At 43.8% G+C, this 72,089-nt stretch overlaps 2 protein-coding genes and 3 pseudogenes across 3 annotated transcripts; 1 reads left to right on the top strand and 4 right to left on the bottom strand.

The window, feature by feature from the left end:
- Positions 1-3,971: 3,971 nt before the first annotated feature.
- On the bottom strand, positions 3,972-5,830 carry LOC147441279 (uncharacterized; annotated as a pseudogene).
- Positions 5,831-6,575: 745 nt separating this feature from the next.
- On the bottom strand, positions 6,576-11,123 carry LOC147441278 (uncharacterized; annotated as a pseudogene).
- A 17,211-nt stretch (positions 11,124-28,334) lies between these two features.
- On the bottom strand, positions 28,335-31,434 carry LOC147441277 (uncharacterized). Its single transcript, XM_086483688.1, has 2 exons — positions 29,259-31,434; positions 28,335-29,155 (listed from the first exon to the last, which is right to left on the bottom strand). The coding sequence occupies exon 1, from the start codon at positions 31,351-31,353 to the stop codon at positions 30,088-30,090; it is 1,266 nt and encodes a 421-aa protein (XP_086339814.1). The 5' UTR covers positions 31,354-31,434; the 3' UTR covers positions 28,335-29,155; positions 29,259-30,087.
- On the bottom strand, positions 28,335-31,651 carry LOC147441276 (putative xyloglucan glycosyltransferase 6). Of its 2 annotated transcripts, XM_086483689.1 has the most exons (4): positions 29,449-29,487; positions 29,272-29,369; positions 28,927-28,933; positions 28,335-28,770 (listed from the first exon to the last, which is right to left on the bottom strand). In XM_086483689.1, the coding sequence occupies exons 1-4, from the start codon at positions 29,485-29,487 to the stop codon at positions 28,663-28,665; spliced, it is 252 nt and encodes an 83-aa protein (XP_086339815.1). In that variant the 3' UTR covers positions 28,335-28,662. The 2 variants fall into 2 exon arrangements, 1 of the variants encoding a protein (XP_086339815.1); XR_015184361.1 differs by lacking the exons at positions 28,927-28,933; positions 29,272-29,369; positions 29,449-29,487 and adding an exon at positions 31,428-31,651.
- A 14,476-nt stretch (positions 31,652-46,127) lies between these two features.
- Positions 46,128-46,705, top strand: LOC147441275 (uncharacterized; annotated as a pseudogene).
- Positions 46,706-72,089: the final 25,384 nt, after the last annotated feature.

Raw genomic sequence — 72,089 nt, 5'->3', positions numbered from 1 at the left:
CCTTCCTTTCATATCGCATCTCACCCACAACAGCTTTCTTCTAATGGTGATTGAGTATTGATAATTCAATGGAACATAAAGCCTTTTTTGTTGTCAGGGAAGATGAGTCTCAGGTGCATTGCTTCTTTACAAGCCATCACGAAACAGTGGGTGGAACTTTCATTTGCAATCTTTGATTTCGGCCAAGCTTCTTGCTCAAGTGTCATGTTCAGATCCTTTAGAATCTCTACAGTACAGAGCTACAGGACAAGGATCAAGGCATACATGCATCATGCTGCATGCATTTTTGAACTGTGTTTTAGATATGCTATATAAGCTTGTATTTAAAGTCCAATAGGCAACAGCACTCTTGCAAGAGATTGCAGACTCAAGATAACCCAAAACCAATCCTTGATTAACAAACCCTGCTTACAATGAATCTCCCCTTCAAGCACGGTGACAATCAATAATATGATGAGCTGGCATAGAGGAAGCTACGTACTCTCAAAAGATGCCTGAATGTAAGCTTGGTGACTTTCAACTTCTAGGCTAAGGACAGAGTCTATTGCTTCAATGACTCCTAACATTCAAGTATCAAACATTGGTACCTGCAGTCTTGCAGCCTCCTCCTTCAGGTCCCGATTCTCTCTTAGAAAGCTGGAGTATGAATAGAGCGATGGTACTTTCTCTATGGAGATTCAAGAGCATGTAATTGCTCCCTAGTTCATCTTCCTTTTGGCGAAAGGAATGGAGCCCTCAGTCATCTCCTTTGCTTATTGTGCTTCTCATCCAGATTTGCTCAAAGTAGAGCACTTGGACAACTGAGGCCAGGCTATGGGCATTAGTAGAACTAGGCTCCCCGACGTTTGTGAGTGTCTGCCTCTGTTGACATTGGTGTGTTTGTTAGTGTTTTGCTTGTGGGCATTGTGTTTGCAAAAATTCTTAACTACACTGAGTGTGTCAATGTAGCTCACATTTTCTATTTCAGATAGATTTTGATCATTCAACCGACTCCACCATCAAGAGCTCAAGCATCGCTTCAAAGCTATTCTCGAAGGGTGGACCATATGGAAGTTTGTTTTGCAGCAAATTTAGTCGAGCATATATTCATCACTTCAGTAAAATTCGCAGCACCCTTTTGAGACCCCAAGAAGCTGAACATATCATCAAAGTCCCTCCTGCCATGTTGAACCTCAAATCCTGCTAATCTTCCCCTCTCATTGTTGCAGACTGTTGGGAAAAGTTATGTATCACAAGACAGGCACCACGTGCCAGTAGAAAATAACAGACTGAACAGACTTTTAGCACTTCAATAACAACTGCTGAAAGAGAGAGAGAGCACACGCAACACGGAGTGGCAGAACTCCACCCCAGAGAGTATTGGCCCCAAACCTTGGCGCCCCTTTCGGTATTTCTTTATATTACTTGAACTCGGTACAATGTCGGTACTCGCGCTCTACACCTTCTCCCTGAAGCGTACCAGAGACTGAGCCCTTTGCACTTATTTAAAGGCCCTTGGCCCATGAAAGGCAGTTTACATGAAAAGCCTTCAAACTCAAAAGCATCTAGTCCAAAAGCAAATGCCAAAAAGCTGCAAGCCTGATTTACGGAAATCCGTACAATTGCCACGTCAGCAACGCTCATGGGGGAATGGATGGCCAGACCCACACACTCCAACACCCACACCTGACACCACTTTAAACACCTCTCTCGATGTCTTCTTCAATCAACAACCACAAGAAACTACCAAAGATTGTAACACCAGATCGAAGCAACGAATGAGACCACCAGATTTGAGCTACACGAGCTTCAACTTGATCACTTACGGTCCTTGAGCACGGCCACGACTGCATGCATACACAATCTCAAGGGGAGACACACTCAACCCCGCATCAAAAGCCCATCGCTCCGCCTCTCTCTTCCATCTCCACCGGCCATGTCAGGGGAGGCACTCAGAGGGGAAACGCTGGCTCCCTTCTCTCTCTCAATTCCCTGAAGCTTTGAAGTTGGCCACTCCCTGCTTCCGCTTCCACACAATCGGCGATCTCACAAAGGCTCGTGCTTAGCTTCATCGGCCACTGTTTCAAATGGCTCCTCTCGGCAACGACCTCCTTTCCAACCCCTTAATGGAGTTCTCATGGCCCTCCTCTCTTTTTGTGCTCCCATTCAGAGAACGCTAGCCCCTCCCCTGCTTCGCGAGGCTTCTCTTGCTAAAAACACCTGCCACAACAACAGTTGCTGCTACCTTTTCTTTTTTTATACAAAACGTTTTTGTAATTTACCCTTTAACCTTGGCTCATACACCTCAGCCCACACTCGATCCCTTGCACAACTCTCGAGCATACAATACCCACTCCTTGCAAAATCTCCATAGGCTCAAGCTTGTAAAGTGCCTCGAGCTCATGCATCAAGAAACTTTTTAACATACCTTTGAACGAGGGCTTTACATAGAGCATTACGATGAACATGCGTATGATATCTCCGACGGGATTTGACCAAGAATAAACCGCATAGAAATCTCATCACTCATCTTGCAACTCCTCATGTCACATTTTGCCAGGCTGCCCTCCTTCTGGATAGAGCTTTCATGCTCTATAGTACCACTCTGAATCCAAAAAAAGTCGCCATCGGCACAACCCATACATGAGTATTCCCTATGGCATCTTTGATCAAACGCCAGAGGTAAGCAGTCCCTGTGATCCCAAAGTAGGACAAAAATCTTCATCAAGAAACCACTCAGGTGTGAGCTCATACACACAAACTGCAGCAGCAATGTCCACATCCCTCTCTCTGATAGAGTGAAAAAGGCTCAAAATGTCTCATCGTAGCATAGTGTTCTAGCCCTCTACACTCTACATACCATATTCCTGCTTCGTATACAGTAAAAAGGGCATCTGTTCATAACATTCCACCAGCATTGCTAGCTTTTGACATCGAACCACCTTGGTTGGAAGATACATCTGGATGTGGACAAATTTGAGTGCATCATCATTGCCCAACCCCTAGTTGAGCATTTATGCTCAACTATGCTCAACTATCGCACTACGATGAAACAGAAACCAAACGACAACCAGGATATATCAAGAAACTGCAAGAACTGATAACAGCTATGTACACTATACAACAAGCCGATTTTCTTTGGCTAGCCTCCTGGATCAAAGGGATAGCTCCAATCCAGCGGTATTACATGCCACCTCGCATCCGGATGCGAGATAAACTGGGCACTACACTCCATTATGCGTGTACTGTCCTTATGAGCATACGTGGTAGCCATTTGGGCCTCCAAAAGATCATCAAGAGCTTTGCACACAAAGGCTTTGTACACACTACTAGCATCTGCATTCGCATCATGATCTATGGAAGGGCTCTTCACTTGAAAAAGAGGCATATCTTCGTTAAGAAAACTCTCCAAAACTTCAAAATCGACCTCGCTAGATATGCATACATCAGTCCGAGGTGAAATAGGAGGAGCATCACCTGTCTCGGATAAGAGATTATCAAAAAATTAACAAAGTCATCACATCTGCCATCAGCATGGCCCTCATCCTCTAAGACCACCGTACCTGGGCTCTCGCTGCTATAAAGAAACTTTGACTCTACACTCATCACAGCTCCGACTTCTCTTGGCAGCATATGCTTCGCAAGAGAGAGAAAGGCCTGCCCTCTCTCGTGTTGTAGCTCTCCATCACATATACGCTCTTCTAAGCCCTTATCATGCACATCTGCCTCCAGAGGAGAAAGAACAGTGGCATCCTTATCCATTTCTGATAAGAGATCATCAAAGAAAGAAACCCCATCACTCTCACCATCAAATATTATGGCAGGCACCTCAAGCGACACTTTCCCACTCTCCATAACTAGCAAGGTATGCTCCTCATCTAGAGAGACGAGAGCTTGCCCTCCCTCTTGCTGCAGCTTCTCATCAAGAAGTACATGCTCACTCAGAACATCAGCATCGTCAACCCTCTTATGACTGCCTTCATGCAAGACTTCTAAGGCAACACTACCTTCCTTGTACGAAGGAGTGGTAACAAACTTTTCCGCCAGTGAAAAATTCCCCTCTTCTTGGTGTGACATGCAAGAATCAGCATCAGAATCACCAGTATTCAGCTCACGCAAGATCCAAACCTGTGTAGCCCTTACCAAGACTTTTGCGTAGAGCTGAAACATCCAAATCATAAACATCACCACAACATGGGTCATGCATCTCAGACCATAGTAACAAGGGAACGCATCCTGGGCAACCGGAATGGGAACGGGGGACGGGGCTTAGAGGGAAACATTGTTTTCACAAGAGGGGTTTGAAACAAGGTGGACGGCCCAGGATGGTGTTGGGATGGGGGGGACGGCACATGAGTTGGGACGGGAAATCTAGAAATAGGCGTCCCCTGTTACTATGTCTCAGACAAGCTCTCCTTGTTCTCCCCAAGATCTGATTCACTCTCAATCTCATCGCCATTGCTGCCTCTATAGATAGCTACATCATCCAAGTCATAAAGATCATGAAGATTTTATCAGGTATATCAAAGATGCATTCCTTGTCATGAGACAATAGCTGCTGATCTACAAACACCACCTCATACATAGCACATGCATCTGGAGCATAATTGCTTCGCTTGCAATCATCAACGTCAACAGCAAGAGGTAACGAACCCATAAATTTCCCAGCATCGCAGGAAGAACCAGATGCACTGCACTTCATATCATTTTTCTTACATGAGCCTTCTTGCCTATCAAAAGTCTCCAAAACCTGGTTCCCTTCCTTGCCATTATGAACTTGATTTTGACATTTTGTTCTGATGTCCCTCATGTACAGAGAGAGGTCGAATATCATAGATTCATCACCAGAGGACTCCTCATCAGCAAACGCTCCAACAATCGGAATACAATCTGTAGACTCGTCAACCGAAAACAACCTTGCACTACAATCATCAGATTCCAAATCACTGCAATAGCCACTCTCAAATAACTCATCACCATCATTTGTCTGGCATGGAGCATCATCAACCATTTGCAAATCCCTCTCTGCACGTAAATCTGATAGATAGGTGCATTATCATCATAGACATCCTCAAATTGGCTCTGCAACATTTTCTAGAACTCATCCTGTAATGACTCAAAGGCAATGACAACAGACCTTTCTATTGCATCTTGAGGCTTCGGCAACCTCCAATAACGCATCAGCAATGAGACCTTCAAGGCGGACCAGCTTTGCCGCCATTCCTCGGGGAGGATATGCAAAAAAAAAACCCATCATGGGACAAACCCTGAGATGCATGATTTGCTTTTGCCATATCATCTTGAATTCCCAATCTCGTCATCTCCTGCTCAACCTGCATTATCCATAGCCTTATACATTCCTCATCTGTTCCACAAAAATATACACTATTTTTTCTTGGCAGCTTCGAACCCACATAACGTTTCAACAATGTGTGCTTCATCAATCTCCAACTATATTGGACATGCTTGGGAAGTTCAACATAGAACTGCCAAGCACCTTTCCGCAATATTTGATACATGAAGTCCGCCATCGCCTCATCATCAAAAATACCCCGATCATACATTTTATTTTCTCCAAAAAACACCCAAGCCTGTACATTTTCATGTGCTCTTCCACAAAAAAGTACATGAGCATCCTTATTCATAGCCATTCTTGACAAATCAGATCAGCTTACAACTGCAAAGAAATTCTAGGGGCACAACCGGCAAAACCTTCGTCCCCAGCAGGATCGCCAAAAGATGATGGGGGAATGGATGGCCAGACCCACACACTCCAACACCCACACCTGACACCACTTTAAACACCTCTCTCGATATCTTCTTCAATCAACAACCACAAGAAACTACCAAAGATTGTAACACCAGATCGAAGCAACGAATGAGCCCACCAGATTGGAGCTACACGAGCTTCAACTTGATCACTTACGGTCCTTGAGCACGGCCACGACTGCATGCATACGCAATCTCAGGGGGAGACACACTCAACCCCGCATCAAAAGCCCATCGCTCCACCTCTCTTCCATCTCCACCCGCCATGTCCCGGGAGGCACTCAGAGGGGAAACGCTGGCTCCCTTCTCTCTCTCAATTCCCTGAATCTTTGAAGTTGGCCCTCCCTGCTTCCGCTTCCACACAATCCACACAATCGGCGATCTCACAAAGGCTCGTGCTTAGCTTCATCGGCCACTGTTTCAAATGGCTCTTCTCAGCAACGACCTCCTTTCCAACTCCTTTCATGGAGTTCTCATGGCCCTCCTCTCTTTTTGTGCTCCCATTCAGAGAACGCTAGCCCCTCCCCCGCTTCGCGAGGCTTCTCTTGCTAAAAACACCTGCCACGACAACCGTTGCTGCTTCCTTTTTGGCCTGCCCAAAGGGCTAAGGCCATAGTGATCTGTTCCCTTTTTCTTAGTGAAAAAGAAGAGGTTGTTTTTAAAAAATGTACATTTTTTTGATTGGTCAGTTGTCACAACAAAAACTCATTATAAAGATTTATAAAGATATAGCTTTGTAGACACTCATTAAAAGACAGTTGGTCCCTAAAGTTCATAGTGGCATTGTGGAGGTCCTTATTATCTCCTTGATTTTTGAGGTAGTGGGGCTATGGAGTGCAGCTAAAAGATTATTTTTAAGATTTTATTACTCAATGTTCTAGACAATAGAGTCCTCTTTGCTTCCTACTGGTCAACTAAAAATGGGCTCTGATGCCCTGCCGAAATTCCCTCCCCCCCGCACCCTTTCCACGTCAGCGGAGAGAGAGAGAGAGACTACGCTCGTGCTCCTCTTGGCATCCTCCCTCCTCCTGCTTCCCACCAGTTCGTCCTCTCTTCGCCACAAAACTGGCTTGCACACACATCGCAAGGTGCCACTCTTCCCTCCCTCTGCTCTGCCGTCCCCAAAACCCCCACCTGCGTCTCCGATACCAGCCTGAGAGAGAGAAAGAAAGAAAGAAAGAAAGATTTTTAACGTCTATGTCAGGCCGAAATCGGCCTATGAGACAAATCAAATGTACATTGTGTGTATGTCGTCCGTCTATCGGAAAGACAAATGAAACAAAATTGATACAAAACTGAACTGAATGTAGGTAGTGGAGTATCTGAGGAGGGATGGAGCTCTATCTCTAGGGGTATATGCATGTCTGTATGCTCAAGGTAGTACAATCATGAGAATGCATCAAGCTATCTAGCTCCATCCTGTACTAATGGGGGGATGTAAGATGTGGTACATGGGTGGGTCTGGTGCCAAGGCTACCCGGATGAAAGCTGTCGGGTCAGCCCTCATCTGAGCCACTCGCTCCTCAGTGGCACGGCGCTCCCGGGCTCGGATCTCCTCGATCTGTCGGTGGTGGGAGCTCGCGCCCCTGTAGCCTGTGACTCGTGGTCGTCGTCTAGCTCGGTTCACCTCCGCCTGTGGGAGTGTCACTCCCCTTTGAGTGTCTGGTGAGGGGGGGGCGGAAACCCTCTGAAAGAAGTCTGTGAGCTGCGACTGTCTCCCCTCTGTCTGTGTAGCTGTGTGTGGCTGTAGTAGTGTGTCCCGGTGGCTCTGTATCTCTAGTAAGAAACGTCCGAGCTGTCTCTGATCTCGAGATTCCATGATCTCTCGGAGAGTGGGCTGTCCTCTAAATAGGGCCTCATACCTGCCTCTGATCTCAGTGTATGCTCTGCATCTACATACAAAGTGCTCCTCACTCTCCACCTCCTCTGTGCAGGCTCTGCAGATTCGCTCCTCCCTGGGAACACCAGTATGTCTCCCGATCTCAATCTCTAACCTGTGTGAAGCCACTCTCAGCTGACCAATCGCCACCTGTGAGCTATGTGGCATATATGTGTCCATGTAGCGTGGTCTCTGTATGAACCCCCCAGACAATATGGTGAGAAACTGGTCTCTGTAATCTGACATCCTCGTCCCCAAGCTAGGTGCCTCCCAGACTCTCCTAGTGTATAGCTGCCACAGATTCTGTCTCAATACCAAGTTCCTCTCACTGCGAGAGAGGTGAACATATGGTGAGTGGGGGTCGTACTGGAATGGTGGTAGGCTCTCCATGTCAAGACCGTGTCCCTCAAACCATGCTCTGACCTGTGAGTACCATGCTCTCTCATGCCCACTCTCTGATAGCTGTATAGCTGCCTCAAATGCTCTACGGGTAAGTCTGTCGGGAGGTAGCTCTCTCATCCTATGGATGAAGCAGACTGTCTGGAATAGTGCCTCTACAACCATAGGTGGTGTGGCGAGCTCGGCTCTAATAATGTCATGTGGCACTGTCTTCTTGCTGCGGAGCAAGCGTGAGATCATATATACCTGTGGTCTCTCAAGTTGTGTCCACTGGTCAGCTGTCAATCCTGGTGCCCATACTGCCGCCGAGTACATCAAGGCCGGGGTGACTAAGGTGTCGAAAAGCCACCCCTTCGTGCGGGGCTCCTGAAAGTGTGCCTGGTGGCACCTCCGCTCTAGCATGGCCAGAGCTGCATATCCTCGAATGAGCCTGTCAACAGCAGCCTGCCTCATAGTGAAGGGTCCTGGTAGGCTGGTGAATGTGATGCCAAGGTAGACATAGGAGGTGACTACATCAACCTTTCCTCCTGCTGCTGTGAAGGTGGCGGCGCTCCTCACTGCACTGGATGTGTGAAAGATCATAACCTTGGTTTTGCCAAGGTTCACAGTCAACCCCCTGTGTGTGCTGAATTCGTCCAAGGCCTCAAGATGGCGTTGCAAGCCCTCGGGTGACTCTGAAATCAACACAATATCATCAGCATATAACATGATGTGGACCGGAGTACCTGCCAAGTCGCTCTCCTCTCCCCCTGCTCGCAGTATGTAGTCGGAGATCTCGTCGATGTATAGTCCAAAGAGTGTCGGGGAGAGTGGGCATCCTTGCTTAACACCAATGGTGCTAGCAATGGTCTCTGAAAAACCGCCTGGACAGCGAACCCGACCCGTCACCCTCTCATAGAGAGCATATATGGCCCAAATCATCTCTGTTGGTACCCCAATGCTGTGAAGGCGCTGGAAGAGTCTCTTGCGTGGGACTGTGTCAAAGGCCTTGCGGAAGTCCACAAAGCAGCAGTAAAGCCTCTTCTTCCGCGCCTTTGCCCCATCAATGAGGCAGCGCAGAACGAAGATGTGGTCAATGGTGGAGAAAGCTCGTCTGAAACCTGCCTGGCCTGGAGCTCGTAAACCCTCGATCTCTGCGTAGCAGCTGAGCTGTGCCTCAAGTACTGCTCCATATAGCTTGGCCATCGTGTGGCCAATCATGATAGTCCTGTAGTTCCCTGGGTCCAGGGTGTCGCCAGATTTGTGGATAGGCACTATGGTGTGCTGTGTCCACTCCTCTGGGAAGCCCTCCCCTATAGCCCGGTTGAAGACATGTGCAATCAACGGGGCTATAGTGGAGGCCGCATAAATGATGTGCTCACTCTGTAATCCAGTATGGTCAGCTGATCGTCTGTGCTGCATGCGATGTATGGCCCTCTCTACCATCTCTGCTGTAAAGAAGGAGGAGCACGTGGGGCGAGGCTCGTGTGGTTGTGGAATAGGAGGCTGCCCTGGCACTTCATAAAGTCGCTCTGCATAATCATGCCATATCTGTGGATCCTCAATAGCTGTAGTCGGACATGGCTCGCGCAGGGTGCGCCATGCCGTCGCGCTATCCATGCTCATGAATAGGCGGTATAGCTCAAGCTCCTGTGCCTCTTCGAATGCTCGCCGCTTTTGGCGTGTCAGCGTCTTCATATGCCGTCTGGCCTCTCTCTCTGTGATCTCTCCTAAGGCTCGCCGTGCATGGAGGCGTCGGTATAGCTCTCTGCACTCATCGTCATACCAGCGGTTCTGAGGCATAGCCCCGGGGGGGGGAGTGCGTCCTGTGTGAGTGGTGTGTGGAAAAGAGCTAATAGCTGAAGTGTGGAGAACAGAAGAGATATGTGATGTGAGAACTGAGAGTGGTGTGGATGGGTGGAGGAGACATAGGCCATGTTCGACCTTGGCCGAGTAAATAGAGGCTAGCTCATGTGTGAAATGGATGGTGGTGTGTGGAGTGTGTGTAGTGGAGCTGTGTGTGATGGTATCTCCGGTGATGGAGAAAGAGAGGTATGTGTGGTCGGCTCCGATGGGTATGGGTGGAATGGTGAAGGATGTGATAAGGTGTGTAGCCTCCCTGGGTCCCAGAATATAGTCGACTGTACTCCCCCCTCCTTCTGCAACTCCATGTGGTATACAAGTCAGGCCCCCTGAGGTGGGCCACTGGACCATCCCGTTATAGATAACGAGACGGTGCTAGGAGCCAAGTCGAAGTAGATGTCGTCCGTAAGCTGTGACTGGAGCTCTGTCTGCTGTGTCTCTCATAGTAGCCTCCTCATCTAGAGTGTGTAGTGTCTCTGGGTCCTCATGGTCATATGTCTCACATTGCTCACTGCGTGTACGAGCATTGAAGTCTCCCATAAGGAAGACTTCACCCAGTGTGGAGTACTCCATAATCTCCTCCGTGAGGCATGCGTACGGTGACTCCTGCTCAATAGGGGCGAATCTGGAGCCTGTGGGAGCAAAGTAGCAAAGGGCAATGTAGACGATCCTGTCTCCTGAGAGCTCGAGGCGAATCCACATGTAGCGGGCCTGTGGGTCCCGGGCAACAATCTGTAGTCTGCTGTGAAGCCCCTGTCTAAAGAGTATGGCCACTCCTCCTGAGCCGCGAGTGGTGTGCTGGCGCATACATCCTCGATGTAGAGACTCCCACTGGAATCCATGTATCCGTGGTAACCCTCTCTCCGGGCTCTCGTGTGTCTCTGTAAGTAGAATGATGTCTCGACCTCTCATCACCTCCTCAAGTCTCTCTGGGTGTGTCCATAGGTCTCCATTGCAATTCCAAACCGTGACATGAATCTCCTCGTGTGTCCCACAGGCCGCGAGTCCCTATGCGATGGTCTTGCCATCAATGATAACCCTACCATCCCGATATACTGCCTTCTTCCCTTCTTTGCGAGCTTGGTGGACTCGAGGCATGCACGCGCGACGGTGATCTTGTTGCATCTTTGTGAGGTCATCATCAAGATAAATCGGGGGGCCGTCTATCCCTCTCAAGATGACCCTCTTTCGGAGGAAGGAAGTTCGAGACTCCTCGGAGGCGAATTGGAGGATGAGAGCTCTTTTCTTTGGATCTTTGCCGGCTCTCCAAACTTTGGAGAAACGGATCTCTTCTTCCTTGTATCCCACTTTCTTGCATAAAGCTTTCCCATCGCTTTCGGGTGTAGACCCTTCTTCTTCTTTGATGCCGGTCACTCGCACATTGAGACGGCGAGCTTGTCGCATCTTCTCCTCTTCGATGGTTGTGTGTACGATGAGTACCTCATCTTTTTGGGCTTCCTCTCTTGCTACCTTCTTGATGTTCTTTTTGACCACTTCGACCCATCCTTCTTTGGTGGCCTCTAATTTGTCCTCAATGCTTGCGGTGAGGGCTTTGGTGATCTCCTCCTTGAGGGCTTCCTTAGCCTCCCCTTTAATCTCTCCTTCCTCGGGGGTGAGGGATGTGAGGGAAGCATGAAGGAGATCGATTTGTGCCTTCATCTCTTCTTGCTCTTTCCTCCATCTCTCCCTCTCCTTCTCGTTCTCCCGTTCCCTTCTCTCCTTCTCCTCTTTGAGATTTTGGATTTCCGCTCTCATGTCCTCCTTCTCTTTGTTCCATAGCTTGATGAAGTTGGCTTTCTCCTCCTTCCATATTTCTCTCTCCATCCGCCATTCCTTCATGTCCTTCTCCAATTGTGCAAGCCTCTTATTCGTGAGCATGAAGGACGTTGTCTTCGTTGTCGGTGTCGGCGTCTTGATGATGGGGGAAGACATGGTTGTCTTCGTAGCTACCCTCTCTTCATATTGTGAAGAAGAGGGGGGAAGGGGAAGAGAACACTCGGCTTGTGTGTATGCAGGGGGCAGCGGGCAGGGGATGGGGATGGGGTGTGTGTGTTCAGAGGATGAGCTGGTCGTCTTGGCGTGCAGGGAGCAGCGCACGGGGGGGGGGGGGGGGGGGGGGGGGGGGCAGCGCGCAGGAGGGAGCAGCACACAGGGGTGGGACAGCGCGCAGGGGAGGCAGCGCGCAGGAGGGAGCCACGCGCAGGGAGAGAGAGGGGAGGCAGCGCGCAGAGAGAGAGAGAGAGAGAGAGAGAGAGAGAGAGAGAGAGAGAGAGAGAGAGAGAGAGAGAGAGAGGGCTCACCCTGCTGCTCGTAATTTAAGCATAGAAGTCCCCATACAACATCTCTATCAGGCATTCTCTGAAATACAACACGTGCATCTTCAAGGCTCTGACATATTGCATGCATGTCTATAAGAGCATTTCCAACAGAAACTCGAGAACCAAGGCCACTGTTTGTAGCTTGAGTATGCAATTGGCGTCCATGCTCAATGCTTCCATGCAATGAAGAGACACACACACACAGATTCTGAAGCTTCGGTGGCATCACACAGGGGAGAGAGAAAGAAAGAAGAAAGAAAGAAAGATTTTTAACGTCTATGTCAGGCCGAAATCGGCCTATGAGACAAATCAAATGTACATGGTGTGTATGTCATCCGTCTATCGGAAAGACAAATGAAACAAAAACTGATACAAAACTGAACTGAGTGTAGGTAGTGGGGTATCTGAGGAGGGATGGAGCTCTATCTCTAGGGGTATATGCATGTCTATATGCTCAAGGTAGTACAATCATGAGAATGCATCAAGCTATCTAGCTCCATCCTGTACTAATGGGGGGATGTAAGATGTGGTACATGGGTGGGTCTAGTGCCAAGGCTGCCCGGATGAAAGCTGTCGGGTCGGCCCTCATCCGGGCCACTCGCTCCTCAGTGGCACGGCGCTCCCGGGCTCGGATCTCCTCGATCTGTCGGTGGTGGGAGCTCGCGCCCCTGTAGCCTGTGACTCGTGGTCGTCGTCTAGCTCGGCTCACCTCCGCCTGTGGGAGTGTCACTCCCCTCTGAGTGTCTGGTGGGGGAGGGGCGGTAATCCTCTGAAAGAAGTCTGTGAGCTGCGACTGTCCCCCCTCTGTCTGTGTAGGTGTGTGTGGCTGTAGTAGTGTGTCCCGATGGCTCTGTATCTCTAGTAAGAACCGTCCGAGCTGTCTCTGATCTCGAGAGTCCATGATCTCTCGGAGAGTGGGCTGTCCTCTGAATAGGGCCTCATACCTGCCTCTGATCTCAGTGTATGCTCTGCATCTACATACAAAGTGCTCCTCACTCTCCACCTCCTCTGTGCAGGCTCTGCAGATTCGCTCCTCCCTGGGAACACCAGTATGTCTCCCGATCTCAATCTCTAACCTGTGTGAAGCCACTCTCAGCTGACCAATCGCCACCCGTGAGCTATGTGGCATATATGTGTCCATGTAGCGTGGTCTCTGTATGAACCCCACGGACAATATGGTGAGAAACTGGTCTCTGTAATCTGACATCCTCGTCCCCAAGCTAGGTGCCTCCCAGACTCTCCTAGTGTATAGCTGCCACAGATCCTGTCTCAGTACCAAGTTCCTCTCACTGCGAGAGAGGTGAACATATGGTGAGTGGGGGTCGTACTGGAATGGTGGTAGGCTCTCCATGTCAAGACCGTGTCCCTCAAACCATGCTCTGACCTGTGAGTACCATGCTCTCTCATGCCCACTCTCTGATAGCTGTATAGCTGCCTCAAATGCTCTACGAGTAAGTCTGTCAGGAGGTAGCTCTCTCATCCTCTGGATGAAGCAGACTGTCTGGGATAGTGCCTCTACCACCATGGGTGGTGTGGCGAGCTCGGCTCTAATAATGTCATGTGGCACTGTCTTCTTGCTGCGGAGCAAGCGTGAGATCATACATACCTGTGGCCTCTCAAGCTGTGTCCACTGGTTAGCTGTCAATCCTGGTGCCCATACTGCCGCCGAGTACATCAAGGCCGGGGTGACTAAGGTGTTGAAAAGCCACCCCTTCGTGCGGGGTTCCTGAAAGTGTGCCTGGTGGCATCTCCGCTCTAGCATGGCCAGAGCTGCATATCCTCGGGTGAGCCTGTCAGCAGCAGCCTGCCTCATAGTGAAGGGTCCTGGTAGGCTGGTGAATGTGATGCCAAGGTAGACATAGGAGGTGACTACATCAACCTTTCCTCCTGCTGCTGTGAAGGTGGCAGCGCTCCTCACTGCACTGGATGTGTGAAAGATCATAACCTTGGTTTTGCCAAGGTTCACAGTCAACCCCCTGTGTGTGCTGAATTCGTCCAAGGCCTCAAGATGGCGTTGCAAGCCCTCGGGTGACTCTGAAATCAACACAATATCATCAGCATATAACATGATGTGGACCGGAGTACCTGCCAAGTCGCTCCCCTCTCCTTCTGCTCGCAGTATGTAGTCGGAGATCTCGTCGATGTAGAGCCCAAAGAGTGTCGGGGAGAGTGGGCATCCTTGCTTAACACCAATGGTGCTAGCAATGGTCTCTGAAAAACCGCCTGGGCAACGAACTCGACCCGTCACCTTCTCGTAGAGAGCATATATGGCCCAAATCATCTCTGTTGGTACCCCAATGCTGTGAAGGCGCTGGAAGAGTCTCTCGCGTGGGACTGTGTCAAAGGCCTTGCGGAAATCCACAAAGCAGCAGTAAAGCCTCTTCTTCCGCGCCTTTGCCCCATCAATGAGGCAGCGCAGAACGAAGATGTGATCAGTGGTGGAGAAAGCTCGTCTGAAACCTGCCTGGCCTGGAGCTCGTAAACCCTCGATCTCTGCGTAGACTGCAGTGGCATGCTTGCCACTTGTGAGCAAGAGAGAGAGAGACAGTAAAAGACTCCAGCATCTCCACCGAGTCTTCAAATTCCACCCAATTCACCATTTTTGTGAAATCGTATATTTGATTTCAACCTACGCCTGAAGTTATCTGCTTTTAAACTGCAAGTCGGTCAAGAAAAGGTTCTCATGCTGTTTCGTCACACCACCAAATTGCCAACCGTTTTCCATGACGCAGAAACCCTCCTTACGTGAGATCGTTGGGAAGCCTGCTCCAAGCTAGTATTTACAAACTTTGGTGATTTCATGTAATTTCTATGCAGGCATTGAAGGCTTCTCACCTAGAGTGTGTGTTGCATCCTTCACACCATCAAAACATTCATGGATTTGTGGTAAAGACGAGCAACATGCTTCTCTCCTCTCATTCACTGCGTTGTATGGACAAAGAGAGCTTTGTTTGGCGTGTGATGCTGTGCTAACTACATCCAACAAAGCATTCTACTGAAGTTGCTATGATGCTTGCCTTTCCTTCTGCTGTGCTTGCCCAGGGTGGTTTATTGGCCATTGTCAAAGGAAGCTGACGGCTTCTGTGAGAGCTTCAATTCTGCTCAAAGTTCTTGAAGCAACCCTTCATTACTATGTCATGTGTCCCAATTCCTTCTGCTCAAAGTGCTTGCCCATGGCCATTGTCGGAGAAACCTGGCTTCTGCAAGAGATGCATTCTCCTCTCGAATTTGATCAAAACATCATCATACTTCAGAGAACTCGGTTCATATGATATTTTTTGGCGAGCTTTTCACGTTCAATTGCAGCTAGCTATTCAATACAGCAAGTTCTAAATTGAGTATCTGGAGCCTTTATTGTTGCAGGAAGTGTAGAATCTATAGACACAAAGGTACCAGTTCAAGGAATATTGGATCCAAGAATAATGCCTCTGCTTGGGCATCACTAAAGCTATTGTGTCTATATGGAATTTTTTTTAATAGAGGCACCTTGTCATTGCAGGCCTCGTGGTTTCATCACTTTTTTGCTACCTTTTCTTTTTTTATCCAAAACGTTTTTGTAATTTACCCTTTAACCTTGGCTCATACACCTCAGCCCACACTCGATCCCTTGCACAACTAATAAAGGGAACTCGAGCATACAATACCCACTCCCTTGCAGAATCTCCATAGGCTCAAGCTTGTAAATTGCCTCGAGCTCATGCATCAAGAAACTTTTTAACATACCTCCGAACGAGGGCTTTACGTAGAGCATTACGATGAACATGCATATGATATCTCCGACGGGATTTGACCAAGAATAAACCGCATAGAAATCTCACTACTCATCTTGCAACTCCTCATGTCACATTTTGCCAGGCCGCCCTCCTTCTGGATAGAGCTTTCATGCTCTATAGTACCACTCTGATTCCAAAAAAATTCGCCATCGGCACAACCCATACATGAGTATTCCCTATGGCATCTTTGATCAAACGCCAGAGGTAAGCAGTCCCTGTGATCCCAAAGTAGGACAAAAATCTTCATCAAGAAACCACTCAAGTGTGAGCTCATACACACAAACTGCAGCAGCACATGTCCACAAACCTCTCTCTGATAGAGTGAAAAAAGCTCAAAATGTCTCATCGTAAGCATAGTGTTCTAGCCCTCTACACTCTACATACCATATTCCTGCTTCGTATACGGTAAAAAGAGCATCTGTTCATAACATTCCACCAGCATTGCTAGCTTTCGACATCGAACCACCTTGGCTGGAGATAAATCTGGATGTGGACAAATTTGAGTGCATCAACGCAAATTGCGCAAATCTGTACATGCTGCCACGTCAGCATGTCAACGCAATTTGCGGAGCGTCCGTACTATTGCCACGTCATCAGTTCCTGCGCAAGTGTCTTTTTGTGTGTGTGTGTGGGTCCTGCTTTATTTTAATTCCTTTATGTCACTTAAGCCCCATCGAACGGGGTCCCATAAGTTGGTAGGACTTCTTCTTCTGCTGTTGCTTGTTCTTCTTAGGGTTTAGGCCCCTCGGCCGTGATCTGAAGGTTGGCTCTGTTCTTCAGTGACTTGACACGTCAACAATTTGTGACATCCCCCCTTCTTAAAAGAAAGTAATTGTCCGCGATTACACAATATTTGCAAAACAACTCAAGTTAGCTTAAAAATTCCAAGGGACAATCAGTTTGCATCTCCCCTTCTTGAAAGAAAGTAATTGTCCGCGATTACAGCATATCTACAAAACAATTGAAGTTAGCTTAAAAATTTCCGAGGAACAATCAGTTTGCTCTTTTTTTTGTTAAAGAGTTGGCTTCTCCTCTCATCCAGATTGGAACTCTTGATATTCCGGCGTAGCAAAAATAGCCATCACACCCAGACCGCACTGATCTTGCACGGGTGTCTTGATGCACTAAAATTACATACCCAGACAATCTCTTCCAATTAGGAATATTTAGTGGTTGGCACATCACAATGCAACACAACTGCTCACATATGCATGTTACAAGACACAACAAACAAAGCAGTTGAGCACTCCCCCGAGACAAACAATCTGCAGTATGAAGCTACTCAACGACTACCTTGTCACTCCCCCCGCAAATAACCTAAAAAGGTCCGGGCCATGATCTCAGAGAACTGTACAACCAAACGCTCCCCAGACCGCAGTCTGTGTTGCTTGGAGGTTCAAGCATACAACCAAACGCTCCCCAGACATCCCGTCTGCGTCGTTCGGAGGTTTTCAAGCATACAACGAAACGCTCCCCAGACATCCCGTCTACGTCGTTCCGAGGTTTCCAATCATACAACGAAACGCTCCCTAGACATCCCGTCTGCGTCGTTCCGAGGTTCAAATAATACCAAAACAACATTTCTCACTTCTCCACCCGAGAGTAATTCAAATCGGCACCAAGACAAGTTGAAAACAGAAAGCATCCATTTCAAACAAAACTTTCTCAAACAATGTTCAAAAGTATCTAGCTATAAAAACAACTAAAGAGTTCATTCAGGGTTTTGTTTGGACAACCAAACTTTAAGGACGACTGGCTTGCCCTTCTGGATCACGGTGATGGTTCGGTTTTGAACCTGGAGAGTCGCATCATTCTTGTCGTGCCAGGGCATACCCAAGAGAACGTCGCAATTACCCAACTTCATAATGTGGAAATCAGCTTTTCCATGATAATCTTGGATAGTCATTGGAAGAGCACCAATGAGCGGTACCATTTTTTGAGTTTTCCCCGTGGCTAGCGCAGCTTCAATTTCTCCACCCTCTGCATCATAATCAAAGTGCATCTGCTTCAAGAATTCTAGATGAATGAAGTTCACTGTAGCTCTGGGGTCAAAGAAAATAAGGGCTTTGAAGCCGTTGACTTTGCCATATGCTCGACACAATTCATTGTACTTTCAAGGCGTATGCCATAGATATCAGGGACTAGTGGTCTAGCTTTCTTGGCTGGAGGTGGCCTTGAGGATCGTTCTGTCGTAAGAGCAGAAGGTTGCTCTGAAGACGTCAAGGCTCTCTCAGGACATGTAGTAAATGTATGTCCTATTTGAAAACATCCGATGCATCGGCCTTCTTGTAAAAAGGGTTTCTCGTTGACGTTGTGTCAGACAAGGCCTTTGAGGTTGGGTGTCACAAGACTCGAGAATTTGCTCGTTGCTGTCGAGAGTTGTGGTTAGTGGCGGGAGGTTCTTCTATAATAAACTCCAACTTTCCCTTCATCAGTTTGTAGCCGACTACAGCATGGTCCATAAGCTCTTGGATGGTGGAGACTTGCTTGGAGAGAGAATATTCCTGCAATGGTGATGGTAGCCAATGGTGTATCGCTCGCATTGGGCCTCCAAGGGGACGAACCTAAAGGACACCGGAAGGTACACGTCGAGAAACCTTTGGTTATAGTCGTCCAAGGTTTCGGTGGCAAGCATTTTCAAGTTGCCCCATTCTGCCAAAATCCGGACTTCAAACATAGAAGTCATGTAATTGCGTGCAAAAACTGCCTTGAAAGCTTGCCAGGTCCTTGGAGCATGCGATTGTGTCGCGATTGAACTCCACCATTGCATAGCATTATCTTTAAGAAATCCTGTTGCTCTAGAAATCTTGGATTCTTCTGTATAGTTCCCCAAAGCATAGATGTTGTCGAATTATTGTAAGAACTGCAATGCTTTCTTCCAATCTTTCACCTCGGAAAAAGTGGAAATTTTGACTATCGTGCTGCCAACCTTGAAATCTTTGGAATGGTTAGGCGCGTATCCCGGGTACGAATAATAAGGGTATCCATATGGGCTCCAACCATTGTAGCCTGGTGGCAGTGGTGGTGGGGGAGGTGGGGGCAATGGCGGTGGCAAAGGCGGTTGCACTAGATCAGGGTCAAATGGCTGCACCATATTCCTAAAGAGTCCCCCGATCGGAACAGACAACTGAGAAGGCTGCCGGTTGGAAGCTCTCGTACTTTTTGGTGCCAGAGGAGGAGGTACCACTTGGGGCATCAGATGGGGTAACATGTAGTTCAAAAATTGTTGAAAACTTTGGAGCATCGAAAGATTCTACTAAGGATGCCACAAAAGAATGTCGTGAAGCTCGTCGAGAAGAAACTACAAACATTCTGCTAAATCCATGAACGCGTAGGCTGCCTTTGCAGGATATCACCTATCTTTACTTTTTAGGGGTTACGGGGGCTATCTTTCTTTCTTGATCGTATCGGTTCCTTTTTTGCTTTGTACGTACCCTGCATTAGTCTTGATCCTAAGTGGCGAGGCAAGGAAAAGGTATTTTGTACAATGAAACAACGAGGGCCGCAGGCAACGGGCAGTTCATATCTATGGCAACGCCAATCTATCAGTTACACGAAAACGCGTCGCGCCTTCACTTCGGCTGCCCCCTTCGTCCCTTAGAGAGCAATAATGTCTTGGGTTCTTTATGACTTATGCCCTGTAAGACAAACCGGTGAAGACGGGAGCGCGCCCGATGCGCGATGAAGTAAGGGTGGAAGTGACTAGTAAGTCTGGGGTTGGGACACGAAGATTCTTCAAATAAAATTCCAGTCGCCCCTAGTTTGCTCTGTCTGCTCTTTTGTAGGACCGGTATGCTTTCAAAAAAGCACACGCCTGATGCTCTCATATCACTATCACAAGACGGGCAACGCAAGATTCTACCATGACACAACAAGAATTCACTTCAAAACAGTTCCCAGTTCACAATTGATTCGACACGGCCCGACGGAGTTCCATGCCTAGAGATATTGGCCCCAAAGACTGGCGTCCCTTTCGGTATTTCTTTTTGTATTAATCTGCAACTCAAAGTACATAGGAGTGGGAGGCTCTCACTCTCAGACTCTGCGTCCAGATGCTCTAAGAAGTGGGAGGCCTGCCCACACTTCTAAAGAGATTACAAGGGATGCCAAAAGCAGAGCCCCAAAAGCTGCCCATAAAAAGCTGTCTCAAAATAATGTAATTTCATCTCCCAAGCTTTGCAAAAATAAAGCAACTTAAATAAAAGCTCTCTCTCTCTCTCCTTGTGCAAGAACTGCGTAGCCAAAAACAGCCAGCTTTTTTGCATAAGAGCTGCCGTATAGCTACCGTACGAAAAATCTGCCACGTCAGCCCTGCAGCGAAAATTACCCTGGAATTCATGGGGAGGTCCGTACGCTGCACTACCACGTGTCCGCATTTTCTGGGAGCTGCCCCTGCAAGAGAGTGTGTGTGTGTGTATGCCTCTCGGTCGGTCTATGACCCTAGGGTTATGCCACGTCACTGAGTTGTGACATACCCTCCTCTTAGAAGCATTGTGATCGCCCTCGATTACGCCTGCAAAACAGACAGAAGCCATAAACTGTCTTAGCAGACACTGACTGTTAGTAACGACGCACTAGGTACACACATCTAGCACATTTACCAATCGACAGTCACATCACATGACAAATCACATTCAACACTCATTCGGATTTCAGACCATGATTTATCGGCAACACAATTAGTAATTGCATCTAGATCCACTCAGGACCTTATAGATGCCTGAATGACTAATCCCTATTGCAACCATGTCTATCGAGATCATTCAGACCAAAATGCTACAATCATTTCGTTTATCAGTTCCTGCACTTAAACAAGTCAAGAACAAATCAGTATCATATTATCGGGAATTCTAGTTCATAAAGTCATACAACAGAATACTGTCAGCTCACAGTATCCCTGAAAGTCAAAGAGACATCAGTGACTTTAGTATCAAAAATCGAGGCAATCTGTTGACAAAAGAGCGGAGCAACTCCCCTTTTGTGCATACCCACTGCACCAGATTCCGCCCAAGCTGAGTTCGGGGTTCCATTTGGAATAGACTATGCCAAACCAAAAGCTTCAAGATAAAGATTCACAATCTGAGGAGTATCTGCTAGGTCCTCCTCCTCCATCCACTTCGCATCCAATGCAGGATAGTTCTTGAATTTAACCAAGAGCCGCCTTATCACTTTACCCTTCATCTTTCTGTCTTTATGTGCCAATATCTATTTGGGAACAAGGATCTCCTCGTTTTCTTCCACTTCGGGTTGCGCATCAGGCTCCCTATCTTCGGACACATCGCCTTTAAAAGGCTTCAGGAGACTCACATGAAAAGCATTGTAAATCCTCCTAGTGTCGAGCAGCTTCAGTCTAAAGGAGACATCATTTATCTTTTCAGAGATCTGGAAAATCTCAAGCTAAGCTTTGGAAAAAGCCTCTCCTTTCCCTTTTCTTTCTCAGGTGTGCCTTCTCAAAACGTAAGAGCACCCAATCGTTCTCCTTCAATTTCAAATCACGACAATGGCGATTTGCTGCCTTATTCCGTCTTTCTTGAGATTTTTGCAAAGCCTCGCAGACCTTGGCAAAAGCCGTGTCCAAGTTACGCGTGTACTCATCGGCTTCAAAAATCTTATCTTTCGTGCTTAGGAAGGGTGGAACCTTCGCAGCATCTTCAATAATCTCGAATGGCGCCTTCCCCGTCGAAGACTATATCATGTTGTTGTAGGCAAATTCTACCAAAGGTAAATACTTTTTCCATTGAGTCTTCTAACCCGAGATGTAAGACTTCAATAAATCTAGTACCACTGAATTGGCAATCTCTGATTGCCCGTCCGGGTGGAAAGATGACGAGAACTGCAACCGCGTGCCAATGTTCTTCCAAATAGCCTTCCAAAACAAACTCGTGAATCTGGGTCCCTATCGGAGACAATCATCTCGGGCATGCCATGTAATCTGAAGATCTGGGCCACAAACAGTCTCGCTAAGTGATCCGGATTGATTGTTTTCTTCACCGAATTGACTGTTTTCTTCACCGGAATGAAATGAGCTTGCTTGCTAAGTCTGTCAATAACAATCCAGATACCATCGTGTCCCAAAAAGTGTACCTCTCGTAGGAAAAAATCACTTTTCTTCACATTAATCACCAACTTGTGATATTGTAATGACTGAAAGACCTGAAGCAGATGTTCTCTATGTTCTGCCTCATCCTTGGAGAAAACAATGATGTCGTCAAAGAAAGTGCCAACAAATTGTCTGTACTCTCGAAAAATCCTGTCCATCATCCGGTTAAATGTCACAGGAGCATTGGTTAGGCCAAACGGCATCACCAAAAACTCAAATAACCCAAAAGTCGTCCGAAAGGCTGTCTTGTAGACATCTCCCAGTGCAATTCGGATCTGATGATATCCGCTCTTCAAGTCGATGCTGCTAAAACACGAGTGTAGTCGGTCAAGAATATCATCGATCTTAGGAATCAGAAATCTGTTCTTGATGGTGATTTTATTGAGAGCTCTATAATCGATGCACATTCTCCAAGATCCGTCTTTCTTCAAAACCAACAACATTGGAGAGCAGTACGGTGAAGTACTAGACTGGATAAGACCCTTTTCCAAGAGGTCTTTCACTTGGTTCATAATTTCTTCGTTCTGGGCTCGGCTCACACGGTAAGGTGGCCGGTTCGGTGGTGTGCTTCCAGGTATCAGATCAATGGTATGATCCTCAGGACGAGCGGGTGGTAACTCGCCTGGCAGGCCCTCTGAAAAGCAATCGGCATGAGTGTGGAGAGAATCTTGGCGTTCTTTATCGAGTTCAGACATATTTGTCCTATTCTCATCATTCAACTCTCTCAAAAAGATCGAGTAAACAAACAGACTGGATTTCATTAATTTTGAAACGGTCAAAGCCGATACAATAGGGACAGACTAGCCCTTAAGTTTTACATCAAGTACAATTGTTCTGCCCTTCTCTGTAGTCAAAATCGATTTTCTCGCCCGATAGTCAACCACGGCGTTGTTCTTGTGGTACCAGGGAATTCCCAAAAGGACATCACCACCTTCCAAGGGCATTATGTTGAAGTCTTCATGCCCCAAATACCCCTGACAATGCAACCGAAGTTTGCCAATGACAGGTGTAATGGCTACGTCCCTGCCGGGTGCCGCTAGAACTGCCTCTGCTAGTGGCCCCATCCGATCGAGTGTGATCTCGAGCCGCGCCGCCAATTCAGGTGAAATGAAGTTGGCCTTGGCTCCTCCATCAAAGAAGATTAGGGCTTCTTGGTCTTTCACTTTGCCCCATGCTCGGCAAAGTTCTGTACTCTCGTCCATCGTGCTTGGGTCAATACCCATGCAGTATGGAACCAGTCCTGTTTTCATCTTGCCTTTTGGTCCACGTTCCTCAGCTGCTTTCGAACTCTCAGGCCTTTCTTCGTCTTTGTCGTTCTGTTCTTTCGGTGCCTTTTTAGAGCACTTCGTGGAGATATGCCCAGTTTCCCCACATCCAAAGCACTTCCCCTCTTCGATGTAGAGAGCTCTCCCTCGAAGAGTAAGCTTGGGTCATGCATCCTTTTCTTTCTTTTCTCGGTTGCTCTTCTTCTTTCTACTTTCATTGTTCGAAGTCTGTTCGGTCCTTTGCGTCATGATTTCATATGTGGGGTAGGTCAAACTGCTTGAATGAATGGAAAATCCCCGTTTCTCATGACTCATCAGTTCCTGAATAAAATCTAACTTTTGCTCTAAGCAGTGATCTCGGATCTCTGGAGGAAGTCCCAAGGTAAACCGCTCAATCTGTTCTTTGAACGAGATCTTCTTCAATGAAGAAGCTGGTAGAAAAGAGCTCCAGAATCTCTCGCAATATGCGTCTAATGTATCCTTCTTGGTCATCCGAAGATGGTACCAAGCAGTTCGTATGTCGCGTTCGTATCCTCAAGTCAACCAAGAAGAAATAAAAAGCCTTTTAAATTTCAGCCATTTAACGGGCGCTGTCTTGTTTAATAGAAGCGTGGACCACCAAGTTCGAGCATTTCCCTTGAAGTAAGAGGTAGCCCTCCGAATCTTGGAGTGCTTTGACTAACACCCTCCAGAGAAAGCTATGTCAAACTGCTGTATGAAAGCCAAAGCCTTCGAAGCATCTTTATATACAGAAAACGTGTCAAATTTAATTGATTGTCTCCCTTCCTTAAACTATCAGACTTTCTTGCTTTTATCTTCCAAAAAGTCATACTGATTGGCTTTATAAAAATTCTTCTTCTTTGCATAAAAACTAATGTCGTCAGAGTCCGAACTATCCGAAGACGATTCCTCTGTAGAACTGTCAACAACTGGGTGAGATTTCGACTTCTTTGCCTTTTTCTTGCCCTTTCCGAAGCTTTGCTTTTTGCTTCTCTTTTTCCCTTTTCTGTCTTCTTCGTTCGAGTCAGAGGAGCTAGAAGAACTCTCAGAAGAAGAAGAAATGGGTACTCCTTCAAATCGAACACGCTTCTTCTGCTTTCTGGCCGATGCAAATGTAGACTGACGACCCAAATAACCCGGGAAGTCGGTTCCTTTCTTTTGCTTTTTGTCGTGCTTTTTTGCTTTGTTTTGCGCGTCAAAAAGCTGAGAAATCCGTGCATCAACCACCTCTTCTAATTCTTGCTTTGTAAACATCCTTCGAGTAGGAGGTTTCTTGAGTGCCGGTTTGAGGGGTGGTTCTGTGGTTTGCCGCCACTATGAGTGCACCTCGTCGAAGGAGGTCTGGTTCATAAATTTTGCAAATTTCGGGTCCTTCGCAAAATTTAGCATCATCTTTGTTACATCGTCGATGCTCCATCTCTTCAAGCTCCGCCTGAGTAGGCCAAGGCGGGCCGTACTCCTCGCGTGAATCTTCTTCGTGATCTCTTCGCGCATCTCTCGATGCAGAGGAAGTCGACTAATCTCTACTTGAATCCATAAGTGCCGCGTAAAAAGGATCGGATTTCCCGGTAGCAGAGAAATCGGTTGTGCTCTAATACCATTGTAACAGACTTGGACACTCCAAATCAAGATTCTACTGCGACACGACAAGAATTCACTTCAAAACAGTTCACAATTGATTCGACACGGCCCGGCGGAGTTCCGTGCCTAGAGATATTGGCCCCAAAGACCAGCGCCCCTTTCGGTATTTCTTTTTGTATTAATCTGCAACTCAAAGTACACAGGAGTGGGAGGCTCTCACTCTCAAGACTCTGCGTCCATATGCTCTAAGAAGTGGGAGGCCTGCCCACACTTATAAAGAGATTACAAGGGATGCCAAAAGCAGAGCCCCAAAAGCTACCCATAAAAAGTTGCCCCAAAATAATGTAATTTCATCTCCCAAGCTTTGCAATGAAGCAACTTAAATAAAAGCTCTCTCTCTCTCTTTGCGTAAGAACTGCGTAGCCAAAAGTGGCCAGCTTTTTTGCCTAAGAGCTGCCTATGGAAAATCTGCCACGTCAGCCATGCAGCAGAAATTACGTGTCTATGACCCTAGGATTATGCCACGTCACTGAGTTGTGACAACTTCAATAATAACTGAATTGAAAGAGAGCACACACGACAAGGAGTGACGGAATTCCACCCCGGAGAGTATTGGCCCCAAACCTTGGTGCCTCTTTCGGTATTTCTTTATATTACTTGAACTCGGTACAATGCCGGTACTCGCGCTCTGCACCTTCTCCCTGAAGTGTGCCAAAGACTGAGCCCTCTGCACTTATTTAAAGGCCCTTGGCCTATGAAAAGCAGTTTACATGAAAAGCCTTCAAACTCAAAAGCATCTAGTCCAAAAGCAGGTGCCCACAAGTTGCCAGCGTGATTTACGAAAATCCGTACAACTGTCACGCCAGCAGCGCAAATCGCACAAATCCGTACACGCTGTCACGTCAGCATATCAGCGCAATTTGCGGAGTGTTCGTGTACTGCTGCCACATCATTAGTTCCTACGCAAGTGTCTTTTTGTGTGTGTGTGTGGTCCTGCTTTATTTTAATTCCTTTATGTCACTTGGGCCCCATCGGACGAGGTCCCATAAGTTGGTAGGACTTCTTCTTCTATTGTTGCTTGTTCTTCTTAGGGTCTAGGCCCCTCGGCTGTGATCTGAAGGTTGGCTCTGTTCTTCAGTGACTTGACACGTCAGCAGTTTGTGACATAATGCTTTGCACTACGTCAACATCCAAATTGCTTCACCTCCATATGACCACAAGCCTTGGCAAATCCTATGCGTTTTGGCATTTCATTGGAATCTCAAAAGGTTCTCGAAGGAATATACAATCAATGTCTTTACCTGAGTGTGAGAAGAATGTGGGGATAAGGAGATCATCAACAGTAACTTTTTCAAATTGCATTCCAGGTTGATACTCCGTGATCATGGATTCATGAATCCACAAGCAACACAGGAGCCCAATGCAATGGCAGTTCTGAACAAAGATAGCACTTAGTTTGCTAGAAATATGTTTTTACTTGTCTGTTTCACTATGGTCTCTGAAAGTGTTCAGAGCTCATTTTTCTTTCCAAGCCTACCAAGCAATGATTTGGGTTCAACCAAATTGCTGTTGTAGAGGAGGCTGACATTGCAAATGGCCCATTGCATGGACTACTGAGAGATTTCACAAGGTGTTTGTGCATATTGCACGAGGGAACCAGCTTAAGCTCTCATCAATGTGGACAAGTGAGACTTCTAGACTTGGGTACCTGATTGATCTTTCTCAACATTTTTTTATATCTTGTGTTGACCACAATATGTTTAATCTTGGACACATGTGGCCTTCGCACTTCTCGGTGGTCCTTTATGCTGATGTTGCTCTCGTTCCTTTATGCTGATATTGCTGCCCATTCCTTCATGCTGATATTGCTGCCCTTGTTTCATGGATTTGGGGCTGACAAGATGGTTGTCCATAATTTGTCGAAGTTCAGATGCGTATTGCCTTCACATCACTCGCTCACCTATACTCATAATGTTGCTTTCCTTTAGCGTTTCGGGACTCTGTCACGTGACACATCCCAACCCTATGTGTCCGTGGACAATCTACACCACAGCAGGGTTCAATCAGTCAAGTCAAGTCTAGATTAGCAATGATCTGGCACTTTTGTGAGTCTATTCGTAGACCGTGCATGCCCAGTCACTTAGCATAGATGCATATCCTCCGGTTGCACACAGCATGATCATCGGAATTCCCATCAGAATCCATTAGCATCAGTTAGGGGAATTTTCCAGTGCATTTAGCCTATTTTCCTATTTATTGGGATTTTCACTTATTATTTTTAAGTGACTTTCCAACAAAAGTAGGTAGGGCAATTTTGCTAAGTTAATATATAAGCAAACCCAAGTTAGCACTTTCTGGCAGAAGAGGCAGCAGGAGCTTCCCGCTCAACAGGCAACTTCTCAGCAGTAACCCCCCCCCCCCCCCCCCTCTCCCCCCCCCAGCAATAGATGCTCGCCATACCTCCCTTCCCCTTGGCGTTTTTCACAAACCTTCCTTCGCCGTGAAGTCCTCCACCTTCTGGCGCTTGTCCCCCTTGCATGATCGCCCTAGAGGGCCATTCAGCCAGCGTTTTCATTGCAGAATCGCCATAGCTTCAACAGCGTTTTCCTTCACAAAAACGCCAGCAGACTTCAGCCATTTCCAGCGTTTTTCAGCCCAAACACAAACGCTAGGGAATCTGCTGTTTCAGCCTTGCAAAAACGCAGTTTTCAGCCTATGCACAGTAGCAGATTAGCCCCCAAGTTGGTTGCAGATGATCCCCCATTTTCAGCCATAAAAACGCAGCCAAAACAGTCATTTTCAGCCACCGAAACAGTCCCCGAATTCAGCGATTAGAAGCCTACAAATTTCAGCCATCGAGTCGTCGTCGTCATCGGCATAGTCCCATTGCATCAGTCCATTGCATACGCATTGTACACCTTTGTGCAATCAAAGAATAGACAACTCTCGCCGACGAGAGTGGGGCCTTCGGAGGAGGGTTTTACAACCTCTCGGGTGTCGTATCTCTTCTCTCTCCTTCTCTCAGTCTCATTCACTTGCACGCACAATATCCACTCACTTTGTTCGTGACCACAGCACTCTACAAGACAGAAAGCTCTCTCTTTCCCTAAAGAACTAAAAGGAACCTTGAGCAATAAAGATCACTAATCTTGAGAAAAACAACATTCATTCCGCTGCACCTTGTCTTAGCCACTTTGAATTAGTTCTCGTCTCTTTAACAAGCTCTGAGCTACTTGCAAGTAATAAGCTTTATAAATTACAGACCTCTAGCTGAGCAATATGACTTTAAAAAAAAAAAAGGTGGATGTCATATTGTGAACAAACTTTTGCCACATTTAGTTGCGTGTTAAACACCTCAGATTAGCAGCAACATACAAAACTAGCTTTCAAGAGGCTTCGGTTAAAGAGCTTCCTCACTTAATGCAAAAAGAAGTTGAAGTTTTGAAAAAAATTCCAAAAATGGTGGTTTACAGAGATTATGAAACAGCTCAGAAGAGGCTTTGCAACAGCCTCTTTCACAAGGGCCTCTACATTCACCACATTCAGAGAACCAAATCACATAGTTAGACAGAGTTGGTATGCAAAATCCTTTCAAGACATAGACTTTATGCAAGTTTCAAAGCAAAATCAGGTTTATGTTTTTAAAATAGAAATCTGTACAAATGAGATCGTATATCAGCAATATTCGAGCATGATTAGCTTGGTTGGCCTGGCAGTAACTGGTACAAAAAGATCACTTGAAGCGATTGAATGCAGCTTATCTTGGAAGTAACGATATCGGGCAATCATAGTCTATATAGTTGCAACGGACCAGAATGTCAACCATGCATCCTATAAGCCTCGAACGCCTCTGGTATTTCACATTCTGCACAACAAAATCAAACCAAGAATTTTGAGATGCATATGGGGAATCAGAAGTCACTACTACAAATGGGTTTATCCAAATGGCATCCACTCATATGCATGAAATATAAATGCATGTACACACAGACGGAAAGCCTTAACCATTATACGCCCATACATAGAGCCTTCATGTAGGACAAAACACATGTGACCAGAGATGCCCTTGTCCACTTATCTTCACATCATTCAGAAATACCAACTTCCATCCATTCAAGTGGGCTCAAACAGCAATGTCCATGTCCTCAAGAATAGTGCATTCCAACCATCCTTGCCTCTTCCAGTTTTTTTATCCACCAAACGCTAGTTGTTCCATTGACTCCAAAGAAGTTGAAGAAAGTGCCATTGACCTGTTCGAAGTGGTAGTATAAATGATTAAAGTGCATCCACTCCATATAATTCAATGTCTATACACTATTCTCAGCCCCTTCTGGTGCCACTTTTACATCTCACCTCTTATCAACACCTCGGTTCCTCCTCATCAGAGTCATCCAAAACCTGTACCGGCATTCTATCCCTCAGCCATTTCATTTGCGCTATTGCACCAAGTGACCGTTGATAAATCTGGCACCACTTAAGATGTTAGAAACTGATGAGCTTCTTAGAAAGCATAATTCCCTTCTCTACCAAATGTCAACCTTACCATTTTCTCATTGCACATTGGAAATTGGATAATCACCATAGGGTAGCAAGGGTAAGGCTACTCCACATCACTCCCCTCAAAAGAATGCGCCTTTTGTACTGGCTTAATCCACACGCACCAGTGTGATGCGGTCTAGTGACCGAATTAGAAACAATATGATGCCAATACTTTACAAAAAAATACAGAGGAGGAGCTATATAATTTTCTCTTAACATACACCCATGTAACATAGATAGAATGAAGAAACCCCTGTATAACTCAAGAAATCCCATGCTCGGTATAATTCAACCATTCCAATTTGATATATTCTTCTTTACAATCCTAAAAGAATATATTGTACTTGAAATAAAGACTCCATGCATAGGATCCAAAGAAAAGTTAAGAAAGTGGAACTACACAAATTGATACATTTAAAATAAGTGTCAATTACCTAGCTACAATGGCTTGCAGAGGAGCTCCTCTTAAAGGAAAAGGAAGAAAAGGCAACCGCGTGACACTAATAATGCAACTTTATCCAACCAGCCTTAGGTAGGCCAAAACACTCACAAGGAACAATCCTATTAGAAGCCTCTTTAGATATATCCAATGTCAGAAGCAAAGATCAGTATAGAGTCTCACACATAACCATGGCATGCCAAATTACTTGTGTTCAACGGTTAGAAGGTTTGTATAGTACTCAATATTTTGCGGAGATGCCCGAATATGGTCGAGCAAGAAATGAGAGTGCTTAAACATTTTAGATAAGCTATACCACCACCATACATAGCAAGGTTCGAAAAAGGGTTTTCTATGATTCGCCCTCAAGAGTTGCACACTAGAAGGGTGTCGAGGAGGCAAGGTTGTGAACACATTCTTGAAGGCAACATGTAGCTTTGCATCATCTATGCCATCAACGACAGGAGCCCACGCTACCAACAATGAAGCTCTCTCAGAATTTGAAAGAAAAATCATTGTACCATGCTCAATAGATATGGCCCCTTCAAAGATATTAATTAGAAGAGATGCAATATTCGGAGATGCCGTAAAGAATGCAGGCAGGTAGGCATTGATGACCTCGAATGTGCTAGACCAATTCGTGATCATTTTTGCGATTTCGGCTTTCTTAACTGCATACAAAAGAAGTGTGTAAGTGAAAGAAACCCACTCATCTCTCATTCTTGCATACCCAGCGAAGAACGTGTCTATCAACACTGTTGTATGACCATAATCGAGCCCTGTCCTTAACAAAATGTCATTCGAGTCTGAGAGAAATCGCTGAGTGAACTCTGACAAGACTTGTAGGAACAATGGTTTGTAGAAACTTTTGATCATCTCATAAGGGGCATTTGTCATAGCATCTTTCACGATCGCCTCCACTTCTTTGGATTGAAACGGAACAATTAGCTTCGTGAAGAACTCTTTGAAGATATGTAACTCATCTAAGTGCTCGTCAAGTCTCACAACAAGATCCAAAGAGCGCGGCAGGCCCATGCTAGAGACTGCATTTCGTACGGCCCTCTCCTCCTCATCCGACCATGGCGCCGCTGCTAGATACTGCATGCACACATCCACACACCCTTTGAACAAGAGGTGGTCTGCACATCGCATGATTTTGGTTGCATCTAATACTGACTTGATTAGCATCTTTGGATGGTCTGAATCCACCAAGAACTTGAAGCAAGCCATGTAATCTTCTGGAGAACAGTGCGGGATACATCGTAGCTTCAATTCACATATCTTTTTAGGGCCAATCCACTGCCATGGCTCCCTCAAGCTCGCTTGAAAGAAAGGAATTCCTGAGAGACGGGCGGAAGCAGCGTACACCACAATAGACCCCAATTGGTCTTCCCAATCGCCGAGGGCAGGTATTAACAACTTGACATCGCAATCCTTCTGAGGCTCTTGCAAACAAACTATCTTCACCATTGTGCTCTCTAGAAAATTGAGCCAATTTCAGGAAAATTGGTGAACCAATTTCAAGTGGGCTTGAATCGGCAGACCTGTAGGGTGTAGTCGGCCCTTGCACCTACACGTCTGCGCAGTAGAGTAGCGGTACCTTCGATTCCAACACTGTGCAAGTTGTCACGTTCGCACAGCGTGGGCTAACTGCTAACTATTGTAACCGCTTCCTTCGCTGCTGCCGGTTGGAGAGATTGCAATAGGTTAGCTTGCTGGTGTTTTTAGCTAAGCTCTCATCGTTTACGTAGTCAATCTTCCGGAGAGTCGTCGAATTTCCAATTTTGAGTTTGCAAAGCTCTCAAACCTTTACTTCCTAATATTTCCACGCTTCAATCTATCTTTTAAAATAGTTTTCGTCCTGCATAAGGAATAGAGGGATGTGGAGCTTTTTGGTGCGATTCATTAACCCTTGGATTGAATTGCTGAATGTTCTCCATGTGGCATTAAAGGGTCTTTAAACTTTAATGTGTGCATAGACCTATGTGGCCTATATCCCCCCCTTCTCTCTCTCTCTCTCTCTCTCTCTCTCTCTCTCTCCACCATATGTAGGCCATCATGAGTCCTCACTGTTTTCTTTTTCGGGCAGACTTTCGTGTGGAATGGAGATTACTTGATAGCACCTATGATCCAGGAGTGATTATGAACCAGCGTAGCCATCGTGGAAGATATAGTTGAGCAATGCTCGAAAAAAAAGCATTTACTTAGCTATGTTTTTTAAGACAAATTAGTCAGACAATTAGGATTTATGTCAAAATTAAGGTATTATTTGGGTTTATAACTAAAATGACCAATTTTTTTACCTGGAAAATCAAAGTTCAATAAAATTACAATCGAAAATTTTTATTTTTAACCAAGAAATTTACACTACAAACCGGAATATGTGAGTATTGTAACTGAGACCCCACTTAAACTACACCAAGGCATCAATCAACTATGCGATGCTTCCACATCAAGGCTATTCACACATGCATGAAAAATGTTAAGACATTAAAAGGCTTAAAGTAAGGTGGCATGGGCAATAAATAGGTTTGTGCGCTATTCGTCTTGCATCTATCGAGTCGTGAGCAATAGTTTATTGGTAGGACGTTTGCTTAGTAATCTTGGGGTAGTGAGTTCGCCCAAAGCCCTACCCAGATGGTATTTTTCCTTCCAAGAGAACAAGCATTCCCTTGTGATTCTCAAAGCATTCCCCTTACCCATTTGACGGTGTCATGGATGCAAAAATTTAGTCCATTCGAGAAGCTTCTAGAAGGAAGAATCTGAAAGGTTCTAAAAACGCTTAGAAGGTCCTGGAAGATAGAAGATTCTAGAAGCATCGTGAAGATTTGAAAAGTTCAAGATGGTTCTAGAAGTATTTGAAACCTTGAAGAAGAACCTTAAAGGTTCTAAAAAGATCTAGAAGCTTGAGAAAGAACCTAAAAGGTCTTAGAAGAACTAGAAGCTTCTAAAAGGTAGAACCTAAAAGCTTTTTAACCTCCTTAAGCTTTAGTATAAATAGAGGTCTTGGCCCCTTAGTCTTGCCAACACCATTTGTGAGGCTCTTGCAAGGTAAGTCCTCTTCCAGTTATTGTCTCGTGTTCGAGTCTTGTTCTTATAATCAATTCTTGTACTTCAATCTTGTAATTTAAGTCTTGTATTCAACTTTGTTAATCAAATATTAAGTCTTGCAATCAAAATTAAGTTTATAAACAAGTCTCAACTTCTTGTTAATTGTTAGCACCTCCTCTCTCTCTTCTCTAGCTCGAGATGCGCTCATAACAATAATGTCACGGATGCAAATACATTAGATCATTTGTAAGCTTTTAGAAAGAAGAATTTCAAAGAATCTTGTTATGAGCACGTCTCGAGCTAGAGAAGAGAAGGCGCTTACGATACAAGGGCTTGCTATTTGATTGTTTGAAACACTTGACCTTGATTGTACACCTTGATACTTGATTACGAAGCTTGGAGTACAAGAATGGTGTTTGATGTTTGAAACAGTTGATCTTGTTATGAGCACATCTCAAGCTAGAGAAGAGAAGGCGCTTGCGATACAAAGGCTTGGTGTTTGTTTGTTTGAAACACTTGACCTTGATTGTAGAACTTGATACTTGATTACAAAGCTTGGATTACAAGAATGGAGTACAAAGGAAGACTCAATTACAAGAACATTGCTAGATAACAAAGATAGGAACTAAAAGAGGATTTACCTCGCAGGAGCCTCACAATTGGTGTTTGTAAGACTGAGGGGTTTGTAGCTCAAAACCTTTATTTATACTAAAGCATAAGGAGGTTAAGATGCTTTTAGATCCTATCTTTTAGAACCTTCTAGTTCTTCTATCTCCTCAAGCTTCTATATCTTTTAGAACCTTCTAAGTTCTTCCTCAAGCTGCCAAATACTTCTAAAACCTTCTTAAACTTCTAGAATCTTCTCGATGCTTTTAGAACCTTTTAGATTCTTCTAGGTGTTTTATGAACCTTTTAGAAGCTTTCACAGTGAACTAGATGTTTACATCCATAACATACAGTGTTTTCTCCTCTTCAAGAGAGCAAGCATTACCTTGTAATTGTCAATCATTCCCCTTACCCATTTGATGGCCTTCATGGTGCTTCTTCCTTTCTAACAGAACAAACATTCCCTTGTGATTCTCAAATAATTTCCCTTGCCCATTTGACGGCCTTGGATGCAGGCTATTTCCACACCTTGGATCCCAACTGTCAATTAGAGGGCCATTGGATCCCCACTAGAATTTGGGTGTCAATTAGAGGCGTATCTCATGTTTTAGCATTCGAAGAGAGAGAGAGAGAGAGAGAGAGAGAGAGAGAGAGAGAGAGAGAGAGAGAGAGAGAGAGAGAGAGAGAGAGAGAGAGAGAGACTTACTAGAATGTGGGTGTCAATTAGGCTCGTTACACACTAATGGGCAGGCACCCACTATCTTTTTGGGGTGGATGGGCGTGTTTTACATAGCTGCTTGCTCCATTGGAACTTAGTATTAAACAAATGGGCCCGCTTTTAGTGAAATGCCTGCAGCCTATTGGTTGCACATGCCTTTTGATGTTGTTGTGATGCGAGTTCCATCCCCGCCCAGAGGTGTTTCAATGTCCATCCGCTTGAATGCTCGACCTTTTGCAGGCCGAATAGCAGCTCGCTGCCTGGAGTCCACTCTAGTGTGCTCGACTTTTGGGCAGGTGATGTACACTAATGGGCATGCACCCACCATCTTTTTGGGGTCGGTGGCATGTTTTACACCCTTGCATGCCCAATTTGAACTCAATATTAAATGAATGGGCTCACTTTCCATGTAGCCTACTGGTTGCACCTACCTTTTGTTGTTGTTGTGATGTGAGTTCCATCCTTGCCTAACCTTGGGCAGGGGAGTTTTGTTGTCCATTCGCTTGGGCACTCAAACACCAACTCGCTTGACTTTGGGCAGACTTTGGGCAGGCGATGTGTAATCGTCCTTAAGGCAGGGCCTTGGATGTGGAGCCCTATTGGAATTTTGGTGTTAGTAGAGGCGTGGCCCTGCATGTGAGTAGTCTCATCCCAAGAGCGAGCGAGTGAGCTGATGCCTCCACGTCTCTATTTGATACCCTCATTTTTTAGAGGGTGTGCCTGAAGAGATACAAAGGCGTGCATGAAGAGATACAACTACTCATTTATTCCTTCACAAGATCCTCTTTAAATAATGGTGTGGATTGAGATCTAAACGGGTGGAATACGCAAAAATTGAGATTACAATGGGTGTAAAAGCCTTCCGGATTACTTCACATTACAACACGCCTTCATACGCCGGATGGCTTTTATAGATGGGAGTTGTGTGTACAGTTGAGAGTAGAGTGTGCTTCCTGTGTGAGGTGCATTAAATGTATTACAAGCAAGTGTAACTAATAGGTGTAGCTTCTTTGTTTCTTGCTTCATTTTGCATCTAGGACGATTTGAATGATGAAAACATATTGATTTGAAGTGTTCAACTCTTGCTTGTACACATTGAGAAGGACACACATTGAGAGCTGAAGCTTGGATATCTTCCCTTTCCCCCCTTAGGAGAGGGCTCAAATATCAATGACATGAAGAAGCTAGCGAAATGTGGTGGAAGAGATTGCCGACAGTGTGACAATAGCGAGAGTTGTGGTGTATCGGGAGCAACAATGAATCTACGGAAGGAAGGGATTTGTTACTTTGCTGAAGGGCTAGAAAAGGAGGTACCTTAATGGTGCCAATGAAAATAAATAGTAGACTTGATCGTGTTGGACACCATGGTGAAGTTGAGGCACATAAGGATGTTGAAGTAGCATTTTGGGTGAATGATGGTAGGGTTGCTGCCTTTTTTGTAATCTTCAGGGTTGCTAAAAGGATGGTGGATTTCGATGAAGAGCCTACACGAGTCGCTACTACTAGGAATGGGGAGTGTAAGAACATGAGTCCTACAGGCAAGGCCACTAGCATGGCCAGACAATGTGTATGCTAGGGGGAGACTAGCACACTACATTACTCTCCTCCTTTCAGTGGTATCCGAGCTATTTTGGGAAAGGGGAAAAGCAGGTTGCATGTGCATGCGACACACATCTTCTCTCCCACGATCCGTAGGCAACAAGCGGGGAAGACGACGGCCTACATTACAGGAAAAGATAGGTACAATTCTCTGTGCGTAGCAGGAGTGAACAGACAGCGAGCAACAGCTATCACCCACTACCACCCTCCACAACAGGTGACCAAGGCAAATCCGATTAGCAACTCTACGACACCGAGGCTTCGTTTGCTGAGCGCGTAGGAAGGCCCTCTAAACCCTTGCATGAAGGAGGGTTGAACCCACTCCATGAGGGTAAGAGGCCAACAGCCTACCATCCAAGCTATTGAGACTTGTTGTATACAACAAGGAAAAAGGAAAGATAGCATACTTGAGTTGACAAAGAAAGCTAGAAGGAAAGAAAAGCTACAAACTTCAAGCAAGCAGTTTCACCCTTCCTTTTCACTCCTTAGAGAAAGGAAAGTTTTCTTTCAAATTTCTTTTTTCTTCAAGAAAGAAGCTTCACAAGTGAACAAAAGCCTTCACAAAAAGGACAAGTTTTTGTGAAAAATTAACGAAGGTGTTCTTACGAAGAACAAGACGTGAAGCGCTACAATTCCGCAAGGCGAGGATCGCATGCAAAGCAAAAGTTTTCGAATATAAAAAATACGACTTCAAGCTTTACAAGGTATAAGTGATGTTTTTTTTCTCTCTACATTAGCATGTGTTTACCATGTCCGGTGAGGATATCCCATCTACACACACTTTTGATTTTGAGCATGCACATCACAATTCGGCCACCACGGGCGTTGCCGACATTAATATGCATGACGACGATGATCTAGGAGATCATGGTCTTGTAGGTATGGCTGCTTTCAATACTTTGGAAAATTGCAAAAGCGTACTTGAACACAACCTCTCTGCATTAAATGCAATTGTTACAAACCTTATCGAGCTACTTATGAAATTTATGAATTCACAGACGGCTCAAGGAGCCCAAGTTGGCACGGTCCAAGGAATCCAAACTTGTACGACTCAAGGAGTTCATGAGACAAGTGCTTTAGAAGATGCAGAAGGTAGAAATGCATTACTTAACAATATCACCATTCCTGAGTTTCACGATGAAGAGCGTGATCGCAACAAGGATGCGGTCAATACGTTCCTACACAAATGGAGTGATATTCATAGGCTGAGATACACCGCAAATATTAAGACAGTTGTGGAAACAAGTCTCTCTTAAGAACAAGGCCTATAAGTGGTGGATGACAATTCCAATAGATGCTCATCCTCAGTCTTGGGCTGCGTTGCACGCTTCTTTCTCCAAAGAGTTTTTGGACTCCAATGAAGAAGATAAGAATTGGTTAGCATGGGAAGCATGCCGCATGTTTGGTCTCTATCTCACTCAGTATCTTTTTAAGTATCGAGAAATCATATCAAAACTAGAAGTTCTAAGTGAATTCCAAAAGATACTGGGTTTCAATAGGGGTCTTGATTAAGACTATCGTCTTCATGTCAAGACCCAGCATCCAAAAACTTTGGAAGAAGCCATCGCTATGCCCAAACGTATGATGATGACCAATTGAGGAAGGTAATGTTCCCTACTTAAAGCCTGAAAATTTTGCTAAGAGCAATTTGGCTAAGATCCAATGGTGAGGTAGATCTCCCACACGTTCCAAGAGGAACAAGAGACAATCTACCTCTCCGTGCTCTCAAGAGGCTAAGAAGCCTAACCAATCACGAGATACTCCATGTGAGTCTCTCAGCACTGCCAATTTTGAGCTTGCAAAGAAACACAAATTGTGTTTCAAATGTCTTTCGGATCAGCATATCCTCTTTTGCAAGGCAAAGAAAAGGCCATGCACACGGTGCAACGCCTCACATTAGATTCATCTCCTAAATATTGTGTTGTAGAGGTTCTTCATATGGAAGAAAAACACGAGTGTTGTGTGCTTGCTTCAATGTGGTAGCCCACCTTTGGCCCCCATGAGTTGATTCGCATGCATGGCACTATTAACGAACAACGTGTTCATATTTTAGTGGATAACGGTGCAACTCATAACTTCCTGAACTATAAACTAGTTAAGAAATTGAAGCTTACACAGACTCCCTGCTCCGAGGCTTTCCAATCAACGAGCAAAGAAAATCGAGCGAAACTAATTTTTGAGCGAAAATGAGCAACACCCTTGAAAAATTGATGAGACAAGAAAAATTGGTGATTTGATTTCTGAGCATAATACAACAAAGAAAATTGAGCGAAGCCAATTTCATAGCACCTCAACACAAATGGTTGTACATTAATTGCATTACTTCTCGAGCTTGACAAAAGTGCAATGGTTATGTTGGTATGCAAAGGCAAGCATTTAATGATATCCATAACACTTGCCCAGTGTTGGATGTTGTCTTGGACGTCCTCTTTGATAAATATTGGTGAAATTTTGGAATTGATATTGCTTTGCAATGGAGAAATATACAAAACAACCTTGTAGAATTGAGAAACCTCATGATCAAGTGTCAACTTTGATCTCCTACAGGTGATAATCAAACATAAGCACTAGTCTCTGACCTCGTTGAGGGCCATACACAGTAACGTGTCTCCTCATTGCACACAACAGATGTTGAACATAAAGTTGTAAACAAATTTTTGAGGATGCAAGTTTATGTAATTTCAGCAGGTGATATGAGATAAAGAATGTTATTGCAATATGTTACTGCTGAATTTGTGAGGGCACAATTTGTTTTGCATGCACAAAGGGTCTATGCTCAGCAGCCATGGATGATTCAAGGAAAATATTATAAGGCCACACTCTTGAGCCTCAAGGTGGAATTGATGTTGTCATGGCAAGCATGATGAACAAGCAAGCCACTGCAAAGGGGTCTTACATGATGGCAAGCGAGTTTTTTCGAGTGACAAAAGAAATGAGCAAGTCCTTCAATAAAGTTAGTTGTGAATAAGAGAGTTTTTTAAAAGTGATAAGGGAAAAGAGATGGTTGTAGAGTATGACAAAGAAGTAGAGATAGTCTCTACGTAGAGATAGTCCTATGTCGATGTGTAATTGGCTATCATCCCCCTCATCCACACATGGAGCCACCTCGAACACTATGTGAAAAGGCAGAAGCTCCAAAGTAGCTTCTTGCCTAGTTGTCTCTAGATCTTCGATCACTGAACCCAACCCACAATGTCTGTAATTTCACTCTCATCAACATTATTATCAAAATCTTCTATGACAAACACTGAACTGACTTGATCACTGTAGAGTGGATCATGAGTCAAGCCCTTCCTCGTCTTTGGGAACCACGACTAATTGTTGGACTACATATAGTGAATGGCCTCATTGTTTGAGTCTTTAATTTTTACGTGTACGAGACATACACTTTCAAGTGGCCAATAATGTGAACTCATGATATCATAAACGCTTAAAACACATAGACTTTTCTTCGCTTAAACTACAACAAATTTTTTGGTGAATATATTAAACTTGATCATAGTTATATTAAGAAGAAGGAAAAATGACCAAAATACCCTTGAAATTTGTGGAATTCCGAAAATACCCCTCAAATTTTAGAAATTTCCAATATACCCTTGCATCATTTTGGAATGTATTTGCCCCAATTTTTACATACCCTAATGTTTATGACAACGGAGATCTATTTTTAGTGTCTTAGACAAAATTATTCACCAATAAGCTCACAAATAGAGGCATATGAGTCCAAAAATGATGAATGATTTCATCTAAAGAGGCCTCAATACCATTTAAAATCTTAAATCTATCATCCGTTATTGTTATTGTTATTGAGGAGAATCAATAGTCCTATGAAGAGTTGTGAAAAAAAAAGATTTTAGAGATGTTTGCAAGGTTTATTAGGGGTATTTTGGGAATTTTGATAAAATTGAAGGGCATTTTGGGAATTTTTTACCAAATGTGAGGTACTCATTGGGAACTTTTAAAATTTGAGGAATATTTTGGTAATTTCTCCTTTAAAAAAAGCTCTCGTACTACAAGAGGTTCTTCATATTAGCGACGCTAGTTGTGCGACGCTCAAATGTTAACATCCACGACGTCGCTATGGTCGTCGCTATGCTATTTGAAGCATAGCGACGAGCATAGTGACGCCGACAGAGGTAAAAAATAAATTGAGAACGCTAAAAACTCAGATCTCAAATCTGAGTTTCGACGCTCTAGCGAAACAGGTAAACTTGCGTCTCCCCCTCTCCCTCGCTTCCCCCCCCCCCCCCCACACACACACACACACACACGCACACACACACACGAGGAGAGGAAGGAGAGCTAGGTATGCTCCTTCCTCCTCCTCCCTCTCATGTTCCCTTCCCCTCTTTCTCTCTCTCCCTCTCTCTCTCTCTCTCTCTCAAAGACACAATGTGTGTGTGTGTGTGTGTGTGTGTGTGTGTGTGTGTGTGTGTGTGTGAGAGAGAGAGAGAGAGAGAGAGAGTACACACACGCATAAACAAAAAACACATACACACACATTGAATGTACAAAAAATTACACACATGCATAAACAAAGAATGCACACACACACACACACACATTGAGAGAGAGAGAGAGAGAGAGAGAGAGAGAGAGAGAGAGAGAGAGAGAGAGAGAAGGCAAAAAGAGAGAGGTAAGGGGAGAAAACAAAGAGAGCGAGAGAGATAGATTAAACAAAATAGAGAAAATATAAAATGAAATGTTATATTAAGATTTAGGGTTCGGTTAGATTTAAAAATACATTTAAGATTAAGTTAAATTAAGATCTAAGATTAGGAAAAGTCGAGAAGGACAAGTGGAGGAGAGAGAAGGGACAGGTGTAAAGGTGGGAGGAGAGAGATTTTCTCTCCCAAACATGACAGGCGGAAGGAGATTAATGCGATCCACAAGGGACATGGAGATTTTTTTGGCAGGCGATGATATGGTATTCTATTACAATCCCTGCTCACACACAATGCATTCTCTCTCTCGTGCTCGTTTGAAGGTAGTGCTAAGACTCTCTCTCTCTCTCTCTCTCTCTCTCTCTCTCAACAAGGAATGGATGAATTTGTGCGTCAAAGCATGTAGATCTATTGGATGTGAGAGATATCCCCCTTTTTGACCTCGCATCAGTGTTGCTACCTATCAAAGTTTGGCCTTATTGTTGGAGGACCAGGAAGTAGTAAGTGGAGGGAGAGAGAGAGAGAGAGAGAGAGAGAGAGAGAGAGAGAGAGAGAGAGAGAGAGAGAGAGAGAGTCCGCCGGCCATGGTCCACACAAGAGGGAGACGAGCATGTTGCCATGGCGAGGGAAGAAAAGGGAGGGACCATTGCACAGAGGGGGCGATGCTCGCTTTGCAGACTTGAGGATGGCAACGGGCAGGATACTTTGTCTTCGAGTCATGGCTGTATACAAATGGCTAGTGTAAACCAAAAATGGCCGACTAAACAAAAATGGCCCGTATAGAATCTAAAGGGAATTCCCAAAATACCCCTCTAATTTTAAATTCCCAAAATGCCATCCAAATTTACCGAAATTTCCAAGATACCCCTGGTTGTGAGATTAAATATATGTGCATATAAAAAATTTGCAACTTTTCATAAGAAGATTGATTGTCTATCAATAGAAGATCTACCACAAAATTGCCCGTTGCTATCTAAACTACCATAATATGGCGGAAGGGGGAGCCCTTTACACGTGTCAAAATCTGCGACATGAAGGCTAAACTCCAAAACTGAGAGAATCCCCTGTGCATGTGGTAAAGAGGGAGAGAGAAAAAGAGAGAGAGGCTGCCCCAAGGCGGCATGCCGCACTAGTACAACATATGGAAATGCCGGCTGATGATACAAAATGTTGGTGGATACTATACAGCTACAGATCGGCTAGCTCCTTCGGTTTCACCGGCTGCGTGTAAGGGTACTGCAACAAACACAACACACCATTAAGAACTTATAGATGTACAATCATATACAAATACTTCAATGCCAGAGTTTAATAATCTCACCTCTCCACCCCGTCGATCCATGACCCAGGTGATGGGACAAAATCCTCCTCGAAGTTCGCCCAGCCGCCACTCCCCAGGTGATGGGATAATCCCGTCTCGATGCGAACTCTCGCTGCATCCCTCTGCTACTGCCACCTATCTGGACTGGTTGTCCTCTCCTCCCTGATACCCCTCCACTCCTCTCTTTCAAGCCGGTCAGGTTTGGCATTTGCTCCCCATTCGTCTGACCTCTGATGCTTCATGTAGTCGCGCATGCACCTCCTCATACAAGCATCGTCAAATGTATTCTCCAGAGAGGGAACTGGAAACTCCCGATGCAGCATAGCAATAACATAATCCTTGGAGGCTTTATCCTGAGCCCTCCAAGAGATCATGAGAGTGTTTCGGAAAACCTGTCTACACAACTGTCGTATGCATCCCATCACCTGCTTCCCCTCAAGGGTCATAATGATGTCACCGGACATACGATTGATGAGGTAGGCGTATCCCTCTAGCCCGTCCCTCTCATGAACTGTAGCAACCCTGTCCGGTGAATGCTCATCGTCAAGGCCTCTGGGCGACCCCGATGCAGTGTCCGGGTCACTCCTCGGCGTCTCCGACACAGTCCGAGACACCACTCTCAAACACGTAGGTAGTATAATCCTTCGGCATAGTCTGAGCAGTCTCACAAGCAGGGACACTCCTCGGTGTGTTCTAGGGACTTTGTGACACATGAGCTCTAGAAACGACGTGCTCCTCGCCACAGCAACCACCACCGCCAAACTGTCGTGAAAGTCTGATATGCCGACTACGTCGGCTCGAGGCCGACACAGTACTGCACTCCGAGTGCGATGGAGACTGAGGCTGCAATCGCGAAGGAGGTGATCCGTCTCTGCTTATAGATGCTGCTCGTCCCTCCACTAGATCTAGTTGATCAGGTGAAAGAGACGCTAAGAAGCGCTCTATGTCCGCCTTGCTCGGGCGAGCACTCCTGCTACCATGATCACTCATACTGATGGAGTCCAAGAACTTGCAATTGCCCAAGAATATAGAAACCTGCATATATAAAATAGATTAGACATACCGCTCTCTCTCTCTCTCTCTCTCTCGTGATAGATAAAGATCTGTCGCAAGTAATCGAGAGGCATTCTAATGTGCACCATGCATGACTATCCCAGACTAACAGAATGCTTAGGTGATTTATCCTCAAACTCAAACTCAAACACTATAAATCTTGGTTTTTCTCAAGCTTATCTATTGTCACGTGTATACATGTAGGGCTTCAAACAAGCGGATATAGAGCAATGTCACATGTGGACCTAGACTTAATGCACGTCGGGCGTCCTCACTAAAGAAGCAAATCTACGAAGGTCATCAAGTGAATCTTCCAAAGAATCATGAGTTACACGATGGTTTTTTGGGAAGAGAGCCATCGAGGATATTTGCAAGTCTGCAGTCCATAGTTGACATTGGAGAGTGGCTAGACTTGAGAAATTTAAATTGTGTTTAATGGTCATCGCTACCACTCCAACCCGAAGGTGTCCTCAAAGAGCAGACAGATCTTGCTCTTCTAATGAAGAAGCAGGAAGTGTGCATCGCTACTCGTTAAGGTTTAATTTGAAGCCAGCTTGAACTCCTCGTCATAGGAATCCCTCCCCCTATATGAGCCCCCCCCCCCCCCCCCCCCCCCCCCTCTCTCTCTCTCTCTCTCTCTCTACATAGGAATCCCTCCCCCTATTAGCTATAGTATAGATTATAACTTGTCCATATTTTCTTCTCCATTCAATATTGAGATTAAATGTTCGTGTGTTTAATGTAGGTATGGATGATGATGAGTTTCTTTCTTCTTTGTCACCCCAGCAGAGGAGGTGGTACGAGGAGCGTCATCGCTCTGGAGCACCATCACGTCGTTCCAGTCCTTCAGCATCTCCCTCTGTTTCAGAGCATTCAGCACGCTCTGAGACTTTGGTGTCGACGAAACAATCTTCACACTCATCTAGGCATCGACGCTCTAGTGGTGGTGGCGGCGGTTGCTGTGGGGATGCCGCTGCTAATGCCTCGACACCACCTTATGTTCCACGAGGCTCCTTACCTTCCTCTTCTTTGCCCGCCCCAACACCAGCAACGACATCACCATCTATGCCAGGTTTTGCATGACTATCGATCGTTCCTTGCTACACACCACTAGCTACTTCTCTGGGAGTCACCCCAGTCGGACACTGCTCACTTCGAGGCCCACACTCCAGTGGAGATACCTGGCGTCCATACCCCCATCGAGATGCCACTAGAGACACCACTCGAGACCCCTACTGAGACACCCAGGTTCACGCGTCACAGGCGATAGAACTTACTATACTCGGTGGACATTAGCGGCCGCATCATCTTGGATGACGAAGGCAAGAAGGTGATCTCGCGCATGCGCGGTCTTTGCTCTCAGCTGTTTCGACACTACATACTAAACACCTGGAGTGAAGTGCCAAATGAATTAAAAGACAGAGTCATCAGCATGCTGCATGACGAGTTTCCTATGTCAAATCGGGATGAGCGCTTCAATGAAGACTTGATGAATGTTCGTATGCACGAATATTGCAAGCACAAGCGTTCTGAAGTACAAAAAGCAATAAAGCATGGGTGGAACAGACCAGATTGACTCGCCAAAGAAGATTGGAAGAATGCGAAGCGAGCAGCATGCGAGAATCCTGACAAGTGGAAGCAACAGAAGGAGGCAGCCAAAGCGCGAGTAGAGGAAGGAAGCTTACACCACTTGGGGAGCGGCGGGTGGGCATCATTTGAGGCCGATTTTGTAAGTATTTTTGCATTGCCCTTTAGGTTTGGTAATTACGTCTATTTGTACTTTTAAATTCTAACGTAATGTATTCTTTGTATGTTTTGAATAGTGGTCGATGAGACAGGGCGTGACCCCACACTGTACGAGTGCGAGTACATGGGTAGAAAGGGCTTAAACGCCCTGATGGACATTCTCAGTTCTCGTGGCGGCATGGTTAGTATTTCACTTTACTCTTTTACATTTGTTGTATTTTAATGATAAGCTAAGAAAATAGATTGTTTTGTAATTATATGTTTATACTTACAGAAAGACTTATTGTTTTTTTTGCAAAATTCGACAGATACACCGCTTGGACACGATGAGACGTTTGATTAGACGAGGTCAGTTTATAGCACTAGTTTTCTTTTGTCATAGCATGTATAATGAGATGACGTGTGTACATCTTTTTATGACTATTGAAAAACAATGTATTTTCTCAATTATGACAATTGCGTTGTAACTATTACATTTGCAAAGCTTAACAATCAAGTGATATTGCTTATGATGTGTATCTTTTTGTCATTGATTTACTTTCATCAATTCACTTTCGTCCAATTACTTTTGTCAGTTTTGTATCTTTATTCTGCAAACAATACTATGCATGATGGAGTTAATGGTTATATTGTCTTGTGGGTGACTACTTTAGGTCTATACCTTGCACTTTCTTTCAAAGGTGAATCTGTTCTTATCTTCGATTCATTTAGGTATACTTTATTCTGGAAACATTCAATATGGCTCTGCCACCCAAAATATTTTATTCTCGAGCGTCGCTATAAGCGTCTCTATATAAGGTTATACAATGTCGCTACCAGCGTGCTAGAGAAGGATTGCTAGCGTCACTATAGGCGTCGCTATATAGCGACCCTTATAAAGATGCCTATAGCGAGGTTCCCGTAGTGACGCTTTTAGCGACACCAAGGAGTAAAAAAACCAATGTATTTCCGTCGCTAAAAGCGTCACAAATGCACGTAACCTCTTGTAGTGTCGGGCATGTTGGCGAAGCAGGATAGATACTAGTGTGGGTCCACGATGCCGTGACCCATTTTTATAGGTGTCCGGTTTCTCCAACATGTCTGAGAGCCTTTAAAAAAAAAAAAATGTTACCAATTTTATATAAAAAATAAAAACATCTACAAAAGCAGTGCGTAGCTCCATCGGAGTAGCTCTCAGATTCACCGTCACTATTAGTGGCACCTGTCCATGCTGGAACCGATCCATACCATCGTGGATTGATTTGGATAATGATCAAGAAGGTCATATGAACACCTACTGAAGATGAAATTATTTTAAAAATTAAAAAAACCTTTAGAGTAGGTAGCTTTTGATTTGCTATGATTAGGAACTTGCTGGAACCAATCAGCGCTGGCGCGGACTGGTTTTGACAGGTTTCACAAGGACTAGAGATTGGCGTCAGTGCTGCAGACTCCAACTTCATTGCATTGCTCTCTGTGAACCCTGTTGAGAATCTACTGTGTCCTTCTTATGTTTGTTGTTCGCTCTGTCCAATTAAGTAAAGCCTATAGAGGCTGATTTGAGAGAGAGAGAGAGAGAGAGAGAGAGAGAGAGAGAGAGAACACGTACATCACCAACAAAGTCGAAGCTCTCCATTTCTTGTGCGTAGCGGAGCTTGCCATGGCAGCTACAGCCGTCGCCCCCACCTCTCTGAACAAGGCGTGCCCTAGCAGCGGCCTCAGTGAGTCACGGCTCCCCGCCCGCAATGGGCTCGTCTGCTTGCCCACCTCTAAGGCTTCTTCATCTCTGAAGCTTGTCTCCAATGGCAGCCGACTCTCCATGAGTTTTGGCCCAAAGATAGAGATGAACCTTGCAGGACCAGCGGCTCTCGCCCTTCTATCTGCAGCGGTCATCCCTGATATTGCAGAAGCAGCTATTCCAGTCACTCAAGAATCTCCTTCTAAGTGTGGTGGGTAGTGGTGTTGTCCTTGTTGCCATCAGTGGTGCAGTAGCGGCTGTTTCCACATTTGATCCTGTCAAAAGAAAGTGAGAATGGAAAAGAAGGGCTGGCTCATGGCTCTCTGAAACTGAAAGCTATGCTGCCCCTCGTCGTGACAATGTAAATCAACACCAGGGCTTGTTTCTTGTAATACAACTTTCTCTTGGTTTTGAGAGAGAGAGAGAGAGAGAGAGAGAGAGATATGGGTCTCGTCGCCCTAGTGAAAAGAGGGAGACCTTTGCATGTGGGCAAGGGAGATTCGAAAAATTTGCTCGCAACTTTGCTGTGTATGAATATGAGAGAGAGAGAGAGAGAGACCTTATCTATAGATTCTATCTTACAAGGGAATTTTCACTCGTTTCCTCACACCGGTGATGGCGGTGTCTGTCCACAACCACCTATGTATATGCCCATTGCCTCTACTAAGCACCTCGGTTGGTGAGGCCCTTCTTAATAGTCTTCTTGGGGGAGCTCCATCGATGAATTTCCACTTTGTAGACGATGTCGACCATATACCTCCCCAGAATGTCCTTGTTTTTCTCTAGAGGCTGGCCAACAAGGGTCTTTTGTACCTTCCACCCTTGCTCTCAAGGGCAGGGCTAGTGATTTTTATCAATTGTTAATCCAAAAATAGTAAAGCTCAACCGACCATCACGTTGCAAGGAAGGTTTTCCTTTATTAGGCAAGCACTCTCTGTGTCCTCTCTTTATCTACCTCGTTCGGCCCATCGTAGCCCAGCCACGCTCAACTCGGCCTGTCTTAGCTTAGCCCCACGTAGCTCAACCCCGCTAAACTTGGCCCAGCTCAGCATCTCAAACTATCATTGCTCAAGTAGCTCAACAATGCTCGGCCCTCTCAGCTTAGCTCTGCTCGACTCTGATCAGCGTTCAGGTGTTCCACCATGCCTCAAGCGTTGCCGACCATGCTCTCAAGACAATTTTTTAGTCAGCAAAGTCGAATAAGGTGTTGCTTTCTAGCCTCGTTTTGCCACCACTGATTTCTTTAGCTGACAGGTTTTTCCATCGCTACCGCCTCCATCGACTAGGTTTTGCTTCCAGCTGCTAGGTTTCGCCTCCACCTGTCTTTGTGTAAGCTCTCGAAACCAGTCCACGCCGACGTGGACAGGTTTGAGCAACGTTTGTAAACAATATTGAATGACGTTCAATCTCTCTAATTCTATACAAATGAGGTTTTTCTCTTTTTTAAATCAAATCATTTGCAGTGCTCCAGCCGCTAGGTTTCGCCTCCGCCTAAACTGGGGCCAACCCTCGTGTAAGCTCTCAAAACCAATCTGCACTAGCGCAGACTGGTTCCAACAACATTTTTAAACACTACTTAACACACTATAAAAATAATTTCATCCCCCTCAGGCGTTACCCTGGTCATCCCCCTATTTCCCCAAGTGTCTATGGTTGCTGCTAGGTGGACCCAATCCACATTGTCCGACTCAGTCATCCCAGGTAGTACCTCCAAATAAGGAAAATCTTCCCCAACTTCAGTGTCCACTTTACACGTGTAACAATACTGCAATGGGACCGAGTAAACTGTGGTGTCAGATCTATGATCAATTATAAACCTGTTTCCTAGAGAATGTGCTTGACCAATTACAAGATCAACTCGAATGACAGAATCTTGGAACAGTAAGTAGACATGGTTTTTAGACCAGTCATGCACCATTTTTGCTTCCCTCATGAAAGGACGTCCTAAGATCATCTCCAATGTCATTGTGTGTTTGGAGAAATCCATAACAATGAAGGTAATCCTTATTTTATGTCCAAAGACCTTGATCTTGAGATCTTCTAGCATCCCAATAGGTTTAACAATAGACCCATTGGCCATCTTCACTACTATGGTTGTGGTCGCAAGGTGAGGTCTTCCCATAGTTTCCCAGAAATTTTTAGTCACAATGCTAACCCCAGCGCCACCATCAAGGATTCCCTTCACATTTAATCCCTTAGTAGTGATTGGTATGGTCGCATTGGATTCATCACCCTCAAAGTATTGTCCCAACTTGTTAACAGGTATTTCTATAACAAGGTTCTCATCTAGGTTGGGTTGTGGATCTAAGTGTTCCTCCTCTATTGGCATCTCCCCAGCTCCATCCATCTGTGCAAATTGTGGTGCCCAAACTTCAGTTCTCCATTGAGGAAGGCTCGAAGAGCTAAGACTAGCTCAGAGTCTTTATATAGTTTGGACATGATGGTGGTTCTAACTTCTGAAGACATGAAATCCATCAATTTGGCAATGTTTAATGGCACTTTTTGGGCTTCAGTCCCTTGACGTGGGGAAGATGGGATCTCCATTTCTTCGATAGGTTCAAGTAGTCCCTGTGTAAATATTCTTTCCATCAAGAAGTGAGTACTCCGCTTTCCCATGACTTTAAGTCACTTTCTTCTTGGATGACACTAGGTATGGCTAAGGGTCTATGGCCTTGGTGAGGTTGTTGTTGCGTAGGGAACACGGTGTCTGTAATCTGGATGTGCCTAGGTGCTGGTTCTAGATCCCTTTGGGTATCTTCTACCAAACTCCTTAATTGCTTGACTCACTCGATCTCCTCTGTATGGTTTGGATAAGTTCCTATCTCCTTCTCGGATCCTAGCCATTGTGGCTCATGAAGATCTTCCTTGTTGGTTTCTATCTTAGTGGTCGTTTTGGTCTCCATGGTTTCACCTGAATCAGAATCCTCTAATTCAATGTCGTTCATATATACGGAGTCATCACGAGTCCCTATGTTGGTCTTCGAACTGGGGTCTCACTTTACTGCTTTTTGCGATTTCTTCCTTCGTGTTTTCTTCTTCTTCTGAGATTGGGCAATTGATCCTGTGTCTCTTTCTTCAAGAACATAATTTTGTTTTTGGAGCATCGATCGTGGGAGTACGTTCACTGGTACCATAGGTGTACTTTGTGATAGCTCCTCGGTAACCTCAATCAAGTTAAATGGCGTGATCTTTGGTGCGTTTGGATTATTTGGACATTGGACAATCAAATGATCTATGCCACATTGATTACACATGAGTATCAGCATTGAAGACGTGCTCGCTTGATTGGTTTGCATTAGTGTGGCGTTCTTTTGTAGCCTAATAGGACACTCGGCCACACGATGCGGACCTCCATACTCATAGCATTGAAGAGGTGGTCTCTTAGCAGTGTAATTGATATTTTGGCCTCTTGCAGCAAGAGCAGCTACTTGATAGAAGGGTTTGACTTGTCCCCAATAGTCCTCCATGTAGTATTGTGGACTTTCTTCAAGTACATCCATCCCATAGGCAATATTAGTGTCTATATCTTCCTCACAGCCTTCCAAACAGGCAATGGATGACTCACAACCCACTTGATTCACATAAATGATTCTCGGATGTGGTGGTTGCAATCCTAGCACTGGAGGTGGTAAGGGTGTTGTTTGAACAACATTTTGGGCCTAGGGACCATGTGTTGTGATGTTTGTTCAAGAGGTGGGGCCAGTATCAATGCAGGCAGTCGAGGTGTGTCTGTCCATGCTAAGGTTGGTCTATTGGCCATCGCGCGCTTAAATACTATGCAATCCTTAGGTTGATGACCATATCTCCCACAAGCATTGCAGTTCCCATTGAATTTTACTCTAAAAGTAGGGCATTCACTGGTACTATGCGGTCCATAGCATACTGAGCACCATTCTTGCTCCCTTCTTGGATACATATGATTGTTTTGCGGAGCACGATTATCTCTAAGACTCTCTTGAATGGCCCTAGTGAGATCTGCTAAACTCATCTCAGATATCTTTGGCTCCTTAGCAATAGGCTTTAGGGTCATTGGTTCATGTCTCGATGCTTGCGAGCTAGTAGATTTAGGCTCAACAGACACTCTTTCTCCTTAAATCATTAAATTATCCTCCAATTGGATCGCATTGGTGGTGACTGCTTCCCAAGTGGTGATACCTCTAATGACTAGGCTATTGTAGATCCTCATGTCGTAATCCCCTAATGAATCTATCAAGCAATTGATTATTATTGAAGCGCTCATTGGGATTACAATGAGAATTCAAATGCTTCAAGTGACTAATAAAGTCTCTCACCGACTCTCCTTCCTCTTGTTGGGCTTTCTGGAGCTGAGAGGCTACACCCCAAAGCACTCCCTCTCGTATGTATTCTTTCAAGAACAGTCTCCTAAGTGTAGGGTAATTTGTTTCTTCTTCCACTCTTAGGGTTCTATACCAATCCCCAGCCTTTCCACTTAAGGTTATGCTAAAAGCATTACTCTTATGCAGGTCATTGTGTTCTTCTAGAGAATTGCATATTTGTTCAAACACTTCGATATGCTTTCTCACATCCTCATCTCCACTAAATTTTTGTGTGAGCTTGGCTATTTGTACTGCCTTACTTCTAGGCTCTCTATCAGGCGTGTTACGCATATTCTCATGAATCGATCAACCAATAGCTTGAGCAAATGTTGCCAAATCACCTAAGTGAGCAGGCACCGTGGGTGGAGGTGCTCCAGAGACTACATGTGGAGTAGGTATTGTCATTGAGCTTGGCGCATGCCATGGGGTGGCCCAAAGTTCATATGTGTGGCCCTAGGCATAGCAGACGTCAGATGTGACATGCTAGCCGGTATAGTCCCATGGAAATAAGAACTTGGGTGTTGTGGTTGTGGAGCATAGGTTGTTGAAACAATAAGAGGGGTAGGGACTACATGAGTACGAGGACCCATAGGTGTATATGATTGGTACACACTTGTAGGTACTATTGCAAGCATTGAGCTACCATGTAGCGGTGCTTTACTAACAAATGAGGTCCATGGCATGTTTCTTGGCATGCCCATCATTGGGGTAGGCATGGTAGCCGTGGTGTCATCAAGGGAAAGAGGAGCTAGACTTGGAAAGGTAAATTAAGCTATCACTTGTGGGCTCAGATTGCATTGAGACCCCTGGCGAAACAACATATGGAGGATCCATCAGACTTACAGAGGGAGTCTCCATTTGCGATAAGGTCGGTTGTTTAGCCTTTTTCGTATCCAAGAATCTCATGAGACCCGTTGAAGGCATGTTGATCCCCCTGTTCTGTCTCTCTAACTCAGCGCCCTATGGATGACCTCACAAACTCTTTGTTGTTGATCCTCCACACTAGTAGCACCCGTTGTGGATTGTAGAACATCTAACCAACCCACGTGATAGGTGTGATTTGTGTATAGGTCAGTTAGAGTTTCCGTTTGTAGTTCGTACTCCCAGTTCTCATTTAGGAACACTCCATCTAGGATTGAGGTGCTAGGGGTGTTCTTTGAACTAAATGCAATGTTGCTTTCTAGGGGTTGGACCTTAGCGGTTGCTAAGTCAGGAGCACTCGATTGCTCTCCTATCAAGGATATTTACATAGGGGCTTTTGCTTTTAACTCTCTTCATTGCTCCACCTTGCGTAAGCTTTTGATATCCTTTTCCCTAACTACAATGATATAGCGCTCAACCTCTTGAACTTCGGCAAGGCTTCTACCATCACAGAGGGAAATAACTCTGAATAGTCAGGGGGTGCAGTGAATGGAGTATTCACGTGCACACTCTCTAAGAGCATAGTGTCTACGTTGGTCATAAATGGCAAATTTACTTCCCCGCCCCCCTCATTTACATCATTAGCTCCATGTTCGGAGCGAGTGGCTCTACTAAAGGTTTCCTTCATGTGGCTAAGCACGCTCGGCTCGGACCGTGGACCCATAGCATGCATGTCTTGGCTTGAGCTTGGCTTGAGCTATCGGGATTAGGCATTGGGAAACCCTCCATGATGTCGTAGTCAGAGGAAGAGTCACTAGCCGCTATGTTTGGGTCTTGGTTTGTACTACCTTGGGTCCCCACCGAGGGCCCGGAACCTAAGGTAGGTGGATATTGAGAACTCGCGTAAGTCGAAACTCTCTCTAGTTGCTCGGCCTCTATCACACAACCAGAGCGCAGATGCATGTGCCTTTGGCACCCTATAAGCATCGGCGAATAACCTCAAAAGTTAACCGTTTACTTTTTTAGGCGTACGTTTTCACTCGTTTTTTGATGTTTTTTGATGTTTTTTAATGTTTTTTAATGATTGGTTCTTTTATTAAAGTGTGTGATAGCTCGAAACAGGCGTGTCACTTAGAGGGTCGTGGTGTGCTTTACAGGACAACGTTTGGTCACCTAAAGCTCCGTTAGTCCTCAAAAAGGTCAATTTTTAGCTACTTGTGAGGCTAAAATACGTAATTTTAAAGGGCGACTAAGGCCTGAGCCTTAGCGTGAGCTTAGGCTTGGGTCTTGGGCTTGGGTCTGGGGATATTCCCGATCCCAGTCCTACCTTTAAATTTTTTGATTTTTTTAAATTTTTTTTGGGATAAGGTCGCCGCGGCCGCAATGTTTGCGCGAGCACACACACACCTAACCTACCTACTTACCACTAATACAGCTACTATTACACACTAACACACTACTAGAGCAACTCACTAGCTAACAGAACTACTTACTGTACTTTACACATAACTAACATTATGGATCTACAACCTTAATACTAACACCTTATCACAGAGAATACACAGTACCTTTCAAAACCTTATTAACAAAGAAAACACAGTACCTTTCAATTCCTTATTAACAAAGAAAACACAATACCTTTCAATTCCTTATTAACAAAATAATACACAACAACAAAACAAACTCCTTCTTCTCAACACACACACCTTCCTTCTCTACCTTTCCTACAATTCAAATTGCACCACAAAGAAGCACAGAGTGCCATTCAAGCTCAGTGTATGGCATTTCCCCGGCAGCGGCGCCAAAAATGTGTGCGTCTATCGCACATGTCAATGCAAGAAACTTGCCAATACACTGTGTGCGAGCCACAAACGGCTCCAAGCACGCAACTAGCCTAAACTAGTAGCTCAAAGATGACCATGGTGTGTCACTCACCGCTCTATGCTTGCTGTCGTGGAGGATTCTTCATTGCGAAGAAGAGGGAGACGCCACTACGCCGTGCTCAACCACCTCGCCGTCATCGTGCAGTCGTCACAATGCTCTCTCTCTCTCTCTCTCTCTCTCACATACACACACACACACACACACAAGGAGATGAAGAAGAAGAAGATGGAGATGAAGCAAGAGCACTCTTCAATTGCACAAATGAGAGAATGAGTGAATTTTAGGTTTAGTTGAATTTTATATGAGCTCGCCTCATTCACACTTGGGCACTCATGCTTAGCCAACTAATCCCTTGAATGTTCCAGTTAGAGTGCGCCTCTCATCAGCGATCACTCTTACCCTTTTCCTATTGGATCGACAAGCCTGGTACCTGACTCTACCAAATAAATAATACAGTGTCCATCTTAGGTGATAGTAATGTGCGTGAGGATTAACACAATGCATCAAGAATAGTCTGCACAAGTGAACTATCAGAAATGACTTTGCAAACAGAAATGAGTTGCTCATTAATATCATTGATAATAGTAAGGAGTTTTTCCATGTCATCTTCCTTATGCATAATCTTTGACTCAAGCTCTTTATGCAGCAATGCAATTTTAGCCTCATTATGACTTGCATAAAGATCAACCTGAATATCCCAACCTATTTTGTATATCTAGCTAAATGACTGTGAGGAGTAATAGTGTGCTTCATAGATAATGCAATCAATGGATGAGCTTGTGGTACATCTCTAGCATCCAAATGAGACTGCTCAACCATAGGCAAAACAACTTTAGCAACATCAATCCTACCACCAAAACCTGCAACATCCTCAATAGAACCTGTATCCATAGAATCTGGATGTACATCAATGCCTATACAACAATGCAAATTCCCTTTGACACAAGATCACCATGCAGGGTATGATTTGTGATGTCCTCCCCTCCTGTATTCTCTAGGAGAATAGCCATAGCCTTGTTCGGAAGAGGAAAAGGTGAAGGAGACGAGGGTGACCTCTTTCTTGCCCTTTTCTTTCTTTATTTCCTCTCTTCCCTTTCAAAGTGACGAGGAGAAGGACTGTGTGTTGATCTTTTCATCTTGGGAGGAGTGGGCGATCGTCTAGACCGCCGTCTTCATGGAGCCACATCTTCAGAGCAACTTAAAGTTTCATTGCTTTCTTGCTCTTTGGATTCCTCCTCTCGTATGGGAGAGAGTCTTCTTTTGGGGGTCTCTTCACAAGAGGCCTCCTAAGCTTTCTCTCCTCTTGGAGAGGAAGGGAAATCCCATAAGCACGAAGTTGTTGAGTGACTTCGGCTTGCAAAGCAGGGTTGCCCATGGCTTGTTGCAAATTAGTAACGAGATAATTGACAAACATGGGGGCATCATCATTAGCACCTTCATGTGAAAAATCAAAGCTATCAATGTTAATTCTATTCTCTTGGTTATTATCAGCCATATTAACAAAATTTGTGAACGTACTTAGTGTATGCTTTGGCAATTCAAAACCTTAGTTGCCACTCCTCTTAGCCTTCGGCTCTTAAGTATCTACACCCACGGCTCGAAGTGGTTAATTATAGAGAGTAGTAGAGTAGGTCTAACATAGCAAAGTTGCTGAGGGCTAGCTCCTTTCAGACTTCTTATGGCTCAATAATGGTAAAGCCGCAGGCAAGTCTAAAAAGACTCCATTATTAAGTCCAAGGCTCTCGAGGTGTGCACCATATCCCACATAATGGGCTCAACAAAACCGATAATATATCCTAGTTCCAGTTACCCTAATATAATTAACAAAATCAACCATTTATAGGCTACTTAAGGACCTCTCTTCTAAAGCAAGAAAAGAGAAACCAAATGCTCTGATACCAATATAATGGAATTGGCCTATTAACTTGAAAGTAACAGAAATTATAGAGAGTACTTTTCTGAAATTACTTTGTGAGCATAGCGGGTGAACATAATTGATAGTAGCAACATAAACATAGCATTTAGTTAAACTTGGCATGAACAATACTTTTGCAAGAGAGAGAATTTAGAGAACATGACAACAGTTGATGACCGGATTTATGTGGAGCCGGTTCCCCCTCCAATAGGCATTTGTATTATGATTTCTGATCCCATCAAGAGAGACTTGTTACAATACAATCTTTGTGTTCCTTGTGACCTACGTGATGCAATGAATATGGAAGGCTTCATGCATCACAAGCATAACATAAACTTTTGGGAAAGCATTAACTATCCCAAGCCTCGGTCCCAAGACCTCAAACACCTTCGAAGGTGGAGAGAGCTAGCAGGGAATGAGGGTAGGGAAGAGGAAGAAGAAACATTTCATAGGAGAAAGAACTAGTCCTCACTTATCATCACTCTTCTTGCTAGCATACATAATAGCATAGTAATGAAGATGGAGAAGATGGCAATTAGCTTAAGCATTGAAGCATGGCTCTTGGTTCGATTTGCATTCCATAGCCAAGAGTGTTGGTGTCGGCTCTCAACCTCTCTACTTGCTTGGAGAAGGAGAGGGAGCTCTTGCACTTTGTACTTCACACAATGAGAGTGTGTGTGAGCGTGTGTGGGAGAGTATACCCCCTAAGCAAGCCCCTAGCTTCCTTGGTCGACCCCCCCTTGTAGCTCATGCTTGAAGCTCATTGGACCCCTCCAGGCCTAGCCAATCACAAGCAGAAGGTAAATCAAGTAACAAGGATAGCCTTGGGACAAGTGTCTCCATTTCCCCTTTGAGACAGGGGACTTGATAAATGCAAAGACAATTAATTAAATCTTCTAAATTGTCATTGGACCCCTTGGATGGCCAACCAAGAAGCTTCAGGCACACCATGAGGGCAACGTGAGGAGAAACTTGACAAGTGCCCCTTTTGCTTTCTTTGTACCAAGCATGGCTTGTGTGTGAGTGTGTGTGTTCTCTCTCATCCCCCCTCTTGTAGGGCTCGCCCCCTCCTTGTAGGGATTGAATATTGACCTTTTGGCACACCTTATCTCAAGAACCTTAGTCAGAAAGCATGACAAGGCACCTCAAGCTTGGGCGGGGTTCCCACAAGCACTTCAAGCACCTTAGTCGGCATGCACGACAAACACCTCAAGCACCTTAGTCAGGAAGCACAACATGCACCTCAAGCACCTTATTCATCAAGCACAACAAGCACAACAAGCACCTCAAGCACCTTAGTCATCAAGCACGACAAGCACCTCAAGCACCTTAAGCTTGGGCTGAGGGGTTCCCACCTCAAGCTCAGCCCTATCTTACCTAAGGTCAAGGGACTTTTACACTAACTATTGGAGGTCTTCAATGAAGCTAACCCTAAGGTATTTATGCTCCATTGGTTAGCCTTGCTCTTTGATAGACCATCTCTCATTTTGGGCCCCTTTACTATTGGCCCCGTGTTGAGATAGATCTATAAGCACATGTCTATATATCTTAACCATTGGTTCCGTTTATTCTCCCACATTAAATGATCAGTTTAATATGAGAAAATCATTTGGGTTGGTTAGATATTAGATTTTATGACATGTGTAAATGGAATTGGGGTTCTCAGTCTCATTTGTTGAGACCACTCTTAGTGGGAGCTCATGAGGTGCGTGGTTATGGAGTCCTTGAGCTTCTCCTTGCTCATATGATTTGATTAACACTAATCAATACTTAATTTTCTTTCGTTATGCCTCTTTCATTCTCTCTTATGATTGCTTATGATGCTTTGATTAGCTAGATCTTAATTAATTAATGGTTAATCCCACATTAATCTTGTGTGGTTTCCCTCTATTCTTTGTGTGTGCATGTAGGCTTGATTGAAGTACGGATGCTCAATAGATCTATGTGTGTGTACTTGTGATTATTGTGCTGCATGATGGGATTAGTGATGTGTGTGCCACTACAATTGTTAGTGTGTGTGATTGGGTTGATTTGAGGTAAAAAGAAGTGGATGTGGAGATTGCCAATCTTTGTGACTTAGTTCCTCCATAGGCATAGAAGCACCTTGTAGAGTCACCATTTGGGTTGCCATGATTAGCTCACTAATCGCGTGAGTGTTTCCATGCCTTAGCCAGGTAGCTCATCACTCCCAATTGACAATCATGTGTTGATCATTGGAGCTATGCTACGATGATACCCCCCAACATTTGGCACCATTCTTGGGGATGATGGATGTGTGTGCATATGGAAATGTGTTCAAATTACCCTAATTTGTCTACGCGCCCTAATTTCACAGTAGCCTCTTGCTAATTTCACTAATTTTTTCTAACCTACACACTAATTTTTTAATAATTGGACTAACATTTTGTGCTTATGCTTTTATATTTGCCTAATTAGAGGCTTGGATTGCATTCTAACAATGTCAATTTGTGCTAATCACATAACCAATGCTTGATTTTGGAATGCAAGATTAGGACTTTGGAGCATCGACAAAGTCAACCTGCACATCAAAAAATTCGCAAATGTGCGGTATGCAAGATTTTTGTCAATTTGATTATTTTTGAGCTTTTAATTTGTGCGCTTGCATGATGTCATAATGCCAAATTTTTACTAGAATCAAATGTGCAAAAATTGTTGCTTTTATATGGTAATTTCCATTGTTGATTTGCCTAATGCATGCTTGACTGGTCAATTGCAATTGTGTGCACTAAGATTGACAAGTGTGTGTGGACTCTAATTGAGTGTGTGTACGCCTAATTTTAGGTGTGTGTGCACTAATTTGCCCTTGTGTGTGCCCCTCAAAATCAATATGTGCTTAGTGATTTTGCAAATGTGTTGATTGATTTGTGTTATGGTCATTTTCAATTAGAGACATTTGTGTGTTTAATTGTCAATTTTGACAAGATCAAAGCTTGTCTGTGTGCATCTAGAAATTGTTTAAAAACTACTAGTTATTAGTGTATGTGTGTGTGTACGCACGCGTGCATAAAAATTGGTTAATGTACATGATTAGCTCGACGTTTGAGTGAAAATTTGGTGTGTGTAATGATTAATTGATGCATCTTTGAGCTCAAAATAGGGATTTACACACACGAATTGCTCTATTTTTTTACTTGATTTTGTCGGTTTAATTACCTAGTTTTGAATTTTGTTTGGTAAAATTAATTGACAATTTAATCAATGTGTTAATTGTGATTTGATTTAGCTACAGCATTCACCTATGTGTGGAGAATTTTCAAAAAAAATTGTGGGTATTTTTGGTAAATTTTTCTAATTTTGCATTAATTTTTTATTAATTTCATAAAAATTTGATAAAATGTGACCTTGATGAACTATTTTGTGTGCGTAATAACAACATAATTTGGAGCACTTTGATGCCCTCATTGGTCGAGGTTTGTGCATTTCACTATTTTCGAGGACCGTGGTGATAATTTTGTCTTAGGGGAGTATACGGATCTAGGAGAGACAAGTACCTATTATGAATGTGCTAGTGATGGGTCTTTGCCTATGCCATGACCATGAACCCTAAGGGCCTGACCTCCCATGGTTTAGAGTCCTCAACCCCAAGTCCCAAAAAAGTGATGCTTGTTTTAAGTGTGGTGGCAACCATTGGGGGATGAAATATTGTCCCTACAACAAAGAGAATGTATGGCCAATAGTCAAGGGATACTGTAAGGAATGCCATGTCACTCACTTGAGCCAAAAACTCTTGCATAAACCCAAGGAAGATAACCCTCCTAAAGCTCACCATTTTCCCTAGAAGAGAATGAGATAGTCATCTTGAGAGTACTTATGAGAGCACATACAAGAGGTCAATAGGAATTGAACATCGGAAATTTTTGGAGTTTTTGGTTGAGTTTTGGATTTTTTGGCTAATTTTGGCATTTTTAGACATTTAAACAAATTAAAACTGAAATTTTTGCAGTGACAGGTGCCGATGAAGTTTGACAATGTGGTGCGCTTTGGCAAGGATTTGACATTCACTACGAACTTGGTGCTAAATTTTTGATCAGGCGACAAAAACGACTTTGGGCGACTCCTCGTGGTGAGAAACTCCTATTGTGGATTCATAGGTTTAAAAAGTTACATTTCTTTCAAAAAAAAAGGGAGCCTCCCCCAACAACTAAGCATGCTTATTATCTCTTCCACACTCTCTCTTCCCCTCCTTTTCTCTCTCGGCTTAAAACCTCTCTCTCTCTCTCTCTCTTCATTCCTCTTTCTCTCTCTTCCAAACAAAATTGTGCTTATTATATGTGGCCCACACACACACCCTTAGCCTTTCGGTGCATCACAAGACAACTCACACACATACACTAACACAAACACACACAACCCTTCCTCTGGCTGCACCTGCATGACGACGCCTTTTTCTCGCCCTCTTTTTGTCTCTCCCTCTGTTGTGCAGAACGTCCATGAGCAGGAATCATCTCAATTATCTCTTCCTCTCTAAATCTCTGGCTAGCAGAGAGCTACACTCACACACACATACACCCACGCTCTCTCTCTTCGTTGCATTGATGATGTTCTCTCTCTCTCTCTCTCTCTCTCTCTCTCTCTCTCTCTCTCTCTCTCTCTCTCTCTCTCTCTCTCTCTCTCTCTCTCTCTCTCTCTCTCTCTCTCTCCATGTGCTGAGGCCCGAACCATCCTCTCTCCTCTACGTGCCATATTCGCCCCATTACCATCCAAAGTCAACGAACATATGCAGGTAAGGTGGGTTTAATTTCATTTTGAAATTATTTTTTAGTTAGTTCATTTTATTGAGATTTATTTAACAAAACAACAAAAAAAGGGTAGATAAACTTCCAAAAAAAAACAAAAAAGGAGAGAAAATTCAAATAGAAATTAGAAAACAAATCAAAAAATTCATTAAACATACCAAAAAAAGACAAGTAAGAAAAAAAAAATTAAAAAATAATACAAAATCCCAAAAAAAACTAGAAAAAGTCACCAAAAACTTAATTTAAAAATTAAAATAAAACATAAAATCATAAAAGACCCTACAAATTCATTAAAGAATAAAAAAAATCACAATAAATCAATTAAAATGTAGAAAATTCACAAAAAAAACTCAAAAAATCATAAATTTAAAAAGAAAAAAGAAAAAAAGGGAGGAAATCATGCAGCATGGCCAAAGCAAGCAAAAAATTGAGCTATCAAAGAAAAAAAAAGGCAAATCAAAGCCAAGCCTAGAACAGGTGAAAAAAAGTCAGAATCTTAGCAAGATAAGCAAAAAGAAAACCTGCTTGAATTCGAGCGAGCAAAATCGAGTCAAACCCCGACCAGCCTAAACTAGATCACACGGCAACCCAATTCAAAAATCGATTTTTGTTAAAATCCGATCGTTTGGGTAGTGTTTGAGAGCCCAAATTGCTAGTCAAGATTGAGATTTTGAGCTTGTATTGGTAAAAGCTGGCAAGATCCGAGTTAATAAACTCACCAGAGCCTAAAATTTTGGCCTAGAAAGTTGGAAAACCCTCCCTACTCAATCTGAATCGTTCTGATTAAGAACACCATTGTTCTAGCCACGTTTGGAAAGTTGTACCATAGTTCAATGAAAGCATACAAAATAGCTAGAAGTGATGGTACAAGCCACAAATTGGTGAGTACAATCATTGCATTGTAAATTGGGCCTAGGATCAAATGACCCAGGGGCACAATTCACATGTGATTGCAAATCAATCTATTCGGAGCCTTAGTTTCATTGTTTTAAAGGATTGTAGTTAATTCTGATGCATTCCACTTAGAATTGCCTAGCTTTTGTGAACAAAGAGCATTCAATTGCCAAAATTGCTTTGGCAAAAGCAGTCTTGTCAATCTGAAACAAGAAAATTCCATTGGGAAACAATAGACTTTGGTAGGAAACAGATTTACAAAGCTAGCATGGACTCAAGTGGAGCCAAGGATTCAAAGTGAACCAAATCCAATCAGTAGTAGCACATGCACAAGTGCAACAGAGTAGATCTTACAATTATATGGCTACAATGGAGATAAGGTCTTATATGTTGATTCACAAGGCCACAGGTTTCTGATGAGCAGTAAAAGAAGCACAGGAGCCAAGATCCTACTAATCATAGTGAAGCCAAATCTAGAGAACTCCCATATGTTTACAAATTTTAGTGGAGGCAAGTATTGCAAGCTCAAAGACAAGGTGTCGGCAGAAGTTTAAAAAATAGATCCAAGTGGTTATCCAGATAGTTGCACAAGCAAACAAACCATACAGTTGGTACATATGCAATCATGATCATTGTATATGGACTACAATGGTCGAGTCTACAATCGAGAGCCACAATTGGAAAATCCAATAGACCTGTCAATAAAAGCCAATCTTATTGGAGAACCAAGTCAAAGGCAGTATAAACGTCAAGACGAAGTAGTCTATAGCCTGATGCTCAATGTTCTAAAAGAGGATTTTGATAACTTAGCAAACACAGAAGCAGAGAGTTCTCAGCAAGAGCTTGAGATGGACGAGTCAATTGAAGTACCACCCATAATGGTGTACTGCTCAGATTGTGGAAGAAAAGGTGGAAATTTTTTGAAGGATTGTCCTAGGAACCCGGATAGTAGGGACATAGCAACTATAAACAAAAACACAGAGCAAACTGGAAATGACAATTTTGATGTAAGGGCATCTAACTCTTTATTTTTTGTGTAATCAAATTCTCTTGTGTTAATGTTAGGCGCACCAGTGAAGCACGGCAAGTTCATAATTTGCATGAAGATACACAGGTGAATGAAAATTTTAACTTGGAAATTCTAAACAACAAATGCATGCGTGAATTTAGTCAAAGCATTCAGTTATTATTGAAGGTAAAAAAGAGTGCTAATTGCAAGTGATCCTACATCCACTACCACAAGTGTGCAATTATTTATGAGTCTAAGGGATACATCAAAGCAAATGTTGTTAGCATTGTATGGCACACGTAATGCCTATGCACATTATGTAGACCAAGAAGGGCAATTGTACAAAAAGGGCCCACCAGTGTTTGAAAGTATTACATACCAGCTCATAGAATTATGCCCAATGATAGATTAGGAAGGATGTATAGCCTATCTCTCTAGAGCAAAATGACATTACTCGAGTGAATCCAAAAATCTATCCAGAACCATCAAAAGTCAATCTTCAATGTTGTGATCAAAGCATATATTATGACCAAAATGCACGTAGATATAGACAAGAGTCTACAATCTATGGCACCTTGGGTCGTGAAACCATAGAAGCTCATGTCATAGGAGACCCATGAGATAGACAATATCAGGGTGAAGATAATGCAATTTACAGCTTGACTTGGGGATATATATGTCATGTCTGACAAAGATACATAGGAAACTATACATACGGTCTGTAGATAATAAACACCGACATAGAAACCTTTAGTATACCTTCATAGCCCAAAAGGTGAGATCAAACCAATCGTCAAACACTCTTGAGCCCTCATCCTGGAGAAAGCTTTAGTGATCACCCTAGGAAGGGGGGAGCTGGGAGCTACAAATCCATCAAGCTCAGCTCTTGTACTAGGAAACACAATGTCAATTAGAGGTCCTAGAACTTATAGCCATCCCTCTTCTAAGAAAAATCCATTACCAGATCATATGTTTGTTGGAAGTTCCCAGATTCCATAATCCGCTAACAAATGCATATATGAAGATCTTCAAGGCCAAAAGTTTCAATTGACTTCCATAAGCCAAAGTCAAAAGCCGACAAATCCCATGGTGCTTAAACAATTGCATGTGACCAAGCTCACATATGCATATATAGATGCAGATGGTAATGAATACCGACAAGTCCATGACCTTGTACAAACCCCTATGGATGTCCATACTGAAGTCAAAGATTTTCCCAAGTTGGTGCAAAACATCAAGCTACCAAAACAAGTGATAGATAGCTCAAAGTCGAGGAAAGCTAGAGCTAAAAAATCTACACAAAGTTCAACACCAAAATATCCTCCAAAGAGATAGATTCTTCCAAATAGTATAACGGATCTTTTAAGATCAAAAGTTACCCAAATGTGAGTGCACGTTTGGAGCGAGCTGTGGAGCAAGCTTTTGAGTTTTCTCGTGCCACGCGATGGTCTTCCCTAAAAAAGTTCACCTTCAAAGCTTTCTCCAAACCGAAAAGGCTCACTCTTAAAGCTTACTCCCAATCAAAAAATATTACTCAAAAAATATCGCTTGTAGAGATCATTTGAAAGATTGCTCCCTAGTTCAATATGGCATAGATACCAACCTGTGTGTCCTCGTTTTTCTATCATGAAGGAAAGTAGGCCCTCCTTCCATCCCATCATCGTGTCTTTGTTTCCTTGAAGTGCATCATCTTATATTCCTTTGTTTGACATGTGAAGAGGAAGATTTTCTGTGTGTATGTGTGTATGTGAATTGCATTGGTAAAACTAGGTATAAGTAAGTAGGGTCAAAAAATCTATGAAACCTATTTGTATCGTAGTTTGAATGTGAGAAGCTCTCAAAATTATTTTTTCGTCTGAAGCAAAATACAATTTTTCAGTGCAATGTAAAAACCAATTAACATGCATGTTGCATGCTCTTCCGATTGTCATGCTCTAAGAGGTACTCATATATCACCACTATCTAACTCTTGTGGCACCAAGACACAACAAAGGAAAGAGGCCGCAATTGGTGGCCCCAAGTTTTGAAGTATTACCTTAGCCATTGTTTCTTTCTCAGTATTAGACTTGAGAACATCATTCTTGCTAAGTTTTTCACATGCCTGTAGTCTTAATTTGTGGTCTCAAGGAAAAAACAATTTTGCACTACATTGTAAAATCCAACTAATGTGCATGTTGACTGCTCTTTTGGTTGTCCTAGCCTAAGAGGTACTCATGTATTACCGCTAAATGATAATCTTAAACTCTTGTGGCACCAAGACACAACAAAGAAAAGAGGCCGTACTCGTGGCCCTAAGTTAATAGAGCAAATCACATTACATACTTGCTACATTATCCACTTTCTTCAAACACCAGTTGCTTGCATTTGGGGCTTGGTCTTTTACAATATTATGGTGAACCAATGATAGTAGTTAAGTTAGATAGTGTGAAGATCAACCAAAAATCCATGGATGTTATGGTGTATCTATGCTTCAAGTTTATGCCGGAAAGGATGCACCTTTGCATCATCTCAATCCAATGGATGAGGACACCAAAACTTTGCGTTATGTTGTGAATATCATCGTTGCCTGTCCCAAAGAAGAACTGGTGAGAGCTTGAATTTTGGCTGGTTTAGAATCTCCAATATATGTTACATTTTGCTTAGGTCCTCTCTTCCCATTCATTTTAGAAAATTCTCAATGATATTGGATAAGAGGTAGAATCAACTGTTGGGGTAAAGGCGTTGCATCTTTGCCCAAGGTCAGGCGTCTGGTGTCCGACAGTCTACCCACCGTGTGAGGAGCTCCTTATTCATATGTATATAATGAATAAGAAGCGTACCCATGGTGGGTGGATGGCCGTACACCGAGCGTCCAGCCTCGGGCAAAGGCACAACGCCTTTGCCCCAACAAACTTCCACTTAAAGATGATGTGCTGATAAGTGAGACTTACTAGGTAAACTACTAGTATGTACAAGAAACAAGGTGAGAGACTCTCTCAACCTATGCCCACTGGCTCACTCAATCAATCTACATGTAGTTGTATCGACTCTAGTGGTAGGAGAGCGTGTGTATCCACACTAGAGCCTGCATGTAAATCCCGTAGACAACTCTGTATGGTCTGCAAAGCTCCATGAAGCATCATGATAGTGTCAGTCACAGTACGACTGACAATCCATGCTGCAAATTGACACTAGTAGGTTGTGCATGGGACATGTGAACGTTGATGAAATATGTGCAAACATGGTTGTGCTCGCCTCCCTTGTGCTATCTACATGTACTGCATCATCAGGAATACTCATTGTGTATGGATGTGTCAACACCAACACTGGGATGGCTATGTCCCTCTCACCCATAGGCAGAATCATGTGCCCTAGTATCAACTCATCAGCCTCTAGCATGAGCAAATCAAATAACTCCATGTCTGTCATCTATGTCTATGTCTCTAGGGAGCATACCTACTCTACCTCTACCTATACAAACTCTAACAACACATGTTGTGTCTCACTAGAGCACTGTTACTCTACCTCTGTCTCTATAGATTCTATTGGCACATCTTGAACAGCTAAATTCTCTATCATGTGAGCATGGTGGAGCTCACTTGCAAAGGAGACATGTCTCGTCTCTCGTTCAAAACATGCTAGCAACAAAGCCGAGACTATGTCGTCTCGTACCTCAGACACATGCATAGGATATATCAAGCCACTACGGACCCCTCTAGAAATCATTAATGAGCCGCAATGCATTTGGAAAGTTTCCTCTCTAAGAAATGTATGACACCCACAAGCTGCTAACTATCTCACTGAGATCAAACTCTGTCTCAGTTGAGGAACATAGTGCATATGCCGTATCGTATATGATGCACCACTGGGCAAAGACAAACAAACATCTCCTGCACCCTCTATGTCACATGTTGAACCATCAACAAGTCGCACACAACCAAGCCTCCCACTACAAAATGTGTTGAACCAATCACAACATGGTGTGACATGGAAAGTAGCATCACTATCTAGTAATCACTATGAAGAAAGTGTGCTATCCATAGACATATCTGTAAGAGTCATCGTCATTGGCATAGACAACCACTATAACTACCTCTCTTAACATGTGTCAAAGCCATATCTCCATCACGCATACATCTTTGTTGTTGTCTCATATTCCATGTGTGACCACAATGCCAACAATGCAAGTATCGGCAAGAACAATACCGCCGTCTCTCAAGAGTCATCGCTGTAGACTCTAAATTGTCACACATATCTACAACCATAAGTCAATGTCAAGAAACTATGGCAAGAAAATCTGTGAGAAATCTGATAGAGTCTCCACTGTAAATTGAATAAAACCTCAAGTACAGTCTCTACCATATACCATGTCAAAATGGCAACAAAGTGGGAGATAACTCAACCACTACACAATGATCAAAAGCATGATCAAACGCATTAAAGTTGATGCTCATATATGCATAAAACAGCTCCACAATCTGCTATCTACAAGCATAAATTGAGTCAAACAACTCAATCGAGCATAAAACGCATACGATATACGCAAGTAGAGAGAAAACTAGCTCAAAACGCATCCCACAAGAGAAAATGCCTGCAAAAATCTGCAAAACCCTATGAAACGTGTGATTGTTTATCTGTAGCCACACAAGCATAATCTAATCTCACTTTTGTGAGAGTGGGTACAAGAACACCAAACTGGGTCCAAGCGTCAAAGTGAGAGTAAACAATTGATCACTGTCAAAGTGGGGATATATCGACCATTGTACAAGATGGCATAACACTGCAAACTTTTATGGCAAGAAGACGGGGAAAAAAAGAACAGATTTTCCTTTGCAAAATGAGCCAAAACTCAACACAAACCACAAGCCAAAAAACTACAGAGTACTGCTAGAGTGGTAGTAAACTCGGCCACTAAACCATCAGAGAGAAAATTGTGGATATGCATAAACCATGGCGAGGATCTGGGAAAAATCCGGCATAGTCTTTCTTGAAAACTATGCAAAAACTCAAAAAATCTCACCAAACTGCATTAAGACAGACACTCAGTGTTTGAATAAACAGATCCACAAATGGTCTACATACGGTGCCAAAAGCCTAGCAAAATAGCTCACTCCTGACCGAGTGTCTCTATGGACGTATACCTGTCCAAAAACACCTATAAATCTACAAACTTGCTACCTGCAAGCTATGTTGAGCTCATGCTGTATCCACAAATGCGTACATACCATGAAAACTGCACAAAATCATATACATATGCATATGGAGCTCCTCACACATACTACTTCTTGAGGTTGCTCCACCCACACTCTCATGCTTCTCCCCTTCCCCGCACGCACCGCACCGCACCATGCACGCATGCATCCACACACATGTGCACTCACATTGACAAAGACTCTGATGGATATTCCACCCCAATTATATCAAAGCATAGAGAGTGAGATAACAATTCAGGGTACTGGAGTCGGATCTATCAATACATATAATCAAAAGCAAAAGAGTAAAAAAGAAAATCCTGCTAAAGAACACATCTGAGATGAATCAATAACATCCATAGTCGAGAGAGAAGAATCTGAAGAAGAGCTTCATGGTGAAGAGATTGAAGCATACATTGAAGAGGGAGCTAATGCTGAGAGAGAATTTCCCATAAATAAGGATGTTACCCTTCGTCAAGACATGCTATCAAAGCATCTCACAAAATTAAAAGTAAGTTGTCCTCCATAACTCCAATTGGATCACCACCTTTTATATTTATTCTGACCTTTGTCTTGAAATGATCGCGAGCAGGATGCACGAGAACAACAGTTGCCTTGGGTGTCTCTTTGTCGTCTCTTGAAATTGGAGAAGGCAAGGTAGGCTAGTTGAGATCCTAAGAGACTATAGCCTCTCACAGAAGCGTTCTTGACAGAGGAGTACCTTGAGCCAAAGGGTTCATTCATTTGTTCTGTTGATGCTCCTAGCCATATGACAGTATTAGTAAGCAACAAGACTCTAGAGTAGCGGGATGAGTTGTGGCACCTTGTCGATGCATATTTTGAGCATGAAATTGCTTATACATGCTAGAGTGATTTGAGTGGTAAGATGTTCTACACTTGAAATGGAAATCATCGCCTCATAGCTTGGATGTGCGAGTGTTGCAAACATGTAAGTTTCTCTTGGCTTGGCAATTGTCAAATCCGATTGTCAATCAATATATAGTTTCAAAGATACTTGTGTGCAGCTCTAGCTTATCAAAATGATGCTTCAATGTATCCTACAGTTTGAGTAGAGCTTCTGAAGGTGGATGATAAAAATGAGACAGATATGTTGAGCATTGTGATGCACATCAATAGGTGAGTTCAACTACCACTGACCATCTCTAAGGTTCTCCTAAAATGCAAGTTTTTTTTAATATGTATTTTGTGGTGGTTTGCAGGTTTAATGGTTTTGGATATGTCACCACTTCATGCATTGACATGTTGTGTATGGTGCATGCAATGGGCTTAGTTTTAAAAGTCACTTTGGTTAAGAGGATAAATTTTATAGTCTACAAATGGATGCAATTAGATATTGAAAAGAAAGTTGGAAAGAAAGCATGGTAATAGATCCTAGTGGCAGTGATGTCACAATTGCTTAAACTAATGAGTATATGTTATTATGTATAATATGTCATAGGTTGGAATGCACTGTAGGACAAGTACGCTATAGCCTTAAAACAACTACAAGTTGAAAAGGACACTATGCTACCTGCACAATTTCAACAACGCTACAAGAAGGCTTTTTTTGAGGCAGTTAGTCCGAGTAGGAGGAGGACAAAGCAGGCACTTGCTATTGTCGATCCCAATCTAGGTGATGAATGGTGGAGGTAAGAAAGTGTATTGTGGATACTCTATGTCCAGTGCTAATTTGATTATCTTTTCAGAACTGCGAACTATTGAATGGACTAGTCAGCCCAAGTGGATTACGAAGGATAGATTGTACGTTCTAGGTGATGAATGGTGGAGGTAAGAAAGTGTATTGCGGATACTCTATGTCCAGTGTTGATTTGATTATATTTTCAGAACTGCAAACTATTGAATGGACTAATTGGCCCAAGTGGATTACTAAGGATAGATTGTACACCCGAGGGATTCACTATGGAAGATTTACCGCACCACGTAAGTGCAAGGGAGGGGGGGTTTTTTACAAGTTACATAAGTGTATAAGTTAGGGACATGCCCCCAACAATTTATCTCCCAAGCTTAAAAATAAGGGAGGGGGGTAGCATATTTATGGGGGAGAACGGAGGGGGGCTGGGGGGGGGGGGAGGGGGGAGGGACCTGACCCGGGTTGATCACTTGTAAGGATTGGTCATCTATGTGCATTAGAACCCAAATGAGTTTTCGAGAAATTTTTTATCAGGTGACAATTCAAATTTTTCATCAAGCCAGTCATAGATAAGGGCTGATTTGGAGCAGGTCAAGCAGGTCAAGGGTTGATTTACACCAGCTTTGGATTGGCCAGAATTGAACGAGTAGCCAGAGTGCAACTTGATCAAGCACATAGTTTGAAAGTCAAACTAAGACACATTGAGGGTACATCTAGTTATCAACAGAAGTGGTGCCTTAGTACATTGCTAGACACTATGCTACACACTCTTTGACTAGTTTTACTCAGTTAGATCATGTGAGACCTAATTTTTATATGTAAGAGAGGGGTATGATAAATTTCTTCATTGACTGTCATATAAGCGTAAAAAGGGGGGTCATATTCCCTAATATGAGTTGTATATAGGGGTTTTATCAAAGTTGTCTGCTTGCAGGTGGCGTCCTGTTTTGTGTATAGAGTGAACCCCTCGGGATTGTACATTCTTGCATGTGCCAATCTTCCTTCCGTAAGAAAACTGACATTCTTTGAGAAATGACCTCTTTTGATCCAGTGAATGTCAAAAGTTTGGATATTCCACAGACAGGTAGTACCATTCATTTTTTTTGTGCAAAATAAAAAATGGATGTTTTCGCTCGATGTAATTGATGTTATTCTCTCTACCCTATATTGCAGCTGACCATGTCTAATTCCATGACTGGATGCATGTGGAGGTTCTATGGAACACCATAGAGCACGAAGCTTGTTTTCTATACAACAACATGAGAAATATCACATCCAAGCTTGGTCCAGGAGAGATGCTTAATTCCTTTCTAGATGAGGCAAAGTTGGCTCAAAAAAATGAGGCGTTTCAATACGAGCTTGGTAAATTTAAATCTTCAGGAAGACGTAGCCCGGAGCTTAAGAAAGCACTCACGGACGTCGATCAAATATGCCTTTGCATGTTGGAATAATGCTCTGGGCACTTCTATCATTTGGAGGGCTCAAAGTAGAACGAATACAATTAGACTAACATCTTCTGATTTTGTAAGTGGTTGACCAGACGTAGCTTCAACAATCAAAGCACTCGGACTCTATCTGGCCTCTTGGATATCTCAAAGAAAGAAACTATTTTCAACCTAGTGTAGTTGGCACTTCAACAAAACAATTTATTTCTTGAGCCCTTAGTTTCTTGCGTTTAAGGAGGGCAGATTCCCGTCCAACAAAGAATTGCAGCATAACAATGCTATCAAGGAGAGGGAGGAACATGCACGGACAGTTTTCCGAGTGGAAATACCAAAAACACCTATAAAACCCACTATAGCAACAAGAACATGCCCTTCATCTGAGAAAGTTGGCCAAGTATTGTATCTAGAGTATGTTTTGATCTTGGAACATTTTGAATGCTTCATTTTGAAACTGTGACTTTGCTAATAGTTTTTTTTTGCAGATTGGGACCCCGAAAGACATAGGAAAGAAACCCTCTTCAAGCGAGCTAAAGAAAAGAAGCGAGTTGCAAACTTTTGGCATTAATCTAGTCAGAAAAGAATTCGAGGATCGTGTCTTTACGTGAGCCATTTTAACTTTCTATAATATAGAGCATAATGGGGTTAGGACTATTTGAAAAAGAGCTCAAAGAATTCTCCCAGTCCTTGGAGAAATTGTTAGATCAGGAGGGAGATTAGCAGAGGGTGGCGAACACTGATCTAAGTTTTTGTAAGACCTGTTTTGAGAATTTTAATGCTATCGTTTTTTCAGGCGTATATTGTTGACCAACTACTTTGTTTTGGTGGTTGTGTTCTTCAGTGTACGACAAGCAAAATGTGTCTATCTCCTTCTTGGATACAAGAATGGAAGAAAACGAGATTGTTGGCAGCCATTGAAGGCAATGTGAAAAAGGACAATCGTGTGTATGTCCGAGATGGGGTTTGGGTGGCTACCTCGGTGTCCACTTCAATCATGTTTCTACCTCCAAATTGCCATCTGCATGGTATCTAGTTGTTATCTACACAAGAATGGAATGACATGGACATTTTTCATTTTGGCAAAGTTGCACGTCTGAGTTTTTGACAGCAGATAACAATGGCATATTTTTTGTTGTTTGCATACCTAGCCAACATCGAATGGTACATGATGTTGTAGTAGTCATAGGCTAGGAGCCAGCATACTACTCACAATTGCAAAAACCCATTTTATGATTAGAAGTAGCTTAGGTAGGACTTGATTTGATCCTGATCTAGAGCTATTAATCATTGATTTATTTGCTTGATGTGTTTGTTTGCATGTTAGATCACTAAACCGTTGATTTGGTAGTGAAACTTGCATAAACAAAGTTCAGAGAAATTTTCTGTGAGACTGAGTGTTGTTGAGCACTTAGGAGAGATCTTGGAAGAGTTTTGTGTTGAAAAACTGGAATTCTGCAACTTTAGACATCATACGTGTATGATGTCTTGGGGGCTAAACAAAGACCAAAACAAAAAAATTGACATTACCAGAGTGTTCAGAAGGGGGGTTTTACACTAAGATCAACATAAAACAAGGGCTTTAACACTTCTAGAAACTCAAAATACCAAGTCAAGAGTGTAAAAAACGCAAAGAATAGGAAAATTTAATTCAAAGCTTATTTTTGCGTTGAGACTTGATAAAACACTTGAAACTCAAAGATAAACACTTGAGAAGGCTTAAAATTGAAAACTGGCAAAATGTGGGACAAAAGACATCATACGCGTATAATGTCTTTTGGCACTTGCTGAAGTGATTTTTCAAATTTGACTT

This window comes from Adiantum capillus-veneris, chromosome 15 (assembly GCF_014529385.1).
Source record: "Adiantum capillus-veneris isolate H3 chromosome 15, ASM1452938v2, whole genome shotgun sequence".
In the NCBI taxonomy this organism is placed as follows: Eukaryota; Viridiplantae; Streptophyta; class Polypodiopsida; order Polypodiales; family Pteridaceae; genus Adiantum; species Adiantum capillus-veneris.
Note: the sequence above shows the minus strand (reverse complement) of the source record. Positions and strands in the feature narration are given on the sequence as shown.

Excerpts from the sequence above, each read along its gene's own strand:
- LOC147441277 (XM_086483688.1), bottom strand. The coding sequence starts at position 31,353 with ATGGTGAAGATAGTTTGTTTGCAAGAGCCTCAGAAGGATTGCGATGTC.
- LOC147441276 (XM_086483689.1), bottom strand. The coding sequence starts at position 29,487 with ATGGTGATTATCCAATTTCCAATGTGCAATGAGAAAATG. Across the intron at positions 29,370-29,448 it reads CAATGTGCAATGAGAAAATG|ATTTATCAACGGTCACTTGG; the intron begins GTAAGGTTGACA and ends AAGTGGTGCCAG.